This window comes from Triticum aestivum, chromosome 6D (genome assembly GCF_018294505.1).
Source record: "Triticum aestivum cultivar Chinese Spring chromosome 6D, IWGSC CS RefSeq v2.1, whole genome shotgun sequence".
In the NCBI taxonomy this organism is placed as follows: Eukaryota; Viridiplantae; Streptophyta; class Magnoliopsida; order Poales; family Poaceae; genus Triticum; species Triticum aestivum.
This window is the reverse complement of record NC_057811.1, coordinates 425,094,372-425,166,167: the sequence shown is the minus strand read 5'-3', so window position 1 is coordinate 425,166,167 and position 71,796 is coordinate 425,094,372. Positions and strand designations below refer to the sequence as shown.

At 50.2% G+C, this 71,796-nt stretch overlaps 2 protein-coding genes across 3 annotated transcripts; one reads left to right on the top strand and one right to left on the bottom strand.

The window, feature by feature from the left end:
- Positions 1-34,216: 34,216 nt before the first annotated feature.
- On the top strand, positions 34,217-38,914 carry LOC123145553 (peptidyl-prolyl cis-trans isomerase CYP40). Of its 2 annotated transcripts, none has more exons than XM_044564985.1 (10): positions 34,217-34,632; positions 36,158-36,658; positions 36,904-36,991; positions 37,093-37,145; positions 37,333-37,437; positions 37,944-38,019; positions 38,112-38,149; positions 38,233-38,313; positions 38,523-38,604; positions 38,688-38,914. In XM_044564985.1, the coding sequence occupies exons 1-9, from the start codon at positions 34,393-34,395 to the stop codon at positions 38,532-38,534; spliced, it is 1,194 nt and encodes a 397-aa protein (XP_044420920.1). In that variant the 5' UTR covers positions 34,217-34,392; the 3' UTR covers positions 38,535-38,604; positions 38,688-38,914. The 2 variants fall into 2 exon arrangements, with proteins under 2 accessions (XP_044420920.1, XP_044420918.1); XM_044564983.1 differs by having other exon boundaries at positions 34,218-34,632; positions 38,233-38,346.
- A 3,611-nt stretch (positions 38,915-42,525) lies between these two features.
- On the bottom strand, positions 42,526-45,844 carry LOC123145552 (armadillo repeat-containing protein 6). Its single transcript, XM_044564982.1, has 8 exons — positions 45,598-45,844; positions 45,201-45,494; positions 44,750-45,033; positions 43,987-44,115; positions 43,522-43,644; positions 43,300-43,407; positions 43,034-43,212; positions 42,526-42,916 (listed from the first exon to the last, which is right to left on the bottom strand). The coding sequence occupies exons 1-8, from the start codon at positions 45,728-45,730 to the stop codon at positions 42,793-42,795; spliced, it is 1,374 nt and encodes a 457-aa protein (XP_044420917.1). The 5' UTR covers positions 45,731-45,844; the 3' UTR covers positions 42,526-42,792.
- Between the last annotated feature and the right edge of the window lie 25,952 nt (positions 45,845-71,796).

Genomic DNA, 71,796 nt, shown 5'->3' with positions numbered 1-71,796 from the left:
TAGGTATTTCAGTTTCAGGCTTGCATTATTTCTAGAGGCCCAAAGATTCGGTTTGCAGTCGTCGACAAGTGGCCCTGCTACCCATGCCGGTGTCGACCTCAACTCGCAAGCGCCGGCGTCAAAGCGGTTCCCGGGGCTTGGGCTCTACAGAGCCTTCCTCTAGAGCAACGATGACGAGCTCCTCCCTGGGTGCGTGAGGGGCTCTGGGCTCCCTCCCTATCGTGAATGACTTCCGTGATGAGTTAGCTCATGCTTTGTTTCATGGAGTGTATTTTTTTTGTGAAGCTTGATTGAGGACTTGTATGTTTAAGTGGGATATCTCAATTGTATGGAAAAAGTAAAATTTATCATGTTTTGCATGCTTGATTTGTAAAGATGGTTCGTTTATGTCAATTGTGAGTGGGAGGAGGCCACACAAGAGCCGGCCACACCAAATCCGGCAGGAAATAGGGTCCAAAGTAGTCAAATGATTGAGAAAGAACATTTATTGTCAATCTAACCCTGCCATCCATACACCTCTTTGGTTTAGAGTTGGTTCAGGGTTAGAATCTAACTCTAACCTCTAACTGAGTTAGAGTTCTCCTCGTCTCGGTTCATCGCCATCATACTTTCCCCATTTCTGTGTTTTAAGTATCCTGCGAATCAAAGAGGCCCTTAGACTGGTTTAGGTCTGGTAGTTTTTTATAAACATGTTATGTCCAAAATTTAATGAACGTGCTCCGGTTTCTACGAAAATAATCCGATTTCATGTAGTAATTCATTTATTTATTTATTCTTCTGTGGGGGTTTGCATGTAATTCGTGAGGTCTGAAATGTAAAGTACCCCGGCATATGCTCTGAGTCGTGCATGCACTACGACCCAGATGCTCTATGTCCCACATGTCGGCGAAAGGGAGCACGTGGAAATAGCCTAGGAGTACATATAGGAGGATAAATGCATGAAAAATATGTACGGTGAAGCATAGCTGCGGTTCGAAAAGGAGACCTAAAGTGATGACAGGTATAGGTCGCACGCACCCAACTAGTGGTAGTACTAGGCATACGACTGCTTTTTCCCTAAAAAAAGAGGTACGAGTGCTCAGTACTCCTATTCTATCAACGTGAGTCCCATCTGACAACAGCATCTGTGCTACAGCTAGCTCTTCTCCCTAGTTTCTCTCTTCTAATTCTAAACTCAGCCGAAGCCCGGTGGGCGGGGTGGGGATTTGCCGATGGTCGGTTTGCTCAACTGCGGCCCGCCTTCACCCTTGAGCTGCGTCGGGTCGTCTAGCCGGTCAAGTTCATGCCGGAGCTGCCCCCGCGCTACGATGGCATCCCCGACCCAACAGAGTTTCTCCAGCTCTATGCGTTGAGCATCAAGGCGGTGAACGGCGACGACAAGGTCATGGCGAACTGGTTCCCCATGGCCCTCAAGGATGGCGCGCGCTTCTGGCTCATGAAACTGCCTGAGGGATTGATCTCTTTGTGGGATGAGCTCCGCGAGTGGTTCATCACCAACTTCCAAGGCACCCGTGACCGCGCCCTCACCATCAACGATATGCGGCGCGTGAAGCAGCACCCTAGCGAGACACTCCACAAGTACATTCAGCGTTTCACCCAGGTCCACCTCAAGATCCCGAAGGCGTGGACAAAGCCATCATCTCGGTGTTCATCAACGATGTCACAGACGTCGGGATGAGCGAGAAGCTCGCCATCAACGATGACCTATGCACGACGCTAGAGCTATTCAACCTAGCTGACAAGTTCGTGAGGGCAGAGGAAGGCCGCCTCTCTCTCCTCAACAACCCCAACGTCGAGCCCGAGGACAAGAAGGCCAAGGCCAAGGAAATGAAGCGCAAGGGCCCCACCGTGCTGGCGGTGGAGCCAGAGCTAAAGCGCGGCCGCGACCACGACGAACCGGGCAAGGACGGCTACATGTTCTGCGTCTACCACAACATGCGCACCCATGACACCGGCGACCGTCAGGAGCTCAGGGCGCCTCGTGATGAGCGCTTGGGCCACCGCCTCGACTGCAACGACCGTGGCTTCGACCACGGAGGAGGCAGCGGCGGAGGCCGATGGGACAACCGCAACCCCCGTCAGAGGCTGGTGTGACCAGCCTCATGAGGGTGGCTGGCGCGATCAGCCTCGTGACGACACCTGTTATAATTAGCCTCGCGAGGCCCGTCCCCAGGCCTCCCGCCGCTGCCGCTGCCCCCTAGGAGGAACGACAACAACCAACCGGACGAGGGGGCTGGGGGTTACCAAGAGCCTCGCGCGATAGCCTGCATCCTCGGCGGAGCTCAGGCCCCTACGTCAAATCGCCTCTTCAAGCAATTCTCTCGTGCGGTGAACGATGTCCTCCCGAGGCTTGAGGCTGTGCGCCCCCTCAAGTGGTCGCAGTACGCCATCGCGTTCGACTCCCAGGACCACCTCAGGTGTTCAGCCACTGCCCGGCACACTCCCCATGTTGTGCACGCCCACCAGCAGCAACGTTTTTGTCACCAAGACCCTCATCGACGGCGGCGCTGGCTTCAACGTCCTCTTTGTCGAAACCTTCGAGACACTCCGAGTGCCTTATGATCAGCTCATGCCCAGCGGGCCATTCTCTGGGGTGACCGTTGCCTCCACCACTCCCCTGGGGCAGGTGCGCCTGCCAGTCGCCTTCGGTACTCGTGACAACTATCACATCGAGCTCATCTACTTCAACGTGGCCCACATCGGCCTTCCGTACAACTCCATCCCGGGGTACCCTGCCCTCGCCAAGTTCATGGCGGCAACCCACCATGGCTACAACATCCTCAAGATGCCAGGGGCAGTGGCGTCATCACTGTCGCCTACGATGAGAAGGACGCGGTCTGCTCCCTTGAGCACGCCTACCGGGATGCAGTGACCGAGAATTCTGACGACGAGGGTGATGTTGCACCCCTTGAGGCTGTCCCCGCGAAGAAGGAGTAGCTCCTCCCCAAGAGCCGTCCTGAGGCAAAGAAGGCACCCGCCTACGGCACCTCGGGCGTCGCGCCTATCGTCGGGGCATGCCTTCCTCCCACATAGGAAGGCGCGCCCAGCGCCTCCCTCAGGGCATGCTCGGGGGCTTCCACTTGGGGAGCGTCTGACCTGACCAGTGTGACGAGGTAGGTGCTTGGGCACCACTTGGAGGCGTGCTTCGATGTGCGCCCCCGCAAGCAAGGAACACGACGCTATGCGCGAGGAGCGCAAGAGTTCATCACCAAGGGGACCCACGAGCTTCAGGAAGCACGGGCCATGCACGGCGAGCATCGCCCCGCACGTCCCACTAGCTCGGCTTCCGCTCTCAACGCGGGCGACGAGCTGCGCATGTGTGTCAACATTCCGGGCCTCAACAGGGCCGCTTCTCAGGACCTCCTCTGACCGTCACGCAACGGCCGGAGTGGGGTTGTCCCCTGCAACTACATCTGCATGCCCTTTGGCCTGCTGAATGTGGGCGTCATGTACGAGCGTCTCGCGCAGCTCATGCTGGCGTCTCACGAGGCCCGACGCTTGGGGCTGGCATCTCAAGAGGCCTCGGCCTCTCGGAGCCTCCCGAGCCTCAAGAGCCTCCCAACTCTTGATGGGTGAACCTTCGCTGCGCTCTTCGCCAGCTACCTCAATGCTTCCGCAGCAACATTTCCAGGTGACTTTTTGGTTTCTTCAATTGAGGGAGCCCTGTGGGCTGCATTGTCCTCAGGCTGCTTGGGGCTAGCCTCTGCAGCTATCTTATCTTTTGGCTATGTATTAAAACTGGTTATGCTTTTATGAATTGTTATGCCTGTTAACCTTGTGCTCGATACCACATCGCATCTGGAGGCGACACCCCTCGGGGCCCCCACGCGCTAGCGGCTCTCCTCCTGAACGTCCCATGAGAGGGGCTATTGGCACGGCGCCTGTGCTCAGGCCCGTCCCTGCAGCGCTGATAAACCTAAGTGACCGAGCTCTGGCTCGCGGGCCGGCCTCGTGCACATCACCTCATCGGGTCCTTAATGCCTTGTGCTCTCATGGAACAGTCATGAGCAGATCGGTAAGCGTGCGTTGCCCCATATACCTGTAATCTGTCAGCATGCAGAGTTTCAGGAGCCAGGCATTCAGACGGTGTTTAAACAACGCCTCGTTGCCTCAGGAGGACCAGCCTCGGTCAGGCGACGGTCCGGTCCACGTCACCAACCACAAAAGCTAAGTACAACCACCTCGTATGCCACGGTGTTGCCGAACGGGATCCCTTCCCCTATGACCTTCGTGAAGTGTGTCGCTCTTTTTCGCGCAAGTCGCTTTCACGTTAAAAGGGAAGCTCCTGAGCATCGCGCCTCAGGAGCTCTTATTGGCTCTCGATCCCTCACCCTGGCCTTGCCCCAGGGATTGCGACCTGGCATACCAGCGGTGGCTGAGCCTCGCTCGAGGGTCGGGTCCTGAGGATGTAGAGCATTTTGACGAGTGAGGAAAAGAGAGGCAGGCTTTGTGAGGAGATATGGTGAGTTGGGTTGTAGTTTAGCTGCGTCGATATCGGCTGAGACGCAGAGGACATTGTTTTTTCATGCACCCCTCGTGGGACTTGTGTTGATCTATCACATAACAGAAGGCGGATAGGAAGCCAAGCTCCAAGGAAGCGCGCCCTCATGCTACAAGGGTCCCCCACGGGCCGCAGATGCTCCACACTACACCCTAAGTTAAGTTGGCCACCTCGCGCGGCGCGCAAGTCTCACTAATAATGTTTTGTTTCTCCTTTTCGCAACCTTGTTGGGGCGGAAACCTTTTATTTCTCGTGAGCCGCTTGCGCGTCAAGGGGGACTTCTTGAGCATCGCACCTCAGGAGCTCTTACCGGACCTCGATCCCCTCACTTCTTGGCCTTCTCCAAGGCATCACGACCTGGCATACCAGTGACGACTAAGGGTTGCTCGGGGCCGGGTCCTAGCGGCGCAGAGCATTAACGCGATCGCAAAGAAAAGGCTAAGTCCAAACGAGGGGCGCCATGATAAACTTAAAACGCGAGCCAAAAGCATCCAAATTAAGGCGCAAGCACCGGAGTTCTTACACGCCACCGTGGGGCCATGTCGCTTTGGTGCAGGAAATGAAAGAGAGCGAAAGGAACTTCTTCACGACGGCCGCTGCCTCCGGGACACCGGCTCCAGCACCGTCATGCCTAGCCGGAGTCCTCCTCCTTGATGTGGCGGCTTGGGGGCTCGTCGGAGTTATCTCCACTCTCGCTTCCCTTGGGGGAGGTGCTACCGCTGCCGCCACTGTTGTCGCTGGAGGAGTGGCCGCTGCTATCGTTGTCGCTCTCCATACAGCACTCTTGGCAGTCGTCAGCGTGCCCGAAGATCTTCATGAAGAGTGTGGTGGCCCTGCCGAATTTGAAATGGAGGGTGTGCCCCCCTTCAGGCTGCGGGCGCAAGCAAACGACTTCCACCCCCGCTTCATGAACACGAAGCCGGGGAGGAGAACTCCATCGCCACCCAGGAGGCCCTATTGCAGCAGCCGTCCGGCTGCATTCCTAAACCACCATCTCTTCGGCGAAGGAGTCTGGGAGCCGGAGCCAGGTCCGGGCATGGCCGACCATCCCCACGATGAACTTACGGGCCAAGTCGGCGGAGTGACTCCACGACTAGGGCGGCCGGGTGCCAGCGCCATTCCTTCCCCCTTGGGCACGGCCGCCTCGGCCTCCGCGCCCGCGCCTGCGGGCTGAGTTTTGCCCACATCTGCTCGAGCCGGCGTAGGCGGACAAGGGAGGACGCCCCGAGCTCGGCGGTGGGCTTACGCAGACGGCCTCGCCCCCTCACTGGTTGCGGCTGCTTGACTCACTCCAGCGTCGCTTTCCCTTTCTTAGTGGGAGAGAACCTCCGGGGGCCATGGCCACGGTAGTGGTGGTTGAAGATGGAGAAGCGAGCAGATGGAAATGGGCCAAGGGGTCTAACCCCTCGCCCCCTTTTATAGCGATCGGAGGAGACCGGTCTGTGCCCCTTCGCCTTCGGAGTAATGAAGGCCCCGCAGTGCTGCCAGGCTTTATGTCAGCCTAGGCAGTTGCCGAGGCAACATGGGGAAGTGGGAGCGTCCCGTGCACCAGCGCACACCACGCGTCAAGCTTGGCCCGCAGGCGGTTGGGGTCCGCGTCGCTTCACCCCCTCTCTTCTTCTTCGCCGCGAGCAGGATCATGTGTGCCATGGGCCCGAGGGCTACAGTCGGGCCCATGGGACTGGGGGTACCCAGGCCTGTCAACCTGCGGCCCATTGCGTGGCGTCATTGGAAGCCCGGCGCGGCCCAGCATCAAGGCTTCACATGCAAGACCCTCGCGAGGGCCCCTGCCTCGCGAGGCGAGCGTCAGCAAGGATCACCAAGAGCTGACAAGGGCTTCATGAGGGGCGGCCTCCCGAGGCCTCTCGCGGGCTAGACATCTGTAGGCTCGACACCCCGCCTTGCACTGCACGTGGGTGGCGTGAGCCACGATTAGCAGAGCCAGAAGGGTGCTGAAAGCACAAGTGCTCCATGGGTGGTTTTGGTAATTAAAGTCAACATATCTCTTGTTGGACTAATGTTTTTATCTAGAATATTCAGATAAGTTCAACAGATGGAGTGACATGGACAAGAGGATGTGGAACCCCTTCAAGATGCTAAGGACAAAGGATTGGCTCAAGCTTAAAATCTCAAGACTCTACATTTTACTTTCAGTGATCCAAGATCACATTGAGTCCATAGGAAAGCCAATACTATTAGAAGGGGATGAGGTGTTGCTTAATGGCTTGCTTGCTCCAAGTGCTTAGTGATATGCTCCAACGCCCTCAACCACTTTCTCATATCCACATATGTCCTAAACCAAAAGTCAAACTCGGCCCCACCGAAAGTTTCTATCCGGGGCCACCGAGTTATCTTGACCTAGCCACTGCTAGAAACCCTAATCAATTCGGTCTCACCGAGATGGGCTTGCAAACTCTCTGGTTCCTGTTGCATTAAATTCGGTTTTACCGAGTTTTGTAACCGGTCCCACTGAGTTTGCCTGACCAACTCTCTGGTTAGCCTATTACCAAAATCGGTCCCACCGTGTTTGTGTAATCGGTCAAACCGAGATGAGGTTTTACCCTAACCCTAGCACATCGGTCCCACCGAGTTGATCATATCGGTCCCACCGAAATGCCTAACGGTCACATTATGAACTAAATCGGTCTGACTGAGTTTTCTGATTCGGTCCCACCGAGTTTGGTGATTTGTGTGTAACGGTTAGATTTTGTGTGGAGGCTATATATATCCCTCCACCCACTCTTCATTCATGGAGAGTGCCATCAGAACAAGCCTACACTTCCAGCATACATTTTCTGAGAGAGAACCACCTACTCATGTGTTGAGACCAAGATATTCCATTCCAACCATATGAATCTTGATCTCTAGCCTTCTCCAAGTTGCTTTCCACTCAAATCATCTTTCCACCAAATCCAAATCTGTGAGAGAGAGCTGAGTGTTGGGGAGACTATCATTTGAAGCACAAGAGCAAGGAGTTCATCATCAACACACCATCTATTACCTTTTGGAGAGTGGTGTCTCCTAGATTGGTTAGGTGTCACTTGGGAGCCTCCGTCAAGATTGTGGAGTTGAACCAAGGAGTTTGTACGGGCAAGGAGATCGCCTACTTCGTGAAGATCTACCCTAGTGAGGCAAGTCCTTCCTGGGCGATGGCCATGGTGGGATAGACAACGTTGCTTCTTCGTGGACCCTTCGTGGGTGGAGCCCTCCATGGACTCGCGCAATTGTTACCCTTCGTGGGTTGAAGTCTCCATCAACGTGGATGTACAATAGCACCACCTATCGGAACCACGCCAAAAATCTCCATGTCTCCAATTGCGTTTGCACACTCCAATCCCATCCCTTTACATTCTCGCAAATTGCATGCTTTACTTTCCGCTGCTCATATACTCTTTCCATGCTTGCTTGAATGTGTTGTGAAGGTTTAAACTTGTGCTAAAACTCTACCTTAACTTGAAGAAAATAAAAACTGTAACTTTTCTTTGTTAAGAGTCTATTCACCCCCTCTACACACCTCTTCTCGATCCTTTCAGGTGCCAGCGGGCATAGACGAGGACGCTTTCCTCTTTGGTGCTAAGGTAACAAGGACAACTCGCAGGTTCCTGAAGCAATCCCCAAAGGTTGCCACTCCGGTGCTAGAAGACCAGGACCGCGGGATCGCCAAGACAAAGGTCATCGCCGAGCCCACCGATGCGTCATGCCTAGAGACTTTATCAAGCGGGGACTACTTTTGCCAGGATAAGCTATACTCCTGTCCCCTTTCAAAATTGGCTGTTGTGGAATCCCTTCCCACCTAGAGTCTTCGGGGGAAGAGGACCAAGGCTAGTATAAAGATAGGCTAGTCTCCATCGTAGATAGGGATCAGAGGAGAAGGGGAGAGAGTCTAGAGCCCTCCCGAGGCTGTTCATCCTTGTACTAGTTCATACTCATCCTCCCTCGCGAGGCAATCCACCACAAAGCAGGAGTAGGGTCTTACACCGCAAGGTGGCCCGAACCTGGGTAAATCGTTGTTTTGTGTCTTCCTTTCCTCTCGCTGGAGCACGCCGGAGCATCGCCGTCAGGCAGTGAGCAGCGAGTCGTAGGTTAGTGGAGCTCTTCGCGCACACCCTAGTGTTCGAAATATTCCTTGGGTACCCGGAGCCCCGATTCTGACAACTGTCGTTACCAGAAAATAATAGGAGGTGTGGGTGAGTAGAGGGATGGCCTGGCCAGCGATGGGAGTAGGGCGGGGCAGTGAGACATGTGCGGTAGCACAATCAGCCATGGGAGGCGGGATCAGGCGATCTTGCCGGCGCTGGTTTGGGCGTCTTGAGCAAGAAGATCAGGGATTGAAGAAGAAGACGGTCATAGGATGGACATCCAACGGCCACTGCTACTAAATTGTGTGTTGACTATAAGTTGACAAAACCTTGCGTACACGTCAATTTAGTAGGCCAACAAGTCAGCCTCCAAATCACTGGTACACAACATACACCCCGTTTGCTAATTTTTTTAATAATTCACAACCCATTTGCTAATTCTTAAAGAATTTGTTGTAGCCCATATTCTTTCTGTTAGCATTACAGCCCATATTCGGGCCGGGGTTAAAAATTTCAACGAAATTTTGCATATTTCGAAGGGGTCTGAACTGTTTTTAGTCCCGAAATTTCGAGTGAGATTCAAACCGATTTAAAAAATAATAATTTAAAATCCAATGAAATTTTCACCCCCAAAAAATAAATGAAATTTTCAATCTCCAAACTAAAAAACAAAATTTGAAACTAATTGTCGGTTTGTTGTGTTTGCTTTTTAAGTTTACAACCAATTTCTTATTACTTATAGTCCATTTTCAGGTTTGCATCCCAGTAGGGCGGAGAAAAGCAACTAGGCCTCGGTTGGGTTCTTTAAAAAAAGTTGGGTTAGCCATTTTCACAAAGAAAAACAAAATAGCTCGGCTGGTCATGTGGTAAAGATAAAATAAAAGTTTGGGCTAGACAAGCCACAGCCCCCACACGGTCCAGTTGATACTCTGCTCCGCCTCATCTTAAAAAAAACAACTGAGCAAGCTTCTGGGTCCCCGGTGTCAGACGCTCCTTGTGCAATTCTCTCGTTTATTGACTACGTTGACAATGGTGTGGGACCCAGATGTCATGAAACCATTAGGAGGAAGCATTTTTTTCTTGTAATAAGAAGGCACTTGCTTGCGTACGAAAATGGACTTGCTGGGTCCCTTCTGTCATCCTCTCCACGTATAGTCCGATTCCTCTCGTTTGTTGACCATGTTGATAATGCCACACGGCGGCTCCGTGGTGAGCGGACCAAGGCGGAGGACGACGGCGAGGCTTCGGACGGGAACAAACAGGATCCGGGGAACATGCGACAGTGTAGTCATAGGCGGAGGGGGAGTATGACAATTGACCCGTTCGGGTGTGTGGTGGGGCTGCGGTAGCCGAAGAATAGGTGGAGGGTGTGGGGATTAGAGGGATGGCATGGCCAAAGTTTTAGGGTGCGATGCGGCGGTGATGTGTGCGCGGTAGCACAACCAGCCGTGGGAGGTGGGAGCAGGCGGTCCCGCTGGCACTGGTTTGGTTTTGGCGGCTGGAGGAAGAAGAGACGGAAGAAACACAACAGACATTTGATGTCAATCCAAAATTCACGATTGGAAGAATCGTTTTCTAACTAAGCCAACACCACGTTGCATAGGTTTTTCACAAGAAAATAAAACTGGGCTCGTTCGCCAGATAACATTCCTGAAACTGCCACTATTTGATCTTGCGTCACAACTAAAACTACCAGGAAAATGCGTTTGTTTGCCATCCTCCTCCTAGGGAACGTTTGCGAGATAACATTCCTGAAAATCAAAGACTTGAGAAGATGTATAGAACAAGCTAGTCAACCAATAAAGAGATGTTGTTGATTGTTAGAAAAAAGAGAGACATGTTGCTGCAACTGGTTCGAATCCAAACCTAGAATATATATAGTGTCATACTACTCCACAAGTAATGAAACCGACATATCTAATGTTCGTTTCTCCTCTTCTCTAGCTACTATGCCTAGCTTCAGAAGCTCTAGCCGCAGCAACCATGTCCATTGGCTTGTCCACCTGCTCTTCAGCAGGGAATCGAGCCAACAACCAGATGTGCACAAAGTAGCCACCCATACCACCGCATGTGGGTCTCATCACACCCCCACCGGCACACTCACCGCAGCCGGTTGCTCATAGCACCCCGCTGACGTTGGTGTGGTGCTATTGCTACAAATTACGCAGAGTCATTCGTTGCGTCTCAACTACAATCCTCAACCCTGGTCGAGTCTTCAACAAATGCCCAAATCATGGGTAATATGGCAAGTTGTTCGCCTCCTTTCTGTTGCTGAATTTTTAAGAGTTTGGTTGATGATCTTCCAACTTGATTCATGCAGAAAAGGGAAGATTCTTGTGATTTGTATTTATGGGAAGTTGCTGATGTGGGGGAATGGAACTACGCAAATTATTTGGTTAGCCAAGGAACCCAATACCAGCAGGCTGGGGTCTTGGATAAGTAAATGAAGGAACGACAGAAAAGGATGATGCAGAGCAGAATGTTAAAGATGCAGTTCATCAGATCATGGCCAAGCAACAACTTTTGAACAACCTTGGCAACAATGAGGAGATGAAAGAGCTGGTGAAGATAATGGGCAAGATCATTTTGCTATGTAGGATGATTGTCTCTTTATTTGTAGTGTATGTAGCAGTCGTGATGTATTCAGTGGCTCTAACATGAGCACTTTGTTGAAACTAGTAATGAATGAAACATGTTTAGCAGGCTGGACGTCTAGTGTTGTGAACATCTATTGATTTATATTAATGAAAATCAGTGGGCATCCCCCTTTGCTAACTAATAAATTAGCAGAGGCCCTGTCAGGTCAGCTCTGTTAAGACGTACAACAAATTGGAGTCTAACAACAAACTGCCAACAGCTACATTGCGGTTGTAAATCATCAAATACAAGTTTCACAACAATTTTTTTGAGAGTATGCCAATGGCGTACCATATTTTTATAGAAGGAAGAAAGTTAATTACAAGAGCCTAATGTGGATGCGAACATCTACAAAGGCACACCGTCACCTTACACCAAAGTGAAACAAACACTACAAAAAAAGACACTTTCATGATGATACATGTTTGTCACAGTAGGTCACGTTTTCTATCGGGCATGTACATCCATGACAAATTTATGTTAGAATCAAGATAGTCATACCTGTGCTGTCATAGAAGTGTTCCATGACATTATGAAAATTATCATCACGGAAGTGTCCACTTCCATGACGATAAATCGCGCATCGTAGAAGTGCTTTCGTCAAGGGTGACCGACACGTGGCATCCACTGTAACGGGACGCCGTTAAGCTATCGGGTCCGGTTTTGGATCTGATAACCCGCTAACAGCCCGGGCCAATGAGGATTTTCCACGTGTAAAATTCTCATTGGCCGGAGGAAACACATGTTGGCTCACCGTGTGGACAGATGTCATCCATTCATTGGACATGAGGCGCATATGATACGTCGACACGTGGCATGGCCCAACAAAGGCCCATTCCGGTGAAAAGGCCGTCCCGTTTGACTTGGTCAAACGGTAACGGGCCGGCCCACGGAAAGCCTGTTAACGGCCTGTTCGTATATAGCCCATTTACGGCCCGCTAACTCATGACCCGTTATGGCCTACCCGAATTAAGCCCACTAGCTTCATCTGGGCCGTCCAATATGATTCCAGCCCGTTGTAACTTCCGGCCCATGTATGGCCCATGATGTCTTTCGGCCCATACGAGGCCATTTGTAACTCTTGGCCCATTAAAGGCCCGTGGTGAATCTGGCCCGCAATGAACAGTGTATCGCTTTATACCCATTAACGGCCCATTATTCCATTGGGCCGTTTCCAACCCGTGTTATGTTTCGACCTTCTCAGGGCCCATTTCTTCTTGGGCTTAGTTCCAGCATTCGGTTAGTTACGGCCCGTTACTGGCCTTTTCTGCTTGTGGGCCGAATTCAGCCCATGGTTACAATCGGCCCGTTTGTGGCCCATTAATCCGTTGGGCCGTTTTCGTAGCATCATCAAATACGGCAGATTAACGACGACCCGTTATGGTCGGCCCATGAACGGACGATTCCAAATATAGCCTGTTTACGGCCCATAATGCGGCCTATTATTGGTCCATGTTTGGCCAATCGATCATACGGCCCATAGAAGGCCCATTGATGCTACGGCCCGTAGAAGGCCCATCGTTTCTACGGCCCTTAGAAGGCCCATTGTTTCTACGGCCCGTAGGAGGCCCATGGTAACTACAGTAAATAGGGAGCCCATGGTTATTGTGGACTAGTTTTAAAAAATAGGTTATTGAGGCCACTAGCAAACCGCGGAAAAAGAACTGCACCAACCACAAGCAAACAAATAAACAAGACAACAAGGAAATAAATAAGAAAGCAACTTACGCTAGCTATCACGGCTATTACACATATTACATCCACTGGGCATCAAAGTTCACCACCAGTGCAAATATAGGGAACAAAGCCACATATCATATACACTGGTTGTCAAACTTGGCGACCAGTGCAAATAAACGCCGCAACAAAACAAGTCCAGAACTTAAACCACTTCAGAAGAGCTCAAGAAACAATATCCTGGGTACCCATAATGCTGGCAAGATGCTTAGCAAGCTTATTAACTTTCTCTTGTTTGGCGCTTAAATCCTCCAGCACTTGTTGTTGCACAAGAAAGTATGCATCTGAATTCTGCAAGGACTTCCTCAGTCCTTCGGCTTCTTGCCGCAGCACAGCTGACTGATGCCTTTCAGCTTGTAGCTGAGACTGAAGAAGCCAAAGTGATTCAGGCAGCGAGTTCGAAGAGCTTGTGCCAGCGGTACTGGCCAGTAACTCGAACACTACATCAACGCAGGACTGTGGGGTTTTCTCACTGTCTACAAGATCGTTTTTATCACCTTTCTTGGAGACCAACAGGGCTGTCTCACTATCTTGAACCTTATCTGCATTACTTTCTCTACCATTGCATAGTGGGGTGCTCTTCTCCAATATTCTGTTCGCATACTACAAGAGAAAACAAGCAGACACATCACAGGTTTAGCATGTAGTATACGAAACTCATTTGGGTAAACCGGTTCAGTAGTAAGGTGGATAGGATAACAACATGAAACAAACATATATCTATGTACTATGGTCACTGTATTGTCCATATCATTCTAGTTTATGTTGCCTAATCAAGATAGAGACACAGTTCAACTCATATATTTTTAAGACACAACAGCACAGACAGAATATAAGTGTTGAGAAACTACACAACATTGGCAACACTTGTAATGTGCATCACATGAGAACATAACTGTTTATACAGCTGAAACTGAAATCAACATAGAGCAAGACGTTAGAACAGCAATCCAGTTAAAGAAATAGGTTTAAAACATACCTGTTGCGCCATTGGAGTTTCAATTGGATCCTTCAAATTCGAAAGTAGTTGGTATGAGTAAATACAGTGATGCAACAGTAAAGGAGTATGGACCGTAGCTACGGAGTCTGACCTGAGAACAGTTGCTCTTCTGCTTTAAACGTGGAGTTTGGGTTCGCTGTGGTGGTCTTCGTGCTTTGGGCACTGCAGTTGCTTTACAAACTGCTCGTGTGGGGGTACTCTGTGGTGGACATGGTGCTTTGTCAACTAGAAGTGGGTTACTATCCGCTGGGGTTGGGGTTAGATGGGTTGTAGCTGGTTCTCTGCCCAACGGTGTAAGTGTGCAATCTGGAAGAGTCTCGATTATGTGTGGTGGGGCTAGTTTGTGGGCCAGTACAACCATGGTTCTATCTGCATCGACGGGTAGCACTGTCTTTTGTGAAGAACGGGTTTTTGCTCCCTTAGATACTGCCATCACCCCCTCCAATTCAAATGGCTGATAAACAAGAAAAGAAATTGAACGTACAGACATTGTATGATAGACAGATGTGGTAATTCACATATATGTTGTCTAACCAAACAGGACAGCATGACACAATTTCACATATATGATGCCTAACTAAACAGGATAGCATGACACAGTTTCAGATATATGATGGATAACTTAACAGGATATAATGGCATAATTCAACATATGATGAGTATCTAAACAGGATGACATGACAAAACTATATGATGTCTTTCTCAAATAGGTTGGGATGAAATAATTCACATACATGTTGTCTAAGTATACAGGATGGCATGATACAATTGACATAATTGATTCATATACTAAGCAGCTGGCACTCGCATGTATGATCTCTAAACTAAGCAGATGGAATTCAATATTGTGCATATGATGTCTAAACTAAGCAATGCAAGACACCATATGCATGATATGAGAAATATAAACATTGCAACTTAGAGCATACACCTCAGGTGGGATATAGGACTGGTCATCTGTCTCTGAATCCTCCTCTGAGGAGCTCCCTGTAACCATCGAGATATATGCTTCAACAGGTACCATTGCCTGCTCTGAAGACCTTGTTTTCACTCCTGATTTTTCCATAACCGGCTCAAATGGCTGATACACATGAAGAGTAGTTCAATATACACAGATTGTCGACAAATGGAATACGTAATGAAAAAAAAGATGGCATGAGATAATTCACATATATGATGCATGGCTACATGGCGGTGCATAATTCACATATATGATAACTGGCTGAAAAACATGGCATTGCATAATTCACATATCTGATATAGAAAGCAAACATGAGGCATTCACACAAAGCATGTCTAATCTAAGCAGATGGCATGGCAATGCAAGACACCATATGCATGATATGAGCAATATAACCCTGCCAAGTTAGAGCATGCACCTCGGGGGGGGGATACGACTGGTCATCTGTGTCTGAATCCTCCTCTGAGGAGCTATCTATAACCAGCAAGAAATCTGCATCGACGGGTAGCACTGACTGCTCAGAAGACCTTGTTTTCACTCCAGATTTTCCCATGACCGACTCAAATGGCTGATGCACAGGAAGAGTAGATGAATGTATAAACATTGTTGACAAATGGAATAAATTATGAAAAAAATATGGCACGATACAATTCACATATACGATGACTGGCTAAACAGGATGGCATTGCATGATTCATGTACATGATGCCTGGCTAAAGAAGATGGCATTGCATAATTCCCATATACTCCCTATGTTCCTAAATATTTGTATTTTTAGAGATTTCAAATGGACTACCACATACGGATGTATATAGACATATTTTAGAGTGTAGATTCACTCATTTTGCTGCGTATGTAGTCACTTGTTGAAATCTCTAAAAAGACAAATATTTAGAAACGGTGGGAGTATGATATAGAAACCAAACAGGTGGCATTCACACAAAGCAAATCTAAACTAAGCTGATGACATATAAGATGTATAATGTAAGCAATGCGAGGCGCCATATGCATGATATGACCAACATCAGCATGCCAGGTTAGAGCAAACACCTTAGGTGGTAAATAGGAGTGGTCGGCTCCCTCTGAATCCCCATCTGAACAGTTATCTTCCTCTGGAATACAATCTGGAATGGCGGGAGGGGGGCCACTTCGCCCACCATGGAGCGGCGTCTGCATGACATTATATTCCCATGGAACGGTCTTCTCTTTTTCTCTACATGTTTAGTATGATTGTGTACAATAACTGACATGCATAATAAAAAAATAGTTAGATTTTGTAAGGCCTAAGGGGTGCATGCAGAAATCAAGACTGATGGTAGCAAACGAGGGGATAGATCCAAAACTAATGATAGCAGGTAGATTATAGCTTCAGTTTTAAAAAGATAGAGAATGGATCATCTACTGTTTGTTGCCCACCCAACTCCTGTAGCTGCCGGAGGTCGTGCAGCAGCAGCAGCAGCAGCGCGAGCGAGAGCAAGAGCAGAGCAGCAGCACGAACGAGAGCAAGAGCGGAGCAGCAGCGCGACCGACAGCAATAGCAGAGAAGAGCAGCAGCACGAACGAAAGCAAGAGCAGTGCAGCAGCGCGACCGACAACAACAAAAGAGCCGCAACGCGAGCAAGAGCCGGAGCAGCAGCAGCAGTAGCAGTGCGAGCGAGAGCTGGAGCAGCTGCAGCTAGTGCCGGTGTGGAAGTCGTCGCCGAGGAAGCAACGACATGGGGGAGAGACGCCATGGATGAAGTGGCCGGTGATGGCACCGTCGATGGAGACCCGCCATGGCTGCTCGGTATCGAGCACCGGCAACCCCGTGAGATCGAATAAAAGATAAAATGCAGCGGTGGGTGCAGAACCTCCTTGGTGGCGCCGAGTGGGCCTCGGCTTCATCGGAGGAATTGGTGAGGGTGCTAAGGTTTCGGTGGGGTAGGTCAAAACGGCGCTGTGGGGATGGAGGTGGCGCGATAGACGAGGTGAACATCGGGGCAGCTCCTTGGAGGTGGAGGACGGGGCAGCTGATCCGGCGGGACGACGAGATCGACGACGGATCCTCATCCGATGCGGTGGATGAGGGACGGCGAGATGTTGCAGTGGACGACATCGTCGGGGAAGAGTCTCCGGCTGGGCGGCGGTCGGGAGGCCAACGAAGGAGTGTGGGGTTTCGTGGGTTTTGGCGGCCTCGGTGTACAAATGGGGGGGACGAAGGGGAAGGTAGGGGGAAGCCATGGCTTAGGGACGCGCTTGTCCGAAATGTAGGGTAAGTTACCAGCGTACCCCAACCGGTTTTGACACCGCAACGTCGAGCCAGCATTTCTGGCTGAGGGGTAAAAGGGGGATTTCATGTGTCTGGGCTGCGGGACCGATTTCGGATGAGGAGGGAGTTTTCACGCGCGTCGAAATTTAGGGATAACAAGGCGCGGAGCGGGTTGAAGAGGTAGGAGTTTCAAAGCAGATGAGACAAAAGATACTCGAGCTTGAAAATTTCCGGATAATAAGGCGCGGATTCCTTGTTCGGCAGAACAAACTTAACATGTACAAAAAACAATCCATACAAGACACAAGAGAGTCATGTCCCCTTTTACTATATTGCTATAGATGTCATTGAAAAAACTACAAGAAAAATGTAAAAAAACGGGAGAACAAGAATACCCTGTACAGTACCAAATCGATTCGCACTTCCCTCAGCAACAACAAAAAACAAATCAATTCCCACCAAAAGAAAGAGTCATGTCCCTTTTTATATGATTACAAATGCCAGGATCTCGGATTTCAATTTTTGAATCCACGTCATGTTGAATTCGAATATATCATTAGGTGACCTTGCGGTTTATAATGGATGTAGTCCTACATTTTGATCTTCCATCATATATGAACATTTTACTCCACCCTATGAACATATATATTGTCGTCTACCATATGGACTAAATTTGAATCAATTTTCCTTATTTGAATACGATTGTTGTCAAGTTATACAATCATTTAAATATTATCTTGATAACAAAAAACATGCATATAGCAGTAATCATATTTCACTATGAACTACATGTACCATACGATCTCCAATTCAAATATTTGTATCCATTTTATGTTGAATTCAAATAAGAGTACATTGGTCTAGGTAGCGAGATGTTCGGGATAATCTAAACCCTGTTTTCATATGTATATTTTTTGGCTGAATTGGGACAAGTTTTGGTATAAGCTTCTTGCAAAACCGGAGATTCTCTCAACAAGCCTCGTGGTTCCGAGAGGGAACGTGTCACCTTTGTGTGTGAAACGATATACGCTGCCTCCCCCGTGATTTTCTTTACAGAGGCAACATAGAACTATATGAGTGCCCTGTTAAATTTTGGAATTATTCCGGGTTCGTTTGGCCTTTTTTATACATTAATTGAGTTTTTGGACATTTAATGTGCATAATCCAAATTTGAACTGCAAGCACATGCTCCGGTGCACCAAAGTTGGTTGAAAAATCACATGTGTGTCCTTGGGTGAATTTCTAGGTCCCATGCAAGAAATGGGAATCAAATTCAAACATCTTGGCGTCGTGACTCGGCCGAGAACATCGAGAAACTTGGTTTTAAAATTCATGTAAATCCAAAACTCGCCTGGAAATCATGAAACTTGGCATGGTGTCATGTCATGGCACTAACATGTTGTGGTAAAAAATTGTACGATTTGGAACAAGTTTTGGTATAAGCTTCTTGCAAACCGGAGCTTCTCTCAAGAAGGCTCGTGGTTCTGAGAGGGAACGTGTCACCTTTGAGTGTGAAACGATATACGCTGCCCCCCTTGAGTTTCTTTACAGAGGCAACATAGAACTACATGAGTGCCCTGTTAAATTTTGGAATTATTCCGGGTTCGTTTGGCCTTTTTATACATTAATTGAGTTTCTGGTCATTTAATGTGCATAATTCAAATTTGAACTACAAGCACATGCTCCCGTGCACCAAAGTTGGTTGAAAAATCACATGTGTGTCCTCGGGTGAATTTCTAGGTCCCATGCAAGAAATGGGAATGAAATTCAAACATCTGGGCATCGTGGCTCGGCCGAGAACATTGAGAAACATGGTTTTAAAATTCTTGTAAATCCAAAACACGCCTGAAAATCATGAAACTTGGCATGGTGTCATGTCATGGTACTACCAAGCTGTGGTAAAAAAATGGCCGAACAGGAACAAGTTTTGGTATAAGCCTCTTGCAAACCGGAGCTTCTCTCAAGAAGGCTCATGGTTCTGAGAGGGAACGTGTCACCTTTGAGTGCGGAATGATATACGCTACCCCCCCCTTGAGTTTCTTTACAGAGGCAACATAGAACTACATGAGTGCCCTGTTAAATTTTGGAATTATTCCGGGTTCGTTTGGCCTTTTTTATACATTAATTGAGTTTCTGGTCATTTAATGTGCATAATTCAAATTTGAACTACAAGCACATGCTCCCGTGCACCAAAGTTGGTTGAAAAATCACGTGTGTGTCCTCGGGTGAATTTCTAGGTCCCATGCAAGAAATGGGAATGAAATTCAAACATCTTGGCATCGTGGCTCGGCCGAGAACATTGAGAAACTTGGTTTTAAAATTCTTGTAAATCCAAAACACGCCTGAAAATCATGAAACTCGGCATGGTGTCATGTCATGGTACTACCATGTTGTGGTAAAAAAATTGGCCGAATAGGAACAAGTTTTGGTATAAGCTTCTTGCAAACCGGAGCTTCTTTCAAGAAGGCTCGTGGTTCTGAGAGGGAACGTATCACCTTTGTGTGCATAATTCAAATTTGAAATACAAGCACATGCTCCAGTGCACCAAAGTTGGTTGAAAAATCACATGTGTGTCCTCGGGTAAATTTCTAGGTCCCATGCATGCAAGAAATGGGAATGAAATTCAAACATCTGGGCGTCGTGGCTCGGCTGGAAACATTGAGAAACTTGGTTTTTTAATTCCTGTAAATCCAAAACACGCATGAAAATCATGAAACTTGGCTTGGTGTCATGACATGGCACCAACATGCTGTGGTAATTTTGCTGTCCGATTTGCGAAGGCGCACACATTAACAATCAACAAAGTCATTTTGGAACAAGTGCTGTCACGTTACAATCGGAAACACAAGTATTATTGAAACCGTGGGCGTTCTATTTACCATTTACGTGCAGCCACGCGTCCCCTTTTTTATTAGCTAGGAGGCGCCGTGCAGGGTAGCTATTTGAGTAAGGGAGGCGTGCGATCAGACCCCTGCGTGTGCTTATCGGGAGGAGAGCCCTTTGACCTCCACCTGCCGTCCACCTCTCTCCCAAGGTCTCCATTAATGGCGCCCGAACCTCTGTTTAATGGCGTGGCTATGTCTCCCTCGACTGAGATTTAAGAGAGAAAAAAGAAAATCTGAAAAGAAATTTTTGCACGGATCTTGATGTAAGATCCGACGGACCTATATAGCATCTACTGCAACTTATAGCAAGACTGATGAATATATAAGGACGACGACAGTGGATAATAATTTTCTTACATAATTAGGAAGATAATTAAAAAAGCCACATGCGGCTACGCCCGAAGGGAAAAATAAGAAGGAAGACAACGATCTGGCTCGCTGATCCCTACTTTCTTGATGCGTTGCTGCAGGCCGCGGGAACTAGTCTCCGCGACGAGCGGCGATGAGCTCTGTCGTGTCCTCAAGACGCTGCTTGAGAGCATCCACGAATTCCTTCACCAGCCTTTGGCGCTCGATGCAGAGCATGTCATTCTCGTCCATAAGTTTCTTGACGATGACGTCGGTCCTCTTCAACAACGCACTGGTCTCCTCCTGCTGCTCTGCACTTCGGACGATCTTCACCCTCAGCAGGTCGCGCTCGGCCCGGAGCCTCTCATTGCCCTCCCTTAGTTCCCGGATGACGCCAGTAGCCTGTTCAAATGAGGCTTTCATGTCATCCTGCAACCTCGCCCAGCTGGAGATCTGATCCATCTGGCTATGGACGATCGCATGCATGCGCCTGTAAGAGTCGTCGCCTGCCCGCGAGACATTTTCCCAGGCTGCCGCGGCGCGACGGGACATCTCTACTGCTTTCGCGGCACGGCCGGAGCAGTCTGCTGCATCGACGGCGCGGCGGGACCTCCGTGCTGCTTCGACGGCGCGGCAGGACCTCTGTGCTGCTACTTCCGTGCGGCGGGACATGTCAGCTGCTTTTGAGGCGAGGCGAGACATCTCTCGTGCTTCCGCTTCCATGCTCGCCTCTCCCTAGTGGTAATCTCTCGACCCAGAACTCACGCTGGCCATGGCAGACGCAAGGGAAGGATGCTGAATGACTTGTTTGTTTTTGTGGATGAGGAGTTGAGGAGGAATGTGCAATCATCTTGGCATAGTAGTGTTTATAACCGAGTACTAATACGCTCCTAAGTGGGAAACCAAATAATCCCAAAACACTTAGGCGCGGTGCATTAACTTCTACCTCGTTTCTTGTTTCTTGACATATCAACCAATAAGAGATGTGGGTGTGCATGCTTTTAATGACTTGAGACTACCAAACACGACATGCAGTGGTTAGTTCATTGCATGCGATGCTATTAATTAGCAAATAAACATTAAGTTCTCTCATTTTCCCCTCCTCCTTGGTCACGGTGACGACGGAGGGAGTAGGTTGTGATCGGTGTGAACAGGTTTGCAATTAAATATAGCGTGGTAGTAGTAGTAATTTGGAATGTGACGAGACGCGCTCAAAATTTATTGATGGTTTAGTTTCGAAGTGCGGCACTATTCTCGGATGGCATAACGTGGGCACGTGTTCTCGGCCGTGGTGTAGCATATGCCATGGTAGTTCTTTTTCTACTGCTGTGTACATGCAATAACTGGCACCGTCGGATACATATCTTACGCTTATTGGGGCGTTCGACAGGAATAGCCTCGTGCGGAGCTATAGACTAGTCTTTTTTTGAGACGCATTACACCTATCTCTCGCGACTTCTCGCACGCACCATCTCTAGCTCCCTAGGTCGATGCCACCCACATACACTTGTACTCTGAGTTTAGTACGTTATACAGGAAGAGAAGAGGTGCACACACGCACTCGTCCTCTCTCATACACGCATCTGTAGCTACGAATTGTAGTGTTCTCAACCATCCGATTGGCTCTATCATAGGTTTCACGTTCCTCCTTGGCCTTGAGATAGTACTAGATGTCTTCATTTATTACTTTGTAGACTTATTTTGTATTGGAAAGCACTATGTGATGGTAACATATTATGTTACTCTATTTGCCTCTCTCCTCATTAATTACTTGCCACCTCATCATTTTTGCTTATGTGGCATCTATGTTACTACCTATGTTACTCCCACTATGACCAGCCTAATGCACAGAGAAATTAGGATCGGAGGGAGTACTACTAGTAGTAGTACTACTTTGATGTGTCACGTCAACTCGCACAAGTATGCAACACTTCCTGAACAAACAAGCATATAAGCTGTTATACTTCTTACCCAAAGGATCTTTATACTATCCAACAGACACAAAATATCCGTTTGACTATTGGAAATTACTTTAACTGCTGATCTATGTTGAAGTAATTGTTGCATCGCCACCAAAGCCCACCATCTCTTAAGCTAAAGTAGATCGAGCTAACCCCTATATTAGCATATTACTAAGATAAACAGAAGGCACTATAGAATCATTTAGGACATGAGCTTGTCAATCTGAATGTGGAGGGACACCAGCTTAGCCCCGGCCAGCAGCTTGGGCGGAACTGTGAAGAAGGTCAGCTCGTTCACGACGACGTCGCCGGGATCCTTGCTGCTTGTCACCTCCATTTCCACCTTGACGGCGTCGGTCCTGCCTTTGGGCTCCCCCGGCGGGCCGTTCGCCCACAGCTTGGCCACGTAGTGCGGCAGTGGGGACGACCCCGCTCTGATGCAGACGACCGACATGGCGATAGGCGCGCCGATGTCGAGCATGCTGCCGACTAAGAAAAACATGCGGCCGTCCTCCTCCGCGAACAGCAAGAGCCGTGGCTCCGACAGTGGCACTTGCAGCTGGAGCACCTTGCCGTACTGGATCCTGTGCATGGGCATGGGATGCACGGTGCTGATGTAGTGGAATAGTGCCGGCGGCGGGCCTTCGTAGCCACAGACGGGCATGGGGCATTTGCAGGGCGCGAGCGGACACACGCTCTGGTGATCGACAAGCTTGTGGTAAGTGACGTAGAGCCCACAACCTTCGTGCGGGCACTCCACCCTCACCGAGGAGTGGACGGCGTCCACCGCCGTGTTCCGCACGTCGAAGCCACCGCCGCGCTCGCACTTCTGGCACTGCCACTGGTTCCCAGGGTGCTCGACGCGGCAGTCCGCGCAGGCCAGGTGCCCTCCCTTGCACTTCACAAATCAATCAAACATCACATCAATCAAGAAACCTGCACCTTGCTCGATCAGCCGAACGGAGGGGTGTATTCGAACCTCATACACTGGAGGCTTCAAGGGGCGGAGGCACAAGGGGCAGTGGAGCAAGGTGAGGTCCATCGAGACCATAGAGAGCTCCATCGTCGGGTCATGTTTCGTCTCCGTGATCTCACCCTCCTCGTGCACAACCATCTCTCGCTTTATTAGGGCCGGGGCATTACAAAGCTTTACCGTCACATATTCATACTACTTTAAGGTGCATTAAATCAACACATGCAAGTATCAAAAGGAGAGTCATGGCATGCATGCATGCGTTGTAATTAATGCATCGGTAAATGCAAATTATCAAAATATATCGAGTGCAGTGCTTTGATGTGTCGCGTCAACTCATACAAGACCGAGAAGTTTGATTACTACAACGCCCTCTCGCCTTAACCGCACCTGCCTTTGGCTGCATGACAGGTGGGCCACCCAATTGTTGGGCCCACCTGTCATAGACGCAAAGGCAGGAGCAGTAAGTCAATGAAGCTGCGTCCGTCCCTCGCCCATGAGCGTGGTGGCTGGCAGGACTAGGAGAAGCTTTAGTTCGCTACACGCTCTCCCTCCCGCACGCGGTGGACATGCAACAGTTCAATCGGTGTCAGATGGCCAGAAGCATACTATAGTACTCCTCCACTACAGTAGTACTCCATCATTGTTTGACTTCCCGAAGAGGCGAAGAGCCAAGCGCAGCCCGTACACTCATGTGGTAGTTTCATGTGTAGAGTAGTCTAGGATAGCGTGTATCGTGCCTATAAGCTTAAAATCGTTGGGGTCGGTTCCATGCTTTTTTTATTAAAATAATCTTCTGGCCCTGCGTGTCATCCTGGTGATTCTAGTTTGCACGCTCATCTGGTCAAGACAGGAATATATATTTTAATTTGTGGTGGGGTAAATGTTAGAGGTTGCATCAAATGGAGTATTGTACACTGCGGGTCTTTCAGCCAAGTTTAGAGGCAACCATGTGGGGCCAGTGCTATGATGTGTCGCGTCAACTCGTACAACGAGGAGAAGCTTGATTTTACTACTACACGCCTTCTCCCTCGCCCATGCGCGCGGTGGCTCGTAGACGAGGACATGCTTTTGCTTATCTCTACTCCTATAAAAGACTCAGTTGGTGATGATGGTGTGTCTGCCATCCGTCATTTCTGACCATTAGATCTACATCTAATGGCCGCGAGGTAAGTTGTGGCATTTTTGCAACAATAGCCCACTTCTCTGCTCCAATTTGAAGAAAACCCCTTATTATCTTGAAAGCAACCACATCCCTCCCTCGCCTCATCAAAACAACCTCAGAAATATATTTTGAGTGAAACGTAATATTTTTTTAGTGGTATATATGTATATCAAAACAAGAGTGTTTTCTATCAAGTTTGTGAACAAGTACTATTATACTTTGGATCCGTTGCAACGCACGGGCACATTGCTAGTAGTACTACAACAAGCTATCCCTCCCGCTCGCGGTGGACGGACATGCAGGAGTGGATTCGATACTGTAGAAGTAGTAGTAGTAACATCATTGTTCGTCTTCTCGAAGAGGCGAAGAGCCAAGCGCAACCTGAACGTGGCAGTTGCGAACCTTGGAGCACGCATATAAATAAACGAGACCAACCCGGGCTAGACTAGCATGTTGGCATTTTTTTTATAGAAGAAAACTCCGTGAGCACCAAACGCTCAAGCCGAGACTTGAACCCTGGTGGGCTGGCTGCGAACTCCCGCGCCTTGCCAACTGAGCTATGCTCGGTTCTCAGGAGCATGCATATAGGCAGGCTCTTGCATGAGACAAAATTGCTATGTGAGCCCACTATTACTTGCTAGTATAGCCCTGTAAACTAGAAAGGAGTATTTGCCTTTCTAGAGATTTCAACAAGTGACTAGACTACACCGAGACGGAGTACATATGGAGCAAAATGAGTGAATCTACACCGTAAATAAATACATAGTTCTCTTGTTTTCCTCTCCGCCTTGGTCGTGGTGCACAATATTGAGTATACTAGTACTATCATCTTGAAATTTACGAAGTCACCATAGGCACCTCATCATCGACGGGAACGTCTCCTGACATGCGATAGACGCGAGCGGCTGTCGCCTCCATAGGTGCTTGAATGCCAAGGAGGGAGAGGGTAGCGGTTCCCGAGACGTTGAACGGTCAATGATGCATCCTCAAATTACATGTAGAGGGAATTAATTGGAGAAGCAGAATAGAGCCAGCACGATGTGAATGCAACAGAGTTTGGATTCTCATATAAAGGCGCCCCACCACTCCAATCCATCTACTCCTAGTGTCTGCGCAACACTGCTCACTCCAATCCAAGACCAAGTGACCGGAAGCCAGAAGCACCTATGGAGGCGATGGACGCGAGCGCCAGTCGGCTGTGCCAAATCATCCAAGGCGCCGGCCTGCGGCCCCGCACCGCGCAGCGTTTCCAGACGGTGCCGGCGACCACCGGCATCGTAGACCTCGCTGACGCCGGCTTCGCCTCTCGCATGGACGACATGATGGTCAACTCCATCCGCAAGTTCACCACCGTCAAGAAGCGCGCGGACGACCTTGCCGTACTGCTCCAGCCCACGCGCCCAGGCTCCTCATTGCCTGCCACCCTCATCGGCCTCCATGGTGACGAACTCTTTCAAGCCCTGGTGGCCCTGCAGGTGCCGGAGGACGCGACAAAGAATGTGCACCTCGAGGCCGCGCTCGTCGCGCAGCGCCTCGCCATGCAAGAAACCGTCGACCTGCACATCCACGTCTACGAGGAAATTGTCTACATAGGCCACTACAAGGCCAGCGAGGACAGAAAGACGTTGGCCTTCTTCCAGCGGCTGGAATCTTTGGACACCATTGTTCAGTAGCACGTCGACCTGGCCACGAAAGCCGCTGCTACTTAGCCGCCGTTCGGTGGGCCGGCGCCCTGAGTGGAGGAGGTGGACGTCGTCGATGGATGCATCTCTTCTTCTTGCCTCCTGTAACCAGCACTGCATCGCCTCGTGGCCTTAATGTTTTATTAGTATTAGCGAGATGCCCGTGCGTTGCATGTAACATCAAGATGCATTTGTATTTTATCTTGTGAGAGAAAAGGATGAACGAAGGAAGGCCTTATTTGCAAATGTGGACAGTGTGTGGGTACCTTTTTGCAAAATTGCCATAGTTTCCTTCCTATCCATCAGATAAAAATCGGACGGCCTATGTTGCAGGATGGCAGGCACACCATCATCACCAACTCTGTTTTTTATAAGAGTGTAGATATAGACATTGTATAGGAGTATATGGCATTTTTATTTAAGTAGTAACGTTTTCACTGTGAGGTGGCAGCCGGCGGCGTTCACAGGTGCACCTCGCGTGGGAGCGGCATGGTCCTGGCGCCCATGCGCCGCAGCTTCTTGGACAGCCCGGTCTTGGTGCTGATGCAGCGGCGTAGGAGGCACACATGCGTCATGCAGCGACTGATGCACAATCTGGCAACTGGCCTCGTCTCGAGCCGACACCGGCGCTCGGTGCGGCGGGTCGCATGACCGTGCTTTGTACCGGGGCTCGGTGTTGTCGCTGCGCACGGGAGGGAATGGAGGCGCGCTGTGTGCCACGTCACCCGCACAAGCCGGCGGAGGACGGAGCGAATGGGAGGGCGCCGGAGCCTCGCCCGCGGTGTTGACGAGCTCGGTGATGCGACCAAGCCTGGCGTCATAGCCTTCGTTGGCGGGGCGGTTGCGCAGCAGCTCGCGCGCCATGAGCAGCGCAGCCTATGCGTTCGCTTGCCCTCGGCGAGCATGGGAAGACGAAGTTGTGGCTGGGGTGAGTGAAGGCGTGGCAGTGTGGCCGTCGTGCTGCACGGAGGTCGGCAATGAGGAGTCCTGCTGCTTGTGAGCGGCAGGATCGGTGGCGGCGTTGGCCACGGCTGAGGTGGAGTGGCGGCGGGCGCCGCGGCCCGCTGGCTCCATCTGGGCGACGCGAGCCGTGCGACGCTCGGCATGGACACGACGAGCGTCGGCCATGGGGATGGTGGAGCAGGGATGGAACGAAACGGAAGAACTCCGGCACACCCCTACCCGGCGCGCCAAATGTCAGAACCGAGGCTCCGGGGACCCAAGGAATGGTTCGAACACTAGGGTGTGCGCAAAGAGCTCCACTAAGCTATGACTCGCTGCTCACTGCCTCACGGCGATGCTCCAGCGAGGAAAGGAAGACACAACACAGTGATTTACCCAAGTTCGGGCCACCTTGCGGTGTAAGACCCTACTCATGCTTTGTGGTGGATTGCCTCGCGGGGAGGATGTGTATGAACTAGTACAAGGATGAACTGCCTCGGGAGGGCTCTGGACTCTCTCCCCTTCTCCTCTGATCCCTCTCTACAGTGGAGACTAGCCTATCTTTATACTGGCCTTGGTCCTCTTCCCCCGAAGACTCTAGGCGGGAAGGGATTCCACAACGGCCAATTTTGAAAGGGGACAGGAGTACAACTTATCCTAGCAAAAGCAGTCCCCGCCTGATAAAGCCTCTGGGCATGACGCATCGGTGGGTTGGCGATGACCTCCGTCCTGGCGAGCCCGCGGTCCTGGTCTTCTAGCATCGGAGTGGCAACCTTTGGGGATTGCTTAGGGAACCCGCGTGCCGTCCTTGTTCCCTTAGCACCAAAGAGGAAATCATCCTCGTCTGCGCCCGCTGGCGCCCTTCTGGCTCTACTCGTCGTGGCTCGCGTCGCCCATGTACAGCGCGAGGTGGGGTGGGGAGCCTAGAGATGTCCACCCGCGAGGGGCCTCGGAAGGCCGCCCCTCGTGAAGCCCTCGGGAGCTCTTAGTGATCCTTGTTGACGCTCACCTCGCGAGGCAGGGGCCCTCGCGAGGGTCTTGCTCGTGAAGCCTTGATGTTGGGCCACGCCGGGCCTTCCAATGACACCACGCAATGGGCCGCGGGCAGACGAGCCTGGGTACCCCCAGTCCCATGGGCCCGACAGCAGCCTTAGATCGCAGCCGAACCAGTAAATCCTCGTGCTCCCCTCCGCGTGGGAAACCACTGCCGAGTCTTCCCGGCTCTAGGTCATTCCCTTCCTACAGGCCTCGCCGTCGTCCACCGCCTTGGTTCTCTCGGCATGGCGTCATCAACATGGTCAATGAACGACAGACATCGGAAGAGTACTGTATGTGGAAAGGTTGGCAGCTGGGATCCCACGAGGTCCATGGTTGCACGCAAGAAAGTGTCTCCTTGTTACGCGTAAGAAAAATGATTCCTCCCCCTGACAGCTGGGACCCACTAGCTACATCTTCTCATGCAAGGAAGTGCCTCCTTATTACGTGGAAAAAATGCTTCCTCTCCCTGACAGCTAGGACCCACTAGACATCTTCGCACGCAAGGTGCCTCCTTATTACACGCAAAAAAATAATTCCTCCGCCCGACACCTAGCACCACCAGCTACATCTTCGTGCGCAAGGAAGTGCCTCCCTATTATGCACAAAAAAACGATTCCACCCCTGATAGCTCAGACCCACCACCTACATCTTCGCATGCAAGGAAGTGCCTCCTTATTACGCAAAAAAAAGATTCCTCCCCCTGAGAGATGGGATCCACTAGCTACATCATCGCACGCAAGGAGGTGCCTCCTTATTACGCGAAAAAATCGATTCCTTCCCATGCCAGCTAGGACCCACCAGCTATATCTTCGCATGGAAGGAAGTGCCTAATTATTCTCCCCCAGCAGTTGGGACCCACCAGTTCGAAGCGTGCGTAGCGTTATCTATCTGGTCGCAAACGTGTACGCGCATACTGGTCGATCGGTCTCTATGCCACGATGAACCGTGGCCGAGTAAGGAGTGGTAGCAGTTCAGGCAGTCCAGTCTAAACCGTGTACACACACATGCAGCCACGCTGCAAAAAATACGGCCACATACGTACATAAGGGCGAGCTCTCAAACACGTACTCGTGCATACGTATGGCTAGGGTTCGTGTACATGGACAGGCAACGGACAGTAGCAGTGGTCCCCTGCTCATCGGCAGCTAACCGACTAGGTCGGAACGGAGAAACGGCTGCGTCGTGTTCACCGGGAGGCAACCAACTGGGTCGGAATGTGTCCTATTCATCATGCGCTAATCAGCTTAGACGGAACAGCCGAAACGGGGTCCTGTTCATCGACCTCTCACCGGCTCAGGGTCTAGTGTACCACAAAACAGACGAAACAGAGTTCTCTTCGACCGCCTATGGTCGAAACGTGGTCCTGTTCACCGGCTGGGGTCTGGCGTACTGCAAAACAGAGAAAACAGACTTCTATTCAAATGCTTACGGTTAAAATGGGGTCCTGTTCATTGGAGGGGTCTGGCGTACCGCAAAATGGAGAAAACAGACTTCTCTCCAACCGCCTACTGTCGAAAGTCCTCTTCATCGGGTGGGGTGTGGCGTACCGCAAAACGGGACTCCACGGGCTACTGTTCATCCACCATTGACTTCCTACCACGTGCCTCCACCGGCTACTGTTCATCCATCATCGACTTACTCTCCAACCTCCACGGGGTCCTCTTCATCGATCCCCAACCAGCTGGGGTGTGATGTACCGTGTCACGGCCTCCTCGGGGTCCTGTTCATCCAGCGCAACCGCCTACTACCATGGGGTCCTGTTCATCCAATCCCTACTGACTGGGGTGGGGCGTACGAGCGGACGGCAACAAGGGGAACTGTTCATCCACAACTCACCACGTCTCATGCAAGGAGCTCAATCGATGAGTCTCGACTCGTGTCTACGTGTATCGCACGCGCGGCTGCGATGGGCACTGTTCATCATGAGGCAACCAAACACGGGACGGCTATGTCTCCATGGGGGCTCGATCGGCTTGAGTAGGTAGCGAGAAGGATCGATCCAGGTTAGTTAGCAACGAAGGAATCGCTCGATCGGGTTCAGTTAGCAACGAAGGGATCGATCAGGTTCATTACGTAGTGCGAGGGATCGATCGATCACTCGGGTTCAGTAAATGAACGCCTAGCTCGGGTTTAGTTAGTAAACATGGCTCACACACACGCGCGCGTATGAGAGAAACACGCAAATGACTGCATCGCTCGGGCCCGACCACCCACCGTATACCGGTAACTCCCAGAAAATTTCCTCACCCTCACTTCTACCATGATTTTTTACATCATGGACGGCCCAAATAATATAATGCAGGTGCGTCTCTGGCCCGCCCAGGACGAAAAGCCCACTTGCTGTCATATTTTGTCATAGAAGTAGGAGCCCACCACATGTATGATGGTACGTGTTTTTGTCACATTTATCGTCATAGAAGTGTCATATCCATGATAGAATTTTTTTTGTTCGGGTCATAATGTCACAGATGTGTCTTTTTTGTAGTGTAATGCCTGGTTGTCGGCCGGCCCAGTATCCAACTATAGGAACTTAGTGCGGTCCTCAGTCGTCCTCCTTGTCTTTGATGTGCTGGTTATGATACCCCATGGCCCATGGTCTTTTGGTCGTATCTTGGATGTGTCATGGGCCCTTGGTGAGCCATTTGTATACTTGGTCCTACCACATATTTATAACCCTGATACCATCATTCCATGATGAATCCATTGCTGTCCTAGAAATAATGACTGAGAACATAAAAATACGGCTTCAACATTTCATTGAACACGTAGAGCGTGAGGTGTATATGTGGGGGAGTTGGACGTACCGGAGCGACGTCTGGTGGCAGTGACCTTGACCAGTTGCAATCTGGTCAGTGACGGTGTGGGTTGTGGCCTCTAGTGGTGAAGCCCTGGGTTGGGGATGATGGCAGAGCAATGATGGTGGCCGATGTGCAAACGAGGGCCAATAAGAAGCAGGGAGGGCTGGTCGAGCAATGATGGGGGGGCGAATATGGAAGAATTGGTGCGTGCCCTAGCGGCCAGTCCGGCATGGCGGGCGCGTTCGGGCATCCCATATTCGCCCCACATATGGACTAGGTACGGGGAGCGTCCGTCAGTCTGGGAGTTTGGGCCGAATATGGGGCATCCGATTGGGTGACAATTTTTCGTCCGGACTGTGACCCGGCAGCCCGCCGAGCGTTTGGGGCGGGCATGGGGTCCGGTTGTAGATAGTCTTAGGGATACTACCGTGGTGAGAGCCTCTACAAGCGCCCCCCATACCCTCTCCAAACGGCCAGTCGGGCCGCCCAGTCATTGTTCAGACGCAAAACGCCACCCAACCACCCCCATAGCCAGCCCAAACGCCCGGATTGACCAACAGTCCCCATATCCAACCCAAATCTGAGGCAGATATGGGACGCCCAGGCACGCCCACCATGTCAGATTCGACCCACGCTAACCCACCCGACCCCACATAAAATGGACCCTATCTGCACCGCCGACCGAAACCCTTACCGTATTCCACTGCACTCCCCTCCAGTCCACCTCCTCCGCCCACAAGCTCCTGTATGGCGATCTCCTACCCTCTCCGGCATGGTGGGTAGCGGGTCTGAGTCCTACACCTCTAGATCAGTTGGCCCCGAGCTCATCCCACGCAGGTGGAGATGACAGTCCGCCTTGCGCTCCGCCGCTCCCGGGAGGAGGAGGCCCGACGGCAGCGCTCGGACTCCTTCCGTTGGGAATCCATTTTGTCCGCCCAAATGGCGCATGGATCCAGCGCGAGGTTTGTTGCCGCTTCCTCACTGGAGGCGGTGCGGTCCGTCTGGCGTCCAAACGCGCCGGGATGTGCAACCATTTTGTTGGCGTGTCGAGGCAGAGGTGAACGCATGAGCGTCCACCGACGCAAATATGGCGCGGCGTGCTCGCCATGTGAGGCAGCGGGCGCAGGAGGTGGCGGCAGCCCTCACGGCGGTAGACGTTGGCGAGGCGAAGTCGCATTCTCCGGTGCCCCGTGTGGTGCACGTCCACCCCGGGCGCCGCAACCACGTTGTGGTGGACGTCTTCGGATCCTCCCAAGACAAATCCATCATTGATATCACATCCACCGACACCGTGAAGGTTCTGGGCTTCTACGAGGAAGAGTATGGCATGGGAGACGGCGACGCCTTGAGTCCCGTGAGCCGGTCCGTGTCCCATGTGCCGGTCATCGGACCATCGGACCAACACTCTTGAGGGGCACAGCCGGTCGCCGGACATGGGCACGGTGGAGCCAGATGAGCTCCTCTTAAATCAGGTTTTACGTTGCATGTAATAATATGGATTTGATGATTTGGAAATGGTGTTTGTGGTTATGGATCGTTTTTCGTGTCTTGTCTGGTCACTGTCCACGGACGGACGTCAGGGCTCATCCACGGGCGTTTGGGGCGAGATTTTGGTACTTGTGGTGGTAGATGTTCACGGTTGAAAAACATTTTTATCTAGGCAAAAAAAAGGTATTTTTTCAGAAAGAAAACCACATATTTCAGGCTCGACCTCGGGTAGACCAAACAGGCTCACGCGCCTCGGGCAAACAGTGGCATCACAAAAGGGAAACGTTTTACGCCGGGGCACCGGCCGAAACGTTCGGCCGGTCGCAGGCGCAACGTTCGATGCCCACCAGATCGTAACCCACGTCTCCCTGCTTCCATCTTTTTTTTTTCTTGTCTTATCTTTTTCTCCACCTCCCTCCCTTATCCTCTTCCTCTGTCACTCCCATCCCCTCCATCTCTCTCTCTTTTTCCCCAGCGAGAGAAATCCCTCCATGATATTCAGCAGCTGGGAGGAGTGCGCAGCTGCGCCGGCTCATCGCCATGGGCTACCCGCAGCTGGGTGCGCCGCTCTCCATGGACGACGCAGCCGGATGCGCTAGCTACCATGGCCGAGTTGCAAGGTAATCGAGCGCGTCGACGGCGAGTTTTTGCTGCAATCATGGATTGGTTTGCTGGAACCGGCCCATGTTTTTGCTACCACCCACCTCTGCCCGAAATCTGCTTCCATGGTGTTTTTGCTGGAACCGGCAATCGATTTTGCTACAATCGTTCTGTTTTTCGGTTACTACTGGTGTTTGACGATTTTTTGCTACATACCATCTCCATGACATACGAGACCGGCGACTGTGTTTTCTGATGCAACCTTTGTCACTTTTTGTTACCATAGGTGTTGACGATTGCTACGTTCATTTTTTCATGAGATGCTACATCTCCTCTATTTTTTCGGTCAAGTTTATTGCTACAACCATGTTTTGATTTTTGGTGGAGCTGGAGACAATTTTTTTTGCTACATCCATGTTTTGATTTTGCTGAAACCGCACCCAATTTTTGCTACATCCACCCGCGGCGGTGTTGGTCGACAACGGCGATGGCTATCTTTTGCTGCAACCGTCTCAGAGTTTTGCTGCTACCGGAGATGTCATTTGCTACTACCAGAGTTTTTTCTGTACCAGCGATTTTTTGCTACAACCATGGCTTCAATTTGCTGGAACCAGGTTTTCAAAATGATTCAACAGGGTGCGGCGACACAGAGCTGATTTTTTGACAACTTTTTTTTGTTGCGAGTGTCAACGGCGAGCATCGGCGGCGAGCATGACGCGGAGCTGCAATCGGTGACTGGCGTTGCCGGAGCCGCGACCATCACCAGCGAGGGAAGCTGCATCCCATAGGGGCGGAGTTTTTGCTGCATGCGTGGATCCCGGCGAGAAACATGAGAGAAGACGGCGACGACCGGCGGCGAGCGCAGCGGCCGATGGCGAGTGCGGCATCAAGCAGCGCGAGGGCGGCAGAGAGAGGAGGTCCAAGTGAGGGGGTGACGGCCGGCAGTCGGGAGGACATCCAGGCGATAGGGCGTTGTGGAGAGGAAGGGGGAGAGAAGAAGTCAACGCTGGGATCGAACGACTCGTAGTGGCGGGATCGGGCGGCTGGGGCTAGTCCGGCCAACCGTTCGGCCGGACTGCCGGCGCCTATCACTGCCCATCACAAAATTGTCCAACCAAACCCCCGTCCCCCTTTTTCCTGTTCCCCTCCCTCCTTATTTGAATCACCCACACACACCCACACTGACACTGCCCCACGCCCCCACCCACCGTACGCAAGCGCAGCACCGCACCACCCCACTCTCCTCTCCTCGCTCTCCCCGAAGCACGCCGCCCCTCGCTTTACTCGCAGCGCCGCCACCGCCGAGAAGTCCCTCCGTACATCTAGGGTTGCTCCCGCTCAGCGCGGCGATGGAGGGCGAGGGAGAGCGCGCCGCGGCTCCGGCGGCCCCGGCCCCGGCGGCGGCGGCCGCCGCGGAGGTGAGCAACCCGAGGTGCTACTTCGACGTCAGCATCGGCGGCGAGATGGAGGGCCGGATCGTGATGGATCTCTACGCCTCCGTGGTGCCGCGCACGGCCGAGAACTTCCGCGCGCTCTGCACCGGGGAGAGGGGCGTCAGCGCCGCCACCGGCACGCGGCTCCACTACAAGGTTTATCCCGTCTGACCCCCCCTGTGCAGCTGTGCTACAGTAGTTCGTACTAGATGTTCGGGTTCCGGTTGGGTTTAGTGGTGCGAGTGTTCGAGCGAGGGACCCCCTTCCTATTAATTAGATTTCGAACACTGTCAAATGTGCGTTTGCGCACAGTCGCTTAGATTGTTCGGTATCAGGTAACCCGGTTCTCGGCTCATCGATTTCGTGTTGGGTAGTTCTATTGCGCGAACTGTGATTCTGTCCATGGCTGGCGATTTATCAGCCAAACATGAGTCCTTGCAGGCCTTTTTGCTTTGATTGGGCGATTTTGCTTTTGCTGTTTTTGTTACTGCTACTGCTTTCTTCAGTGTGCATAACTAGTGCTTGTAACTTTCCGATTAGCCCTGTTGCTTTTAAACTGTATATGTATGCTTGCTTTGGCATACTACTGGTAATATGCTTCATGTACTAGTGCCCACCACTGGTGCTGGTACAATATGGCCAACACTTGGTTCTGTTTCTGCCTTTCTGGTCTCTTGATGCACTTGCTGAAAATTGGAAGCACCATAGTTTGTGGGAAAACTGATTCTTTTGTTTTTTGGCCAACTGGGTGTGTATGGTTGGCAATAGAATAGTGGACTATGAAAAGGGATTCTGGTATGGTTAAACAGGGTTTTATGTGGTCATATGGAGTTCATTAGGCAGAGAAAGTACCTTGTGATTTTTCTAATTTTGGACATATGTCAAGTCTCACCAACTGCATATATGGTCTCAGCCTCTGGCAATTTTTTCTTGGCACAATTTGGTTGTAGATTATCCTTGAAGCAGGATCTGTCAGAACCAAGTAGACCTAGCTCTGCATTAGTTGTTTTGTGCTTCAAGTGTCCCAGTCAAGGACAAACTGAGTGGTTGCAAAATAATATTATGTGGTCAATGTGGATTTACTATTTTCTGGTGATAGTTCTGAACTGGTAAATAAGTTAACATGCTTAAGTGAAACTTGGCATTTTAAAGCTTAGGGTCTTTGACTTCAACCATGAATTGGGATGATAATGTGGCAGAAACACATAAGTGGAGCAGAGCATTATTGAAGTAGTGATAAGTCTCCCACTTAACTGTTGGAGCGACAGAGATCCAACTTTGGATAACGGCACTTTTGTACCGTTTGCTTCATAGTGGCAGAGACTAACACATGTTGGCTATCCTCTATTGCCCATTTCTTTCGTAGACAGAAGGCAAGATTGCGTCGCTTTCATTTGCAGCCACCAAATTGCTTTCCATTTTCTAGTAAGAGAATGGTGGTAATTTTGATGTTAACTGTACAGAGTTAGCATTATCCTAACGTCTGAATTTAAGTTTATAATTCTTTATTTTCTGAAAGAATGGCCAAGACAAGCCTTTGTTATATAATTAGAGTTGGTTATTCTTCATGGTAGCAATGATTTTTTCCTTTGGGGACCACTGCAGGATACCTTTTACTTCTGTAAAGTACGGGATCTTTAAACCTTCAAGTACTTATTTTTGTGTAACTTTTACTCTTCAGGGCTCATCTTTTCATCGTATCATCAAGGGTTTTATGGTGCAAGGTGGAGATATAACTGCTGGTGATGGAACTGGGGGCGAGTCAATATATGGATTGAATTTTGAGGATGAGAATTTTGTTTTGAAGCATGAGAGGAAAGGGATGTTATCAATGGCAAATTCTGGTCCCAACACAAATGGATCTCAGTTTTTCATCACTACCACCCGAACACCACACCTTGATGGGAAACATGTTGTCTTCGGGAGGGTTGTAAAAGGGATGGGAGTGGTTCGTGCAATGGAGCATGTTTGTGCTGGAGAAGCTGACCTTCCAACTGATGATATTGTTATTGTTGATTGTGGGGAACTGCCAGAAGGTTCAACTGAAGGAGTTGCAAATTTCTTCAAAGATGGCGATATGTATCCTGATTGGCCTATTGACCTCGATGAAAAGCCTGCAGACGTTTTGTGGTGGATTAATGCCGTTGATTCTGCAAAGTCTTTCGGGAATGAAAATTTTAAGGTTCGGATTGCTCAATGGACTGCACTTCCTGTTCATATTTTTGCTATAATTTTATTTGGTTCACATGAGAAAGTGTTCATTGTCGTTGCATATAATGTATTAATAATATGTATTTGCCAATTTCTTTGGTTAAAGCGTAGATGCACTAATAAAATGGGTAAATATATCGTCTTCTATTGTAAAAATTCTACACTTAACTTGTTTCCTGTTCGGAACTTACAACTGAAGTTTCTGCCTCTCTACAGAAACATGATTACAAGGCTGCACTCAGAAAGTACAGAAAAGCTATGCGGTATTTAGATATTTGCTGGGAGAAAGAAGAGATAGATCAAGGTAGCTGTTCTTTTGTTTCTTATCACTGTTTGCTTTTGTTAAGGTGCTTATGGATAGAGGTGCATTTTACTTGCTAATCCTAACAACCTATTAATGTGCAGAGAACAGCTCAGCCCTGCGGAAAACAAAGTCAATTATACTCACAAATAGTTCTGTAAGTTTTAACTTTCTGCGACTTGTTCATGAACAGATCACAAATGCATGTCCCTCTATAGTACTACATTTAGAGAAATTCTATTTGGTACATCATTTGTGTTTCCTCATGTGAATTTAGAGTTTTTTTTTCCTTGTAAAATCATTGTCTCTTCCTAGTATATGGAAGTCACCTGTAACTTCTTCAGGCATGCAAACTGAAGCTGGGAGATGTGGAGGGTGCTTTGTTAGATGCAGACTTTGCACTGCGTGAAACGGAGGGCAACGCAAAAGCTTTTTTCCGTCAAGGACAGGTCAGTGTTAAACTTCCATGTAATATACTATCCACGGACCAAATGTTGCAGAAATTATATGCACCACAAACATGTTTTGACAAAACTATGACCAGCACAGTTTAGCTTCCCTGTGTTACACTTGTACGGTCAAACTACTTGCATTTATGTGAAATCAAACTGGCTTATTTGCATGTGTTCATCGTTGAGTACATCTTACTTTATATGTTGGACATGAAGATGTGCATTTCTGTCAAAAAATTGAAGATGTGCATCTGTGCCACTTGAGCATCTTTTTATGTCTATGCGCACTACATTCTACTCCCTCCATTCCAAAATACTTATCGTGGTTTTGAACTAAAACCATGACAAGTAGTTTGGAACAGAGGGGGTAAAACTTACATTCTGCTATCCGTGGTGCAATATTATTTATAATCATTGGCGTGTTGGTGCTGGGAATATTAAATATTACTGGCTGCTCGTCATCTTCAAACTTTGCTTGTCAATAATAAGGTATTGGAATGCAGGCACGCATGGCACTCAAGAATATCGATGCTGCAGTTGAGAGCTTCCAGCGTGCGTTGGAGTTGGAGCCAAACGATGGTTTGTATATCCTATTGCCCCCTCATTGACTATTAGTACATTTTTTCCCATTTGCAGCTAAGAATGTTGGATTTTGTACTTCTGATCCTCAGGAGGAATCAAACGGGAGCTGGCTGCTGCAAAGAAGAAGGTTAGTTCATTGCGGTTATGAATTTTGGGACTAATGACTGTTCATACAAGATGTTGCTGACTTGTCATCCGTGATTACCCCAGGTTACTGACAGACGTAATCTGGAGCGGAAGGCATTTTCCAAGATGTTCGAGACGTCAGGAAGTTCAGAGAAAAGTGATGAAGTATTGGCAGCAAGTTCAGAGAAAAGTGATGAAGTACTTTCCTAATACCACATCCATCGCCATTTAAATTCTTTGGTTTAGACCTTTGAGCACAGAAACAATAGATAATGAACTATTTGGCCGCAAAATGCTGATGTTGTGAAACATGTGGACCAGACCAGATTCTTTTTTTCTCTCTGTGTAACTGATGTTTTTTGTCGTTGTTGTAGGATAAAAACTGATGCCCCAAGTGCGCCTTCCCATTGTTTCATCTGTCACACATGCTGGGAGCTGCCCTGTGAAAAACTTCAGGTTATTCTTAGAACCTACTGCAATTATTTCGCCGGGCTTGTAGTTTGTCTATGCATTTTGACTTGATGTTTCATTCTTTGCAGTTATACTGATGGAGTTTGGACGGGAGAAATAACTCCCAGTGGACGGCTGAAAACAATGGGGGCACCTGAACCTTTTGTGTTGGTATAGAAGTGGTAGCAATGCTGTCGAAAGAAATGTCTTTCGTTGACTTTGAACTCTTGGATATCTCGACAACTTCTTTTGGCAAAACACATTTTGCGAGAGTTGATGAAACATTGTCGACAACACGACATGTCTTTTTACGTTCCGTTTGCTTATCTTTGCACTTGGCCCATGCATTTGGAGCCCCCAAGAACCCTACCAAAACCACCCAGGAGGTGTTTGGTTGGGGCTCCGTTAACGTAATGAGGCTTTGTCCGAGATGCCCGGTTCACCAAATGATAATTCAAATCGAGATTGTGTGAAGTAAAGATCTTTTTCTTGAAAGCGGATTTCTCCCTTCAAAATATCATCTATCTAATTTGTTAAAGTATGGAATTCTCACCCAGAGCTGCGGAACTCACGACTTACCCCGCATTTGCGGCTGTAATGGGACTGTCGCTGGTTTGTTTGATTCACTCACTCAGGTAACGGTAACCAAGAGATGAGAAAAGAAAACTGCGATTAGGGTTGCCCCTGCGTGATTCTCCTGCTCCACGACCAAGACCTGAGGACGTTGCACGCGTGGTTTGAGGACAGATTTGCTGCGGCGGCCGGCGGCACAACGGCAATGGAGACGGCCGTGGTGGTACGGCGGCAACGGAGGCGGCCGCAGTAGTGGACGGCAGCCATGGTGGTACGGCTGCAGCAGACGCGACCGCGGCGGTGGACGACAGCCCTGGTGGTACGGTGACAACGGCGGCCATGGTGGCTCGTGCGAGGCAGACGCAAAAGATGTTGAGGAAGAAGAGGAAACAGACGTGGGCAGAAAGGTGGATTGGGGATGGGATCGCTTAACGGCCAGGTGTGGGCGTAATCGTTTTTGTATAGCGCGGTAACCGATCACGCGGTTTGGGATTTCAGCCCGACTCAAACCAAACACACGTAACGGTAATGGATATTGCTGTAATCAGGTCCCGGCCAAAAACTGACGAAACAAACACCTCCCCAGTTGAATGGTGCCGACCTTTACGTGCAATGACACCGCATAATTTTGATGTAAAAAAATGACACTGCATAATTCAGATAGGAATGACACATGACGAATTCGACAACCAGAGGTGCCACACCGTTCAAGATTCAGACTAGAGAATAGTTGGCCATTGTTGTTAGAAAGGGAGAGAGAGGGGGATTGGTGGAATATGTCGTTGTATTGCTTGAGCCTCGTGGGCATTTATATAGGAGTACAATCATCTACTTGAAGTACAAAACAAGCCAGAACAAATCCTAGTCTATCTCGTCTTTCCTAATAAACATTATACTCAACATCCCCCGCAGTCACAACGGTAGCGACGCAGACGGTGAGACTGGAGAAGAATCCGAAGGCAAGCCGACGGACCCCCCCCCCCCCACAGTCGTAGCGGTCGACGCATCGCAGAGTTGTGGCTGGAGTGAAAACCGACGAGGTTGCTCAAGCAGGCGGTAGCCCTTTGTGCCGTTTGTCGATGTAGTCGAGAGCGTGGGTGGTGGAGCCGTGGTCGAGGTAGCCGTGCGAAGAATGCCGGGGTCGATGTCGAGTCGGGGTGGCCGGTGTCGAGGAAGTCGCCGTGGAGCCGCGGGCGCAAGGGGGCGCCGAGTTAGCATGGGCGCAGTGGTGTCGAAGTAGTGGTGCGCCGGGAAGAAGATGTTGTTGACGACGCGTCGCGACGGGTTTGCCAAGCCCGGGGATACATCGTGGACGAAGGCACGCACCGGTGTTGCCAGCACCGGGCATGCGTAGAAGGACGAAGAAGAAGTTGACGAAGCGCCGCACCAGGCTTGCCAGGCCCGGGGACACGTCGTGGACGAAGGCACGCATCGGTGTTGCCAGCACCGGGCATGCATATATGAGGGACCTGCACGAGCTGTACGCCATGTTGGAGAAGTCAGATGGGCCAGCAGAGAAGAACTCGACGACGGTATCGGCGCCAATCAGCGCGAGGCCGATGTCGCCCGCGGTTGTCGGAGTAGACGAAGTGGTCGGGGTAGATGACGGCGACGCTGGCGACGGGCTGGTGCTGGACAAAGACGAAGGAGGTGGACAGGCGGCGGCGGCGGCCTGACGGCGGCGACAGCGGCTAGGTTAGGAGCGCGGCGGCGGTGCTCGAAGTAGGCGAAGAACCCGACGGCATGACGAAGACGGGCGCGGACGGTGGCGTTCACGCGCCAAGGGAGGCGGCGCGACACATACCACGGAAAGTCAACGCGCGTGGACGACGAAGTGGACCGTGGGCCGCCGCGCTACGACCCGAAGGGGAGACGCAGCGGCGGCGGGCAGGTCGGGGTGACGGCGGGAAGACCTCGGGGCGGCGACAGGGACCGCGGGCTGCGGCGCGACAGCCCGAAGGGGCGGCGCGACGGAGGAGCGCGGGCCGGTGCAACCGCGGGGACGGCCTCTGGACGGCAGCGTGGACCGCGTGCCACGCTCGCGACGGCCCGACGGGGCGACGCAGTGGCGGCGCGAGGGTCGGTGCTGCCACGGGGACGACCTGGAGCGGACGGCCTCTGGGCGGCGGTGGACCGCGGGCCGCGGTACTACGGCCCGAAGGGGCGACGCAGCGGTGACGCGGGTCGGTGCAGCCGGGAGAAGAACCACTGGGCGGCCGTGCTGCGGCCCGACGGGGCGACGCAGCGGCAGCCCGTTGCTCGATCGGTAGAGGGGCGCGCTGAACTCGGGACGGTCTTCACGGGGCCTGCGGAGGCGCGCGCAAGCGACGGGCCAGGTCGGTCGCACGGCGTAGATGAGGCGGATCGCGGCGGCGTGCGGGTGATCAATCCGATCGCGCGCGAGGTCGGGGACGCCGCTCGGTGGAGGCGCGGTGGCGGCAGAGTCCGAGATGAAGCCGGCGGCGGCGGGCGGCAGGGCGGCTATGATTGGCCGCAGCATGCCGCGAGGCCGCCGGGTCGGGGTGATGCAGGAGTCCCGGTCGGAGCAGGGCGGTGACGACCGGCGTAGATCGACGGGCGGGCCGGCGCGCGAATGGCGGCGGTGAAGGGCCGCCGCATGACGCGAGGCCGCCGGGTCGGGGCGACCGGCAGGCCGACACACGGACGACGCGCGAGGCCGCCTGGTCGGGGCGACCGACGGGCAGACGCGCGGACGACGCGCGAGGCTACCGGGTCGGTGAAGAAGACGGCCGATCGCGCCGGTGTTGGATTAAAGGCGCACGGGGTCGACGGCGGCGGTGGGCGACGCAAACCGGATCACATAGACCGGAAAACCAAAAAGTAGACGCCGATCAAAGCGACCGGTGAGAGAGAGAAAACCCGGATCAAAGGATCGGAAAAAAAGGACTCTCTAGGGCAGCCGGCCAACACGGCCGGCGGACGAACCCTAGGTACGGGCGGCGCGGCCCCCGGCGGCGGTCATGGAGGCCGACCGCCCCAAGGGCGGCGCGCGGGTGCGGAAGCGGCGGAGGCTAGGGTTTAGAACCCGGAAACTGATACCATGTTAGAAAGGGAAAGAGAGGGATTGGTATCATGTTAGAAAGGGAAAGAGAGGGATTGGTGGAATATATCGTTGTATTGCTTGAGCCTCGTGGGCATATATATATATAGGAGTACAATCATCTACTTGAAGTACAAGACAAGCCAAAACAAATCCTAGTCTATCTCGTCTTTCCTAATAAACATTATACTCAACAATTGTCGTAAATCTATGCAGATGAATTTGAAGTATCCAATCTAAACAAGTACCCAGTCCAAACAAGTTAGTTGTGCCCATATGTGACGCATCAGCAATTCAAGAACCGGATGGCGATTTTTTCGAGCTAGTTCATGCAGCAGGCCACGATATTTCTGTTCATTGGTTAAAACTTCGAACATAGCGTACGTAACCAGACCATGTAACCACGACCATGTAACCACACAATTCAAAATTCCCACAAAAATGGGACCAGAAGCAGACACAACCGTGGCAGCCCAGTTCTATGAACCCAAACACAACATATATTCTTCTAAAACGTCCTCAGACAGGCAAACTTTACACACGGTAGGCTATCTATGTTTCTACGCATTGTAGTTGTCCAAGCCCAGGTCTCTCAGGGCATCTGTGGCGGCAGCTTTGCAGCTTCCATGTATTGCCTTGGCTTTCCTGATCAGCTTCTCCACACCTTCGTTGAGCAAGATCGTCCTGCGGTGGTAAAAACAAGCGTTGAGGAGAAGAAAGTAGAAGCATGAGCACAGCACATTGGGAATAAAAACCAGCTGCAGCTGTAGATTTCGGAGGGATGTGCCTTCTACATCGTACCTGTTTTCAGGGTTTCTGACCACGAGATTGCGAATCATAAGGCATGCTTGCTTCTGAGTCAGCGCGGAGGAGGGGAACTTTTGCATTGTCTGTATGGCCAGATTGCCGTAGCCTAGCGCGACTGCACGGGCTGCATGTTCTGGTGACCGCAATGTAAGGACTTGCACTATAGACATTACCTACACATTCAGTTAGCTCGTTACAGGATATGGAAGTGGCACATACAGTATACGGATTCTTCAGTATTGCATATTTGTGTGTATTACCTCCTGTATTACTGACGGGTCTTCAGAAAATCTGGACGCTAACTTCAAGAACTTGTCAAAACCATCTTGCTGAATGATATTGGCCTTGTTTGCATCACTTCCAGCCAGCTTCATGCAGAATGTGATGTAAGTTTGATTTAACTGAAGTAGGATTGTTCTCATACAAAAAGAAGGGATTCCTGTGGTACAGTGATGTTGCAGCGCTGTGCCATACTACCATACCTTAGACAGCAAAGAGCAGCAAGATTTTGCTATAACCTTGTTCTTTTGTACACCAGCCTCATCGATGCACTTAAGAAGCACATCAATCCCACCATTTTCAGATATGGAACGGCATATTTCTTCCTGTGGTGACACAAAAACTAAATATGGTGATGTTTTCATAAGCATTCAGGATAAATGACTTGTTTTCTTTATTATCACAATTCCATATAGGCATATAGGAAATAAGTTTTTGATACACAGGACCAAAAGTAAAACGAAGAGCAATAACATGCCGGAAATTTTATGAACATCAAGCTTTTCATGTACGCTAGTTGCCTGCAATTCCTATTCTGCTGGCCAGATAAAGTTTATAAACTGATGATACTAAAAATTACCCCATAAAAAATGGAGCCTCGCTACTGCAGAAATTGAAACCATAACCTAACAGTTACGGGATATGTATATATCGTAGTTTATTCTTACATTAACAGCAATTGCCTTCAAAGCAGCACAAGCTGATGGTAAGCTGGATGGAGCAACTTGCTCGCGGAGTGCAACGACAAGAACTTCTGCGACGCCAATTTCTGCAAATTTCCGTGAATATCCATATACCTGCATCACAAGTCTGTCAATTTCATCTCTTTGGATCCAAACTTCATTCATACAAGAAGGCCTAACTCCTTAACAGACAAATTATTAAGGTACACGAGTTTATAATTAAGTCATAAACTGAACATATTAAAATCAAATACATTGGGTGATATATAAGTAAATTACAGTGATGCAAGCAAGAATGCAAGATGTACATGTGCTGATGACATTGAGAAACCAGAATGTTCAAAACATGAAACCATGTCATACCACGTTGGCTATTATTTCTTGTGAACATTCTGTCTAGTATCTAAGCATCACCAATAGTTCATGTCAACATGTTTTTACGGATACGAAATCTAACTACATTGAGACGTCCACCATTATCTATACATCATGTTGGACTGTGGATTGCAATTAAAATAAAGCTATCAAATTTCTATTTTAACACCTAATTTAGCTTCCTATGCATCTCATACAGACAACACTTTGTTATAACTCAATATAATTTCCCCATATGGATTTATCTCCGGTAAACTAATTTCATGATTGTTGAATTCAAACCGAGTAATAAATGTGCAAATCAAAATGATGCACTTGCTAATGTAAAATTAGGTTAACTCTTGACATAATTCTACAAGCACATAGGACATACTTGAGAAGCCACCACTCGGTTATCGTCAGGTGTCAACAGAACACGTATGGCATCATACACGCTTTGCACTTTACTATTTGATTTGTTCCTCATAACCTCCAGAATGAGTTCGTCAACCTTCAAGTCCATAAAGGCGTCTTTCACAACTTCATTGCCAGCAGATGCCATTGCCACGACACTAAAACCACCATCCAGTATATCTGAATTTTCCAGGGCTCCTTTCAAGATATCCATGACAATTTTGGGCCCTTGGCTTTGCCTGAACTTTTCAGTGCTCCCAACATCTGCGGATTGAGTTCATCCCCAAACGTCAGACAACGAAAAGAGAATGCTGTTCTGGTAGATGGCTAGATCATATGGAGAAAATTAAAACCCTCACATCTATCCTGCGGAATGCAAAGTCAATAGAACATCCTCCTAGCCAAGAACATTCGCGAACGCAGCAACATACCACGGATCAGGGAGCTCAGCGCCTTCAAGCCCGAAGCAAGCAGCCCCTCCTGCGTAACCCCAGCCGAAGCGCACAGGGAGACGAGCGCCTCCACGCCACCGTTCCGCGCCGCCACGGCCGCATTCTCCGCCCCCTCGCCGGAGCACAGCTCGAGCAACTCGTCGAGCAAAGAGACCAGCCTGTCAAGATCCTCCCCCGACCGGCCGCTGGAGGAGGCCTTCAGCTCGTCCAGCAACCGCATCACCGGATTCACCTCCTCCGCCGCGGCGTCCCCAGGTACGCGCCTGATGATCCCTGAAGGATGCGGCGAGAGGGTCAGTCCACCGCGTGGTCACGCGAGTCAGAAAGATCAGAGATCTGAAGCCCTGGAGAGGACGGGGAGTGGGTTCGTGGGTACCGGAGAGGTTGGCGCCCTGGAGGGTGAGGGCGTCGACGGCGTCGGCGAGGGCCTCGTCGGGGTCCATTCCGAGGTCCTCCATGTTCTCCCGGACCATGTCATCGAAGGCCTCCTGCGAGATCGCGATCGCCATGTTCTTGCCCCGCTTGTTTGTTGTCTACTAGGGTGCCGAGCGACGGAGTGAATAGAACGAAGGGGAGAGAAGGCTTTGGTGGGGTTTCCGTTTCCCCCCTTTGGTTTTGGTGACCTGCGGCAGGGGGCGGTTTCAGTTTCGAATTTCAAACGATGCTCAAACAGAACGATGCAAGATTAGAGCATCTCCAGATGATGTTATGTAAAACCAGGTGTTGCATAATTTACATCATCAGAAAAATGCTTTTTACATCTCAAAAAAGAGCCAACTCCAACAGATGATGTGTTTTTGGTGGTGTAAAACTTGTCCCCAACAGATGATGTATAATAGATGATGTAAAACTTGTTCGGCGGCATGGCGGCGACGGATCGAGACGATCGGCGGCGGCTGAGCTTGAGGACGTGGTGGGGCGGCGGGCGAGCTTGAGGACGAGCGGTTGGGCGGCAACCGAGCTTGGAGACGGACAACGGGCAACTAGTGAGCTTGGAGACGACCAGCAGGGCGGCGCGCGAGCTTCAAATGGCGTGGCGGGCGGCAACGGCGGAGCGGCGAAACGACGATGATTTAGAGGCGTTGGGCGGCGGGGGTGGGGAGGCGGGATCTGCCGGCGGCGGGGTGCGGCGGGCTGGCGGGGGATCAAGGTAGGCGTCCAGTCGAGGTAGGGGAGGGGAAATTTCAAAGCGGTTGGGTTGCCGTGCGACTTGTCGTTTTGCATCTGGGTTACATCTCCGGCGATTGGAGGTGTAAATTTGCATCTACAAGTGTTGTATTTTACATCACTTGGAGCAGGTGATGTAATTTTTTTTACATCTGCGTCATCTGTTGAAGGTGTGTTTTCATACCTTGGAGATGTAAAAGTTAGTTATTTTTACATCTACATCATCTATTGGAGATGCTCCTAGAACAGAATAGAAGACCAGAACTGAAGGTATTCGACCATCGTAATGATAGAGCAACCACATCATTCTGGATGGCCATCAACAGTGGAATGACGCTGGGTGGAAGAGGAGGTGGAGGGGATAATCTTGGGGCGTGTTTGGTTACCTGCACCATTTTTCCCCCTCTTTGCATATGTGTTTTAGATGGGTCTGACTGAGGTAAAACAGACCAAAAATCAGTGTCTGCACATAGTTTGGTTGCCCGCATTTAGGTTGGCTGCATGAGGGAACCAATATTGACCCGTCGTTTTGTTACATGCGTTGCATTGGGCGCACAAACTACACGATGTTTGATTGCAAGCTGCATAAGGTGCTACCACCACTTCTTGCTAGTGGTGACCTTACCATGCACGATCTGAAGATAGTTTCAGTCCTAGCTAGGAAACAAATCGAGTTTATCCTAGCTACTAACAAATATCAGTACAAATATAACAATCAAATGGCTCAATAGGGAAAAGTTCATCGATGCCAAACTTGTTGGAAGTCCATCCTCGTCCTCTTCTTATTATGCTGATGTTCTTGTTTGACCTCGGTTATCCCATATTGTCTGTGTGCACTTCATCCTTTTGTTCTTTCAGGCTTCGTTGTCAAATACCACCATTGAAGGAAATATGCCCTAGAGGCAATGACAAAGTTGTTATTTATATTTCATTATATCATGATAAATGTTTATTGTTCATGCTAGAATTGTATTAACTGGAAACTTAGTACATGTGTGAATACATAGACAAACAAAGTGTCCCTAGTATGCCTCTACTAGACTAGCTCGTTAATCAAAGATGGTTAAGTTTCCTGACCATAGACATGTGTTGTCATTTGATCAACGGGGTCACATCATTAGAGAATGATGTGATGGACAAGACCCATCCGTTAGCTTAGCATTATGATCGTTAAGTTTATTGCTATTGCTTTCTTCATGACTTATACATATTCCTCTAACTATGAGATTATGCAACTCCCGAATACCGGAGGAACACCTTGTGTGCTATCAAACGTCACAACATAACTGGGTGATTATAAAGATGCTCTACAGGTGTCTCCGATGGTGTTTGTTGAGTTGGCATAGATCGAGATTAGGATTTGTCACTCCGAGTATCGGAGAGGTATCTCTGGGCCCTCTCGGTAATGCACATCACTATAAGCCTTGCAAGCAATATGACTAATGAGTTAGTTACGGGATGATGCATTACGGAACGAGTAAAGAGACTTGCTGGTAACGAGATTGAACTAGGTATGATGATACCGACGATCGAATCTCAGGCAAGTAACATACCGATGACAAAGGGAATGACGTATGTTGTTATGCCGTTTGACCGATAAAGATCTTCGTAGAATATGTAGGAGCCAATATGAGCATCCAGGTTCCGCTATTGGTTATTGACCGGAGATGTGTCTCGGTCATGTCTACATAGTTCTCGAACCCGTAGGGTCCGCACGCTTAACGTTCGATGACGATTTGTATTATGAGTTATGTGATTTGATGACCGAAGTTTGTTCGGAGTCCCAGATGAGATCACGGACATGACGAGGAGTCTCAAAATGGTCGAGAGGTAAAGATTCATATATTGTAAGGCTATATTCGGACATCGGAAAGGTTCCGAGTGATTCGGGTGTTTTTTGGAGTACCGAGGGGTTATAGGAATTCACCGGGAGAAGTAATGGGCCTTATTGGGCCATACGGGAAAAGAGGAGGCGGGCCAAGGGGAGGTGGCACCCCCCGGCCCCCATGGGTCTGAATTGGACTAGGGGAAGGGGGCGGCGCCCCCCTTGCCTTTCCTACTCCCTCTCTCTTTCCCTCTTTCCTTCTCTCCTACTCCGAAAAGGAAAGGGATTCCTGCTAGGACTTGGAAGTCCTAGTAGGACTCCATACTCTTGGCGCGCCCCTAGAGCGCCGACCTCTCTCCCTCCATCCTTTATATACGTGGGAGGGGGCACCCCAAAGGCACTCCAAGATTTGTCTTAGCTGTGTGCGGTGCCCCCTTCCACAGTTACACATCTCGGTCATATCGTCGTAGTGCTTAGGCGAAGCCCTGCACCGGTAACTTCATCATCACCGTCACCACGCTGTCATGCTGATGGAACTCTCCCTCGTCCTCAACTGGATCAAGAGCTCAAGGGACGTCATCGTGCTGAACGTGTGCTGAACGTACTTGGATCAGATGAATCATGAAGACGTTCGACTACATCAACCGCGTTACTAAACGCTTCCGCTTTCGGTCTATGAGGGTACGTGGACACACTCTCCCGTCTCGTTGCTATGCATCTCCTAGATAGATCTTGCGTGATCGTAGGATTTTTTTTGAAATACTACGTTCCCCAACAACCATACCATGGCCGGAGCTGACAACATCGACAGGCTCACCTCTTCCTCCCATGACACTAGTTCATCACAACCCCATTGTAGAATTCAGTTATGCAGAATGCAACAAGTAAGAACAAGCTTAACCTGGGTGGGGAAAGTGTGGAATGGCTTCTGATTCAGGATCTTAAACCTATTCTTCAGAGCTCCAAATGCCCTCTCAATCGTAACTCTAAGGATGGAGTGTCCGAGATTAAATAGTTCCCATGGAGTCCTAGGATAGTTCCTACCAGCGAACTCGTTCAGATGATACCTATTTTCCTTAAGGGTGGAAGAACACCGGGCCGACATGCATAGCCAACATCTCCTAGGTAGAACTTGCCATCGGGGATATTGATGCCATCAAGGTCGACTCATGTTGTCACTTAGAATGTTAGCATCATGTGTTGACCCTTCCCAGCCAGCCAGCACATATGACTTCAAATCGAAGTCAACAACAGCAACAACATTCTGGCTTTCGTAGTGCTTTCTACCCCTATATGCTGCAGATTGTGACCTCAACACTCTGGCAATGACATGAGTACCATCTATTGCCCCAATGCAATCCTGAAATGGCATTACAAGATGGTGTTATGGCAATGGTAGAACAATACAAGCATATCAATACATACTGTTAGTGCTCACCTTGAAGTATGGATACCATCTTGGGCTAAAATTTTGCTAGGAGTCTGGTCGGCTGGTGACCTGATCATCTCTCCTCCGAGTTCATTAACGGTATACAACACTTGCTTGAAGTACGTGGAAATGGTCTCCATTGATCTCCTAAATGTGTTGTGCATAACCCTAAACCTCTGGTTATGACCAACAACATGGAGGAACATGGCTACTTACTCTTCCACACCAGTGTGGATGCTTGAGGGAGTCCTGGATTAGGGGGTCCTCGGACAGCCGGACTATATACTTTAGCCGGACTGTTGGACTATGAAGATATAAGATTGAAGACTTCGTCCCGTGTCCGGATGGGACTCTCCTTGGCGTGGAAGGCAAGCTTGGCAATACGGATATGTAGATCTCCTCCCTTGTAACCGACTCTGTGTAACCCTAGCCCCCTCCAGTGTCTATATAAACCGGAGGGTTTAGTACGTAGGGCAACAACAATCATACCATAGGCTAGCTTCTAGGGTTTAGCCTCTACGATCTCGTGGTAGATCAACTCTTGTAATACTCATATCATCAAGATCAATCAAGCAGGAAGTAGGGTATTACCTCCGTCGAGAGGGCCCGAACCTGGGTAAACATCGTGTCCCCCGCCTCCTGTTAGATTCCGCCTTAGACGCACAGTTCGGGACCCCCTACCCGAGATCCGCCATTTTTGACACCGACATTGGTGCTTTCATTGAGAGTTCCACTGTGCCGTCACCACAAGGCTTGATGGCTCCTTCGATCATCGGCAACGATGCGATCCAGGGTGGGGTTTTCCTCCCCGGACAGATCTTTGTATTCGGCGGCTTCGTACTGCGGGCCAACTCGCTTGGCCATCTGGAGCAAATCGAGAGCTACGCCCCTGGCCGTCAGGTCAGGTTTGGAAATTTAAACTACACTGCCAACATCCGCGGAGACTTGATCTTTGACGGATTCGATCCCATGTCAGGTGCGCCGCACAGTCACGACGAGCACGACTTAGCTCTACCGTCGGACGGTGTTCGGGAGATCACACATGTGGCTACTCCGGCCCTAGATCCGGAGTCGATTGCGCCGTCCGAGGACGGGTGGATGGACCCCGCCTCGGAGGCCACAAAATCAGTGGCGATAGAGCCGAATACTGACTTCACCTCCTATGAGACCTGCGTCGCCGGATCCTCGGATTTGTCCCCGGCCACAGGCCCCGAACCGCCTGCGTCCATGCCTATCAAATCTGATTGGGCGCCGATTATGGAGTTTTCCTCCGCGGATATCTTTCAGCACTCACCACTGGGCGATGTGCTAAACTCATTGAGGTCTCTCTCCTTGTCAGGAGACCCTTGGCCGAACTATGTCCGGCTAGAATGGGATGCGGACGACGAAGAAATTCGCTCCCCACCCACCACCCACTTAGTAGCCATTGTCGACGATTTAACCGACATGCTCGATTTCGGCTCCGAAGACATCGACGATATGGACAACGATGCAGGAGACGAACAGGAACCACCGCCCATAGGGCGCTGGACTGCCACCTCATCATATGATATATACATGGTGGACACCCCCAAAGAAGGCGATGGCGATAAGACAGCGGAGGATAATCCCTCCAAGAAGCAATCCAAGCACCGACGCCAGCGGCGCCGCTCTAAGTCCCGCCATAGCAAAAGCAGCGACACCGGCACAAGAGACAATAACGCTCCGGATAGTGCCTAAGACGACGAAAATCCCCTCCAGCCAGACCTCGAGCGGGAGGATGAACAAGCTAGCCCTCTGGAACAGGCAGCAGACGGAGAATCAGAGGATGACAATTACATGCCTCTCTCCGAAGACGAGGTGAGCCTCGGCGACGACGAATTTATCGTGCCTAAGGATCCCGTCGAGTAGGAGCGCTTCAAGCGCCGGCTTATAGCCACAGCAAACAGCCTGAAGAAAAAGCAACAACAGCTTCGAGCTGACCAAGACCTGCTAGCGGATAGATGGACCGAGGTCCTGGCGGCCGAGGAATACGAACTCGAACGCCCAACCAAGAGTTACCCAAAGCGCAGGTTGCTACCCCAACTCGAGGAGGAAGCATTAAAACCTACATTACTAGTGTATGATGAGGCTGACCGGCCACCTCGTGGCCGAGACAGAGTGGCATATCAGCCCGAAGTCCAGCCCGCACCCCGCCGCCATTCAAACAAAAATGCCAAGGCCCGGGGCAACACGCGGGACCTGCGAGACGTATTGGAAAACAAAGCAGGACATACAAGATCGATCATCATCACGGGGTCACGCCCCAACGTGTGACGATGATCGTCACGCTGGATACACTAAAAGCAAATCCGGCCGGGCCGAATACAGCAGACAAGACTCGTATGAACTGCGTCGTGACATAGCCCGGCACAGAGGCGCCGCACACCCCCTATGCTTCACTGATGAAGTAATGGATCATGAATTCCCAGAAGGATTCAAACCCGTGAACATTGAGTCATATGATGACACAACAGACCCCGCGGTATGGATCAAGGATTTCCTCCTCCACATCCACATGGCCCGCGGTGACGATCTACATGCCATCAAGTACCTCCCACTAAAACTCAAAGGGCCAGCTCGGCATTGGCTGAATAGCCTGCCAGCAAACTCCATTGGCAGTTGGGAGAATTTGGAAGATGCATTCCTTGACAACTTCCAGGGCACTTATGTGCGACCACCAGATGCTGATGACTTGAGCCACATAACCCAACAGCCTGGGGAATCGGCCAGAAAATTCTGGACTCGGTTCCTAACTAAAAAGAACCAAATTGTTGACTGTCCGGATGCCGAGGCCTTAGCGGCATTTAAACATAACATCCGGGACGAGTGGCTCGCCCGACACCTCGGCCAAGAGAAGCCGAAGTCCATGGCAGCCCTCACGACACTCATGACCCGCTTTTGCACAGGCGAGGACAGCTGGCTGGCTCGCAGCAACAACACATCAAGAAATCCTGGCAATTCAGATGCCAAAGATACTAACGGCAGACCACGTCGCAACAGACACAAGCGCCGCAACAACGGCGACAATGCCGAAGACACGGCAGTCAATGCCGGATTCAGTGGCTCTAAATCCGGTCAGCGGAAAAAGCCGTTCAAAAGAAGCAATCCGGGCCCGTCCAGTTTGGACCGCATACTCGATCGCTCGTGTCAAATTCACGGCACCCCCGATAAGCCAGCCAATCACACCAACAGAGAATGCTGGGTGTTCAAGCAGGCCGACAAGTTGAATGCCGAAAACAAGGACAAGGGGCTGCATAGCGACGATGAGGAGGAGCCTCGGCCGCCGAACATAGGAGGACAGAAGAGGTTCCCTCCTCAAGTGAAAACGGTGAACATGATATACGTAACCCATATTCCCAAGAGGGAACGGAAGCGTGCACTAAGGGACGTCTATGCGATGGAGCCAGTCGCCCCAAAGTTCAACCCATGGTCCTCTTGTCCGATCACCTTCGATTGCAGGGACCACCCCACTAGTATCCGTCATGGCGGATCTGTCGCATTGGTCCTTGACCCCATCATCGACGGATTTCACCTCACTCGAGTCCTTATGGACGGTGGTAGCAGCCTGAACCTGCTCTATCGGGATACAGTGCGCAAAATGGGCATAGACCCCTCGAGGATCAAGCCCACCAAAACCACCTTTAAAGGTGTAATCCCAGGTGTAGAGGCCTGTTGCACGGGCTCAATCACACTGGAAGTGGTCTTCGGATCTCCGGACAACTTTCGAAGCGAGGAGTTAATCTTCGATATCGTCCCCTTTCGCAGCGGCTATCACGCACTGCTCGGACGAACCGCATTTGCCAGATTCAATGCGGTACCGCATTATGCATACCTCAAACTCAAAATGCCAGGACCACGCGGGGTTATAATAGTTAATGGAAACACAGAGCGCTCGCTCCGCACGGAGGACCACACTGCGGCCCTCACAGCAGAAGCGCAAAGCAGCCTTATTAGGCAAACCGCCAATTCGGCGAAAAAGACCCCGGACACCTTCAAGCGAGTCCGGAGTACCCCGCAGGAGGATCGCCAGGCACGTTTTGAGCTCGCCTAGCAATTCGGCCTCCGTCCTAGTCCCAGTCAAGTGGCGAAATTTGCGCCGCGCGTACATAATTACGCACTCAAGATACCATGGGCATAGGCGGAGGCACCGCTATGGCACGTCCCACAATGCGGCTCAACCGCCCCAGGGGCCGTATACCTTTATCATTTTCTCTCTTTCAGGACCTTACTCTCTGGAAGCCCTTTCCGGCAGCTGGACCCATCGCGGTAAGGAAATACCAAGGAAGCAAGACGCTCTGACGTACAAGGGAATCCCTAGGTGGTCTCTGATAATGATCGATATACCTGTTTTACATACCCATACGCAGCTTGCCCTTGGATAGGACATGTCAGATAGTCCTATTTTTTGCTTATTGGACTACTTGTATCCATACGCTTTGACGTATTATTTAATAACAATGCATAGCGTTAGCCTATTATTGCATTCCCCTTTCTTTTTCTTCTTGTTTTTCCTTGTCTGCTTATTTACGACAAATTGCACCCGTACATTCTGGTACGACCAGTGCGCTGGTACGACCAGTGCGCCAGGGGCTTCAGTATACCCCATAACACAGCGTGAGAAGTCCGAACACTTTCGACAGTGCGGCACCCCAAACTTATAGCATTATATGCATCAGCTCCGAATCATGTCTTGGGTCAATAGTTGGGTTTGCCCGGCTCCCATGTTTTGGTACCTTACGTTCCGCAATATCGGCTAAGGTAGCACTGGGAGAACTACTGCGATTGTGTCCCGGTTCTTCCGGACGAGCACCTTAGTAGAGAAAGCCGAAAACTGACTGTCATGATGAGGCGAGAGCTGGTCGCTGTTCGAGAGGTCTCAAGTCCTTAAAGACTTTTTCCGCTTCGGGCGAGGAGTCGGCCTTGCCCGACTTAGGCGTATATAGCGCCCCAAATTCGGCCTTCCGAATACTAGGGGCTTCACCAAAATTTAAAATTGTAGACTTCTATGGCTAAGTGAGAGTGATAAAGCTTTATAGTCCGATTGCCTGGTTCGTTGTGCTGAACACCTCCTTCGAAGGACCCAAAATTGGGATAAAGAGTGCTCAGGTTTATCCCGAACACCTCAGTACTAGTTACATGGGGGCAGAAGCCGACGACTGGCCAACTCTCAGATTTTATAAACGGCCGCACAGAAGGTAATATTTTAAATTAACAAGCGTTGCATAGCGCAAATGAACTCGTTTCATATTACAGGATCACATGAGTACATTCATTCAAATATTACATCCTTAGCACATTCCTCCGCCACAAGGCGAGCACCCTTCAGGACACTATCATAATACTTTTCGGGGTGGCGATGCTCCTTGCCCTCCGGCGGCCCCTCCTTCACCAGCTTTTCGGCGTCCAGCTTCGCCCAGTGCACCTTCGCCCGGGCAAAAGCCATAGGCGCAGGGGGGAGGCCCATGGGGGGGCGCCTAGCCCACTAGGGGCTGGTTCCCTTCCCACTTCAGCCCACGGGGCCCTCCGGGATAGGTGGCCCCACCCAGTGGACCCCCGGGACCCTTCCGGTGGTCCCGGTACAATACCGGTAACCCCCGAAACTTTCCCGATGGCCGAAACTTGACTTCCTATATATAATTCTTCACCTCCGGACCATTCCGGAACTCCTCGTGACGTCCAGGATCTCATCCGGGACTCCGAACAACTTTCCGGTTTCCGCATACACATATCTCTACAACCCTAGCGTCACCGAACCTTAAGTGTGTAGACCCTACGGGTTCGGGAGACATGCAGACATGACCAAGATGCCTCTCCGGTCAATAACCAACAGCGGGATCTGGATACCCATGTTGGCTCCCACATGTTCCACGATGATCTCATCGGATGAACCACGATGTCGAGGATTCAATCAATCCCGTATACAATTCCCTTTGTCAATCGGTATGTTACTTGCCCGAGATTCGATCGTCGGTATCCCAATACCTTGTTCAATCTCGTTACCGGCAAGTCTCTTTACTCGTACCGTAATGCATGATCCCGTGACTAACGCCTTAGTCACATAGAGCTCATTATGATGATGCATTACCGAGTGGGCCCAAAGATACCTCTCCGTCACACGGAGTGACAAATCCCAGTCTCGATCCGTGCCAACCCAACAGACACGTTCGGAGATACCCGTAGTGCACCTTTATAGTCACCCAGTTACGTTGTGACGTTTGGCACACCCAAAGCACTCCTACGGTATCCGGGAGTTGCACGATCTCATGGTCTAAGGAAAAGATACTTGACATTGGAAAAGCTCTAGCAAACGAAACTACACGATCTTTTATGCTATGCTTAGGATTGGGTCTTGTCCATCACATCATTCTCCTAATGATGTGATCCCGTTATCAATGACATCCAATGTCCATAGTCAGGAAACCATGACTATCTGTTGATCAACGAGCTAGTCAACTAGAGGCTTACTAGGGACACGTTGTGGTCTATGTATTCACACATGTATTACGATTTCTGGACAATACAATTATAGCATGAACAATAGACAATTACCATGAACAAAGAAATATAATAATAACCATTTATTATTGCCTCTAGGGCATATTTCCAACAGTCTCCCACTTGCACTAGAGTCAATAATCTAGTTACATTGTGATGAATCGAACACCCATTGCGTCCTGGTGTTGATCATGTTTTTCTCTAGGGAGAGGTTTAGTCAACGGATCTGCTACATTCAGGTCCGTATGTACTTTACAAATATCTATGTCTCCATTTTGAACACTTTCACGAATGGAGTTGAAGCGACGCTTGATATGCCTGGTCTTCCTGTGAAACCTGGGCTCCTTCGCAAGAGCAATAGCTCCAGTGTTGTCACAGAAGAGAGTCATCGGGCCCGACGCATTGGGAATCACCCCTAGGTCGGTAATGAACTCCTTCATCCAGACTGCTTCCTGCGCTGCCTCCGAGGCTGCCATGTACTCCGCTTCACATGTAGATCCCGCCACGACGCTTTGCTTGCAACTGCACCAGCTTACTGCTCCTCCATTCAAAATATACACGTATCCGGTTTGTGACTTCGAGTCATCCAGATCTGTGTCGAAGCTAGCGTCGACGTAACCCTTTACGACGAGCTCTTCGTCACCTCCATAAACGAGAAACATATCCTTAGTCCTCTTCAGGTACTTCAGGATATTCTTGACCGCTGTCCAGTGTTCCATGCCGGGATTACTTTGGTACCTTCCTACCAAACTTACGGCAAGGTTTACATCAGGTCTGGTACACAGCATGGCATACATAATAGACCCTATGGCCGAGGCATAGGGGATGACACTCATCTTTTCTCTATCTTCTGCCGTGGTCGGGCATTGAGCCGTGCTCAATTGCACACCTTGCAATACAGGCAAGAACCCCTTCTTGGACTGATCCATATTGAACTTCTTCAATATCTTGTCAAGGTATGTACTCTGTGAAAGACCAATGAGGCGTCTTGATCTATCTCTATAGATCTTGATGCCTAATATATAAGCAGCTTCTCCAAGGTCCTTCATTGAAAAACACTTATTCAAATAGGCCTTTATACTTTCCAAGAATTCTATATCATTTCCCATCAATAATATGTCATCCACATATAATAAGAGAAATGCTACAGAGCTCCCACTCACTTTCTTGTAAACACAGGCTTCTCCATAAGTCTGTGTAAACCCAAACGCTTTGATCATCTCATCAAAGCGAATGTTCCAACTCCGAGATGCTTGCACCAGCCCATAGATTGAGCGCTGGAGCTTGCATACTTTGTTAGCATTCTTAGGATCGACAAAACCTTCCGGCTGCATCATATACAACTCTTCCTTAAGGAAGCCATTAAGGAATGCCGTTTTGACGTCCATCTGCCATATCTCATAATCATAGTATGCGGCAATTGCTAACATGATTCGGACGGACTTCAGCTTCGCTACGGGTGAGAAAGTCTCATCGTAGTCAACCCCTTGAACTTGTCGATAACCCTTAGCGACAAGTCGAGCCTTATAGATGGTCACATTACCATCCGCGTCTGTCTTCTTCTTAAAGATCCATTTGTTTTCTATGGCTCGCCGATCATCGGGCAAGTCAGTCAAAGTCCATACTTCGTTTTCATACATGGATCCTATCTCGGATTTCATGGCTTCTAGCCATTTGTCGGAATCCGGGCCCGCCATCGCTTCTTCATAGTTCGAAGGTTCACCGTTGTCTAACAACATGATTTCTAGGACAGGGTTGCCGTACCACTCTGGTGCGGAACGTGTCCTTGTGGACCTACGAAGTTCAGTAGTAACTTGATCCGAAGCTTCATGATCATCATCATTAACTTCCTCCCCAGTCGGTGTAGGCACCACAGGAACATCTTCCCGCGCTGCGCTACTTTCCGGTTCGGAAGGGGTGACTATCACCTCATCAAGTTCCACTTTCCTCCCACTCAATTCTTTCGAGAGAAACTCCTTCTCCAGAAAGGACCCGTTCTTGGCAACGAAGATCTTGCCTTCGGATCTGAGGTAGAAGGTATACCCAATGGTTTCCTTAGGGTATCCTATGAAGACGCATTTTTCCGACTTGGGTTCGAGCTTTTCAGGTTGAAGTTTCTTGACATAAGCATCGCATCCCCAAACTTTTAGAAACGACAGCTTAGGTTTCTTCCCAAACCATAATTCATACGGTGTCGTCTCAACGGATTTCGACGGAGCCCTATTTAAAGTGAATGCGGCAGTCTCTAAAGCATAGCCCCAAAATGAGAGCGGTAAATCGGTAAGAGACATCATAGATCGCACCATATCCAATAGAGTGCGATTACGACGTTCGGACACACCATTTCGCTGAGGTGTTCCAGGCGGCGTGAGTTGTGAAACTATTCCACATTTCCTTAAGTGTGTACCAAATTCGTGACTTAAATATTCTCCACCACGATCTGATCGTAAGAATTTTATTTTCCTGTCACGTTGATTCTCAACCTCACTCTGAAATTCCTTGAACTTTTCAAAGGTTTCAGACTTGTGTTTCATTAGGTAGACATACCCATATCTACTTAAGTCATCAGTGAGAGTGAGAACATAACGATATCCTCCGCGAGCCTCAACACTCATTGGACCGCACACATCGGTATGTATGATTTCCAATAAGTTGGTTGCTCGCTCCATTGTTCCGGAGAACGGAGTCTTGGTCATCTTACCCATGAGGCATGGTTCGCACGTGTCAAATGATTCGTAATCAAGAGACTCCAAAAGTCCATCTGCATGGAGCTTCTTCATGCGCTTGACACCAATGTGACCAAGGCGGCAGTGCCACAAGTATGTGGGACTATCGTTATCAACTTTACATCTTTTGGTATTCACACTATGAATATGTGTAACATCACGTTCGAGATTCATCAAGAATAAACCATTAACCAGCGGGGCATGACCATAAAACATATCTCTCAAATAAATAGAACAACCATTATTCTCGGATTTAAATGAGTAGCCATCTCGAATTAAACGAGATCCAGATACAATGTTCATGCTCAAAGCTGGCACTAAATAACAATTATTGAGGTTTAAAACTAATCCCGTAGGTAGATGCAGAGGTAGCGTGCCGACGGCGATCACATCGACCTTGGAACCATTCCCGACGCGCATCGTCACCTCGTCCTTCGCCAGTCTCCGTTTATTCCGTAGTTCCTGTTTTGAGTTACAAATATGAGCAACCGCACCGGTATCAAATACCCAGGAGCTACTACGAGTACTGGTAAGGTACACATCAATTACATGTATATCACATATACCTTTGGTGTTGCCGGCCTTCTTGTCCGCTAAGTATTTGGGGCAGTTCCGCTTCCAGTGACCACTTCCCTTGCAATAAAAGCACTCTGTCTCAGGCTTGGGTCCATTCTTCGACTTCTTCCCAGTAACTGGCTTACCGGGCGCGGCAACTCCCTTGCCGTCCTTCTTGAAGTTCTTCTTACCCTTGCCCTTCTTGAACTTAGTGGTTTTATTCACCATCAACACTTGATGTTCTTTTCTGATCTCCACCTCCGCTGATTTCAGCATTGAATATACCTCAGGAATGGTCTTTTCCATCCCCTGCATATTGAAGTTCATCACAAAGCTCTTGTAGCTTGGTGGAAGCGACTGGAGGATTCTGTCAATGACCGCGTCATCCGGGAGATTAACTCCCAGCTGAGTCAAGCGGTTGTGCAACCCAGACATTCTGAGTATGTGCTCACTAACAGAACTATTCTCCTCCATTTTACAGCTGAAGAACTTGTCGGAGACATCATATCTCTCGACCCGGGCATGAGCTTGGAAAACCATTTTCAGCTCCTCGAACATCTCATATGCTCCATGTTTCTCAAAACGCTTTTGGAGACCCGGTTCTAAGCTGTAAAGCATGCCGCACTGAACGAGGGAGTAATCATCAGCACGCTGCTGCCAAGCGTTCATAACGTCTTGGTTCTCTGGGATTGGTGCTTCACCTAGCGGTGCTTCTAAGACATAATCTTTCTTGGCTACTATGAGGATGATCCTCAGGTTCCGGACCCAGTCCGTATAGTTGCTGCCATCATCTTTCAGCTTGGTTTTCTCTAGGAACGCGTTGAAATTGAGGACAACGTTGGCCATTAGATCTACAAGACATAGTGTAAAGATTTTAGACTAAGTTCATGATAATTAAGTTCATTAATCAAATTACTCAATGAACTCCCACTCAGATAGACATCCCTCTAGTCATCTAAGTGAAACATGATCCGAGTTAACTAGGCCGTGTCCGATCATCACGTGAGACGGACTAGTCAAGATCGGTGAACATCTCCATGTTGATCGTATCTTCTATACGACTCATGCTCGACCTTTCGGTCCTCCGTGTTCCGAGGCCATGTCTGTACATGCTAGGCTCGTCAAGTCAACCTAAGTGTATTGCGTGTGTTCCGAGGCCATGTCTGTACATGCTAGGCTCGTCAACACCCGTTGTATGCGAACGTTAGAATCTATCACACCCGATCATCACGTGGTGCTTCGAAACAACGAACCTTCGCAACGGTGCACAGTTAGGGTGAACACTTTCTTGAAATTATCATAAGGGATCATCTTACTTACTACCGTCGTTCTAAGCAAATAAGATGCAAAACATGATAAACATCACATGCAATCAAATAGTGACATGATATGGCCAATATCATTATGCTCCTTTGATCTCCATCTTCGGGGCACCATGATCATCTTCGTCACCGGCATGACACCATGATCTCCATCATCATGATCTCCATCATTGTGTCTTCATGAAGTCGTCACGCCAACGATTACTTCTACTTCTATGGCTAACGCGTTTAGCAACAAAGTAAAGTAATTTACATGGCGTTATTCAATGACACGCAGGTCATACAAAATAATAAAGACAACTCCTATGGCTCCTGCCGGTTGTCATACTCATCGACATGCAAGTCGTGATTCCTATTACAAGAATATGATCAATCTCATACATCACATATATCATTCATCACATCTTCTGGCCATATCACATCACATAGCACATGCTGCAAAAACAAGTTAGACGTCCTCTAATTGTTGTTGCAAGTTTTTACGTGGTTTGTAGGTTTCTAGCAAGAACGTTTCTTACCTACGTATGACCACAACGTGATTTGCCAATTTCTATTTACCCTTCATAAGGACCCTTTTCATCGAATCCGTTCCGACTAAAGTAGGAGAGACAGACACCCGCTAGCCACCTTATGCAACTAGTGCATGTCAGTCGGTGGAACCTGTCTCACGTAAGCGTACGTGTAAGGTCGGTCCGGGCCGCTTCATCCTACAATGCCGCCGAAACAAGAAACGACTAGTAGCGGCAAGAAGAATTGGCAACATCAACGCCCACAACTTCTTTGTGTTCTACTCGTGCATAGTAACTACGCATAGGCCTGGCTCATGATGCCACTGTTGGGAATCGTAGCATAATTTTAAAATTTTCCTACGCTCACCAAGATGCATCTATGGAGTATACTAGCAACGAGGGGAAAGGAGTGCATCTACATACCCTTGTAGATCGCGAGCGGAAGCGTTCCAATGAACGTGGATGACGGAGTCGTACTCGCCGTGATTCAAATCACCGATGACCGAGTGCCGAACGGACGGCACCTCCATGTTCAACACACGTACGGTGCAGCGACGTCTCCTCCTTCTTGATCCAGCAAGGGGAAGGAGAGGTTGATGGAGATCCAGCAGCACGACGGCGTGGTGGTGGATGTAGCGGGTCTCGGCAGGGCTTCGCCGAGCTTCTGCGAGAGGGAGAGGTGTAGCAGGGGAGGAGGGAGGCGCCCAAGGCTGTAATCTTGCTGCCCTCCCTCCCCCCTTTATATAGGCCCCCTGGGAGGGGGGGCCGCCGGCCAAGATCCATCTGGAGGGGGGGGGGGGCGGCCAAGGGGGGTGGCTTGCCCCCCAAGGCAAGTGGGGCGCCCCCCACCCTAGGGTGTCCAACCCTAGGCGCAGGGGGGAGGCCCATGGGGGGCGCCCAGCCCACTAGGGGCTGGTTCCCTTCCCACTTCAGCCCACGGGGCCCTCCGGGATAGGTGGCCCCACCCGGTGGACCCCCGGGACCCTTCCGGTGGTCCCGGTACAATACCGGTAACCCCCGAAACTTTCCCGATGGCCGAAACTTGACTTCCTATATATAATTCTTCACCTCCGGACCATTCCGGAACTCCTCGTGACGTCCGGGATCTCATCCGGGACTCCGAACAACTTTCGGGTTTCCGCATACACATATCTCTACAACCCTAGCGTCACCGAACCTTAAGTGTGTAGACCCTACGGGTTCGGGAGACATGCAGACATGACCGAGACGCCTCTCCGGTCAATAACCAACAGCGGGATCTGGATACCCATGTTGGCTCCCACATGTTCCACGATGATCTCATCGGATGAACCACGATGTCGAGGATTCAATCAATCCCGTATACAATTCCCTTTGTCAATCGGTATGTTACTTGCCCGAGATTCGATCGTCGGTATCCCAATACCTTGTTCAATCTCGTTACCGGCAAGTCTCTTTACTCGTACCGCAATGCATGATCCCGTGACTAACGCCTTAGTCACATAGAGCTCATTATGATGATGCATTACCGAGTGGGCCCAGAGATACCTCTCCGTCACACGGAGTGACAAATCCCAGTCTCGATCCGTGCCAACCCAACAGACACTTTCGGAGATACCCGTAGTGCACCTTTATAGTCACCCAGTTACGTTGTGACGTTTGGCACACCCAAAGCACTCCTACGGTATCCGGGAGTTGCACGATCTCATGGTCTAAGGAAAAGATACTTGACATTGGAAAAGCTCTAGCAAACGAAACTACACGATCTTTTATGCTATGCTTAGGATTGGGTCTTGTCCATCACATCATTCTCCTAATGATGTGATCCCGTTATCAATGACATCCAATGTCCATAGTCAGGAAACCATGACTATCTGTTGATCAACGAGCTAGTCAACTAGAGGCTTACTAGGGACACGTTGTGGTCTATGTATTCACACATGTATTACGATTTCTGGACAATACAATTATAGCATGAACAATAGACAATTACCATGAACAAAGAAATATAATAATAACCATTTATTATTGCCTCTAGGGCATATTTCCAACAGGGCATTGGGTGTTCGGTCCCAGTATACTGAGACCAGAACAACTTCTCCGTCGAGCTCCCCTCCTCAGCCCGGTAGAACTCCGCGGCATCTGACACACTGCGAGGTAGATCTGCGAACGCTCCTGGAGAGCTCCGAACTCGGGTAAGTAAAAAGAGAGTTTCCTTCACATGCTTGCTTTGCATAATGAATGCCTTACCCGCCGCTATCTTCTTAACCGCCTCAATTTCCTGGAGGGACTTTTGGGCTTCGGCCTTGGCATGTTGTGCGCTTTCGACGGCCTTCGTAAGCTCGGACCCTTGCGTCTTAGAGTCAAGCTCCAGGGACTCGTGTTTCTTGACGAGAGCCTGGAGCGCTTGCTGCACCTCGCCTACTCGGGCTTCTTGCTTCTCTCGCTCGATGCGCTCCTTGGCCGCTTTGTCTTCGGCCTCGGATAGCGCCTTCTGCAGGGCCGCCACTTCGGTCGTGGCCCCTAGCAAAATTCATGACGATCCTATTATTCCAAAACCCATTTTTTCTTTATCAATACTCAGACGGGGTGTCACTTACCTTTGTTCTCTTCGAGCTACCTCTTGGTAAGGCCGAGCTCTTCCTTGGATCGCTCAAGGTCCCGCTTCAATGCGGCGACCTCCGCATTACGAGCGGCGGCGGCCAGCAGTGAAGCCTGCTTATTCACATAGACACATTATGATTAGACTCCTGCGATTGTTATTTGATCCTCTATTCGGCCTTTCTTCGCGAATGCCAAATAGAGCATCAGGGGCTACTGTCTACACTGTAACATTTTCTTACAATTTGATTACTTACCTCAAAGCCGGTTAGGAGGCTGGCACAGGCTTCAGTCAGTTCGCTCTTCGCGGACTAAACCTTCTTGACTACCGCACTCATAATAGTGCGGTGCTCTTCGTCAATGGAAGCGCCGTGAAGCACTTCCAGCAAGTTGTCCCATGCCTCTGGATGGACAGAGGCCATCGACACAGACGGCTTGCCCCCCTTAGCGAGGGGTCGCTTGACAGAATCCGGAACCACTGGAGGTTCCGGCGCCGTATTCGGCTTAGGGCTAGACTTGCTGCCCCCGGTGTTAGGGCCCAGGGGGGTCTTGCCCCTCGTGCGCCCAGTGCCTGGAATGTCGCCTTGGGGCGCCTCCGGAACTGTCTCCCCTTGGTTCAGTTCCCTTTGAGAAAACACCTCGGCGTCGTCCGTAGGGCGGGGGGAGGAAGCGGTCGGGAGTGAATCACTGTTCATATCTGACGGGTCCAAAGAATCATCCGACGAAGATACGTCGATATGGGCCCGGGATGGACTGCATAATCATGCGCGGCGTGATGAGAAACAGTACAATAAGACGTACCAAGAATTATTATGGTATCCGGATACTCACGACTTCGCCCAGGGGCTTGTCCCTGGGTAACCACTCCTCGTCGCTGAAAGTGGCCGTCGTGGAGCAGTCCGGGAGGAGGGTCCTTCCCTTCTTGGACCCTTCGGCCTCCCCTGATGGGGCGGCCTTCCTTTTCCTGTCCCCCCGGGCTAGGGGGGGAGAACTTTCCTCTTCCTCCTTCTCGTTTTCGTGGGAGGAGTGCGCCTCGGTGTTTGTGGACGATGAGTCCGATATAACCTTGCGCCGGAGACCCTTCCTGGTCCCCGTGGCCTTCTTCTTGGCCTTCTTCTCCGACACCTCATAAGGCGCCGGAACCAGCATCTCCGTTAGGAGAGTATCTGCCGGATCTTCGGGCAGGGGGGCTGGACAATCGATCTGCTCCGCTGTCGCTACCCAGTCCTATTAAATGGCGTGGAGGCTTAGATCCCGCGCGTGGTTATACTGGGGAAAAGAACATCTTATGAGATATAAAAGACTTACCGGATTGGCAGGGCGCTTTGCGCTGAGTCCGCGTTTCTCGGTAAGGGGAGAAGGTACCTCGGCGCCCTTGAACAGGACCTTCCAGACGTCCTTGTGCGTCGTGTCGAAGAGCTCTCACAGCGTCTGGTGCTCGGCCGGGTCGAACTCCCACAAATTGAATGCCCGTCTTTGACACGGGAGGATCCGGCGGAAGAGCATGACTTGGACCATGTTGACAAGCTTGATTTTCTTGCTCATCATGTTTTTGACGCAGATCTGGAGTCCGGTCAGCTCTACCGAGGAACCCCAGGATAGGCCCTTCTCTTTCCAGGAGGTGAGCCGCATGGGGATTCCGGATCGAAATTCGGGGGCCGCCACCCAGTTGGTGTCGCGCGGCTCGGTGATGTAGAACCACCCCGATTGCCACCCCTTTATGGTCTCCACATAGAAGCCTTCGAGCCAGATGACGTTGGGCATTTTGCCCACCATGGCGCCTCCGCACTCCGCTTGCTAGCCGACCACCACCTTCGGTTTAACGTTGAAGGTCTTCAGCCACAGGCCGAAGTGGGGCTTGATGCGGAGGAAGGCCTCGCACACGACGATAAACGGCGAGATGTTGAGGATGAAATTGGGGGCTAGATCGTGAAAGTACAACCCGTAGTAGAACATGAACCCACGAACAAACGGGTGGAGGGGAAATCCCAGTCCGCGGACGAAGTGGGTAAGAAATACCACCCTCTCATGGGGTTCTGGAGTAGGGACGATCTGCCCCGCATCTGGTAGCCGGTGCGCGATATCCGCGGCCAGGTATCCGGCTCCCCATAGCTTTGTGATGTCCTCCTCCGCAACGGAGGAGACCATCCACTTGCCTCCCGCTCCGGACATGCTTGGAGTGGTTTGAGGAGAAAATGCGAACTTGGGTGCTGGAGCTCGAGTGCGCAGGAATGGATGAGCAAGGAGGAAGAGGGCGTAGGTGAAAAAGATGAATCCTTGTCTGTTTATAAGGGCGGAAGAAACTATGCGCCTCCCCACCTGCCTGGTAAACTCGTTTGTTCCCCAAGCGCCATAATTGATGGCACGGTTGGGTTACCCACACCCGTATTGATGAGAATCCCATGATAAGGGGACACGATCTCTGCTTCGACAAGACGTGCCAAGAAAACCGCCTCGCAATATGTGTAGTGGCTGGTTGAGAAAAACGGTTCGAATAATGACCGAGCCGTGGTATGATGCCATGCTGCAGAATGTGTCAGCAGATTAGATTTGTGGAAATATTATTCTCTCTATGGTGGTATGTGGAATTTGTTTTGCAGAGCCGGACACTATCCTTGTGTTCAAAATCTTCTATGGAGTATTCGGAGGAAGAACCCGCCTTGCAATGCCGAAGACAATCTGCGCGCCGGACTCATCGTCATTGAAGCCTAGTTCAGGGGCTACTGAGGGAGTCCTGGATTAGGGGGTCCTCGGACAGCCAGACTATATACTTTAGCCGGACTGTTGGACTATGAAGATATAAGATTGAAGACTTCGTCCCGTGTCCGGATGGGACTCTCCTTGGCGTGGAAGGCAAGCTTGGCAATACGGATATGTAGATCTCCTCCCTTGTAACCGACTCTGTGTAACCCTAGCCCCCTCCGGTGTCTATATAAACCGGAGGGTTTAGTCCGTAGGGCAACAACAATCATACCATAGGCTAGCTTCTAGGGTTTAGCCTCTACGATCTCGTGGTAGATCAACTCTTGTAATACTCATATAATCAAGATCAATCAAGCAGGAAGTAGGGTATTACCTCCGTCGAGAGGGCCCGAACCTGGGTAAACATCGTGTCCCCCGCCTCCTGTTACCATCCGCCTTAGACGCACAGTTCGGGACCCCCTACCCGAGATCCGCCGGTTTTGACACTGACAATGCTATCTTGTAGTAGCACCCTTCTCCTAAAGGTCTGCACAAGCCTGGCGAAAGGTGCTATTTTCATTCGAAGAATCTACAAGTCTTTGTGCCATTGCAGTTGTAGATGTAGTTCAGATACCTGATCCCGGACTAACATTGGAGCATGTCGGATGACAGGCTTGTCACGACGACAAACAACTCTCTTGTGGATCAACATGAGCCATGCCCGAATCACAACTATCAGTGTTACTACGTGAACTACCAGCTGAGGGAGTCCTGGATTAAGGGGTCCTCGAGTGTCCGGGCTATGTGACATGTGCCGGACTGGTGGGCCATGAAGATACAAGGCAGAAGGCCTTCCCCCCGTGTCCGAATGGGACTCTCCTTTGCGTGGATGGCAAGCTTGGCGTCCGGATGTGTAGTTTCCTTTCTCTGTAAACCGACTCTGTACAACCCTAGGCCGCTCCGGTGTCTATATAAACTAGAGGGTTTAGTCCGTAGAGGCTATCAGAATTTACATAGGCTAGACATCTAGGGTTTAGCCATTACGATCTCGAGGTAGATTGACTCTTGTAACCCCTATACTCATCAAAGTCAATCAAGCAGGAAGTACGGTATTACCTCCATTAAGAGGGCCCGAACCTGGGTAAACATCGTGCCCCCTTTATCTCCTGTTACCCTCGATCATCAGATGCACAGTTCGGGACCCCCTACCCGAGATCAGCCGGTTTTGACACCGACATTGGTGCTTTCATTGAGAGTTCCGCTGTGCCGTCGACAGAAGGTTCGATGGCTCGTTCAATCATCAACAACGATGCTGCTTCGGGGGAAACTTTCCTCCCCGGTCAAATTTTTGTGTTCGGCGGTTTTGCTCTGCGTGCCAACTTCTTCCTAGAGGGGACTCCCGCTTGTGATCTTCTTCCTAATTGGCCACCTCGAACCGATCGACAACTATGCCCCTGGTCATCAGATCAGTTTTGGGAACCTGAATTATGTCGCTGATATCCGAGGAGACTTCATCTTCGAAGGGTTCGCGGCCCCAACTGGACTCGCCCCCGAAAGCTAGGTCCGAACTCTCGAGGTCCACGCCAAGTGAGCATGGCCAGGAGGCTTTTGTCCTAACTAGCTCCGCGGACTATCATTTCCCCGTGCAATCCTCACTCTTAAACGAGGCTCTAGACTTAATGCGATCCCTCGCCATCACAGAGGAATCACCTCCGAACTACGCCCAGCCCGGATTAGGCGCTGAGAGCCGGGAATTTTACGTCCCACCCGCCACCCACTTCATAGCCACTGTCGAAGACTTAACCGACATGCTGGATTACGCCTCCGAAGACATCGACGGCATGGACGACGATGCCGGAGACAAACAAGGCCAAGACCCGCCATTCACCAGGCGCTGGACGACTACCTCCACATGTGACGTGTATATGGTGGATACACCCAAGGAGGAGGACGACGAAGGCAGGAAAGATTCGATCGAGGATAAACCCGCGGATGCACCATCGAAACATCGACGTCAGCAACGCCGCTCAAAATCACGTCGCGGAAAGGAAAGTAATACCGGCACCGGAGATGATAACACTCCGGACAATGCCGAAGACCCTGTTGAGCCTATGTCCGAACAAGACGAACGGGAGGAGGGGCAAGTTAACTCCGACGAGCAGATCGGGAATGAGGATTCAGAAGATAGCAACTATCTACCGATCTCCAAGGATGATGTCAGCCTCGGCAACGAAGATTTCATCGTGCCAGAGGAACCCCTCGAGCAGAAGCGCTTTAAGCGCCAGCTAATCGCCACTGCGAGAAGCCTAAAAAAGAAGCAGCAATAGCTCCAAGCCGAACAGGATACACTCAACGACAGATGGACCCAGGTCCTAGCAGCCGAAGAATATGGCCTTCAAAGCCCAACAAAGAGCTATCCAAAGCGGCGGCTATTGCCACAATTCGACGACGAGGCCCTTGAGCCAATACCGTCAAGATATGACCGCGCCAATTAACCAGACCGACCACCACGTGGGCGAGATAAAGCGGCTACCTACGCCGAACACCAACCCGCACCACCTCGCCATAGAGGCAAAGAGGCAGTGGCTCCAGGATACACCTACGACATACGACAGGACCTGGATAATAGAGCAGACCAAGCCTGATCAATCTATGGATCAAGGGGGCGAGCCCCAACGCGAGAAGACGTCCATCAAGCCTGGCGCGATAGGCACAACCTCACCCGGGCTGAAAACCGAACACGGATGTCATCCGAACTCCGTCGTGACGTTGCCTGACACAGAGGCGCCACATACCCCTTATGCTTTACCGATGAGGTAATGCAACACCAGTTTCCAGAAGGGTTTAAACCCGTAAACATTGAATCATACGATGGCACGACAGATCCCGCGGTATGGATTGAGGATTTCCTTCTCCATATTCATATGGCTTGCGGTGACGATCTCCACGCCATCAAATACCTCCCCTTAAAGCTGAAAGGACCAGCACATCACTAGTTAAACAGCCTCCCACAGAACTCCATTGGTAGCTGGGAAGATTTGGAGGACGCCTTTTGAGACAACTTCCAAGGCACCTATGTCCAGCCTCCGGATGCTGATGATCTCAGCCATATAGTCCAGCAACGCGGAGAGTCAGCCCGCAAACTCTGGACTAGGTTCTTAATTAAAAAGAACCAAATCGTCGACTGTCCAGATGCCGAAGCCCTCGCGGCCTTTAAACATAGCGTCCGTGACGAATGGCTTTCTCGACACCTCGGCCAGGAAAAACCGAAGTCCATGGCAGTTCTTACCGCACTCATGACCCGCTTTTGCGCGGGAAAAGATAGCTGGTTAGCTCGTAGAAGCAACAGTACCAGCGACCCTGGCACCTCCGAAGCCAGTGACGGCAACGGTCAGCCACGATGCAACAAGCACAAGCGTCGAAGCAACAATGAAGATACCGAAGACATGGCGGTTAACGCCGGGTTTAGTGGCTCTAAATCCGGTCAACGGAAGAAGCCATTTAAAGGAAACAAGGATGGTCCATCCAGTTTGGACAAAATACTCGATCGGCCTTGCCAGATTCATGGCACCCCTGACAAGCCTGCTAATCATTCCAACAGAAATTGTTGGGTCTTTAAACAGGCCGGTAAGTTAAATATCGAACATAAGGGGAAAGGGCCGCCAAGCGAGGACGATGAAGAGCCTCGCCCACCGAATACAGGAGGACAAAAGAAATTTCCCCCTGAGGTGAAAACAGTGAACATAATATATGCCACACATATCCCCAAGAGGGAACGCAAGCGCGCACTAAGGGACGTCTATGCCGTAGAGCATGTCGCCCCTAAATTCAACCCGTGGTCGGCTTGTTCGATCACCTTCGACCGCAGGGACCACCCGACTAGTATCCGTCATGGAGGTTCGGCAGCCCTGGTCCTTGATCCAATCATCGATGGATTCCATCTTACCTGAGTCCTCATGGACGGCGACAACAGTCTTAACTTGATTTATGAAGACACGGTCCGCAAAATGGGTATTGACCCAGCAAGAATCAGGCCTACTAACACCACCTTTAAAGGAGTGATACTCGGCGTAGAAGCCCGCTGCACGGGCTCAATAACATTGGAAGTAGTCTTCGGTTCGCCGGATAACTTCCGAAGCGAGGACTTGATCTTTGACATTGTCCCCTTCCGTAGTGGTTATCACACACTGCTCGAACGAACCGCCTTCACTCGCTTCAATGCGGTCCCGCATTATGCTTACCTAAAGCTCAAAATGCCTGGACCCCATGACGTTATCACAGTCAATGGAAACATGGAGCGCTCCTTCCGTATAGAGGAGAACACTGCGGCCCTCGCGGCCGAGGTACAAAGCGGCCTTATCAAGCCGAACATTTCATCGGCCATCAAGCCCCCGGACACTGTCAAACGAGTTCGGTCTACCCTGCAGAACGACAGCTCGGTCCATCCAGAGCTGGACTACCAATTCCGCCTCCGTCAATCCCCCCATCTAATCACGACATATGTACCGCGCGTGCATAACTACGCACTAAAAATACCTTGGGCAAAGACGGAGGCACGCTAAGGACACGGTCCACGATGCGGCTCTGATGTCTACTACGCAACTTTATTCTTGTAGACACGTGTTGGGCCTCCAAGCGCAGAGTTTTGTAGGACAGTAGCAATTTTCCCTCAAGTGGATGACCTAAGGTTTATCAATCCGTGGGAGGCGTAGGATGAAGATGGTCTCTCTCAAACAACCCTGCAATCAAATACAAGCAATCTCTTGTGTCCCCAACACACCCAATACAATGACAATTTGTATAGGTGCACTAGTTCGGCGAAGAGATGGTGATAAAAGTGTAATATGGATGGTAGAAATATATTTTTATAATCTGAATAAATAAAAACAGCAAGGTAGCAAATAGAAAATAGGCACAAAAACGGTATTGCAATGCTTGAAAATGAGGCCTAGGGTCCGTACTTTCGCTAGTGAAATCTCTCAACAATGCTAATATAATTGGATCATATAACCATCCCTCAAAGTGCGATGAAGAATCACTCCAAAGTTCCTATCTAGCGGAGAACATAAGAATAAATTGTTTGTAGGGTACGAAACCACCTCAAAGCTATTCTTTCCGTTCGATCTATTCAAGAGTCCGTACTAAAATAACACAAAGCTATTCTTTCCGTTCGATCTATCCTAGAGTTCGTACTAAAATAACATCAAAGCAAATTCATATTCATAATACTCAATCCAACACAAAGAACTTCAAAGAGTGCCCCA

What these genes read in the sequence shown, in the direction of transcription:
- LOC123145553 (XM_044564983.1), top strand. Translation starts at nt 34,393, where the DNA reads ATGGAGGGCGAGGGAGAGCGCGCCGCGGCTCCGGCGGCCCCGGCCCCG. An exon ending in GCACGCGGCTCCACTACAAG is followed by an intron (nt 34,633 to 36,157) that starts GTTTATCCCGTC and finishes TTTACTCTTCAG; the next exon opens with GGCTCATCTTTTCATCGTAT. An exon ending in CTTTTTTCCGTCAAGGACAG is followed by an intron (nt 37,438 to 37,943) that starts GTCAGTGTTAAA and finishes ATTGGAATGCAG; the next exon opens with GCACGCATGGCACTCAAGAA.
- LOC123145552 (XM_044564982.1), bottom strand. Translation starts at nt 45,730, where the DNA reads ATGGCGATCGCGATCTCGCAGGAGGCCTTCGATGACATGGTCCGGGAG. An exon ending in GCTGCTCTTTGCTGTCTAAG is followed by an intron (nt 43,408 to 43,521) that starts GTATGGTAGTAT and finishes TTCTGCATGAAG; the next exon opens with CTGGCTGGAAGTGATGCAAA. An exon ending in GTCAGAAACCCTGAAAACAG is followed by an intron (nt 42,917 to 43,033) that starts GTACGATGTAGA and finishes TTACCACCGCAG; the next exon opens with GACGATCTTGCTCAACGAAG.